The sequence below is a fragment of the Gopherus flavomarginatus genome, chromosome 9, assembly GCF_025201925.1.
Source record: "Gopherus flavomarginatus isolate rGopFla2 chromosome 9, rGopFla2.mat.asm, whole genome shotgun sequence".
Lineage (NCBI taxonomy): Eukaryota > Metazoa > Chordata > Testudines > Testudinidae > Gopherus > Gopherus flavomarginatus.
In genome coordinates, this window is record NC_066625.1 from 40,839,982 (window position 1) to 40,911,728 (window position 71,747).

The window sequence follows — 71,747 nt, forward strand, 5'->3', positions numbered from 1 at the left end:
GTAATAGTGAGTATGAATATTGGATGCAAATAGTTACAAAATCATAACAAGCTTTCTAGAGACTAAACCTAACGTTATCCTCTGGTCTAAAGCTGCATCTCACTCTAAGTTCTCCCCAGCATGAAGCAAACTCGATATCCATTTACTTCCTAGCTGAAGGCTGCCAGGTGCCATCATTGCCCTTCAGATGTGCCAGAACAATCCTTGGATGCTCATTTCAAGGTAGGATACCCCTCCTCCCAGCAGTTTATTTCTTCCTGTTACTTTTCTGTCTTTGAAAATTTCACAATCCTTCATTAGCATGTGGTTCAGACTGGTTAGCGGAGGCCCACTGATGCATACAATGCATGATTGAGATGTAAACAGACAGAGATAAACATGACTTGCCTCAAAGAAAATGTGTTTTCCCCCTTGCTGGTGACTGTCCATTGACACAGACCTTAAGAACAGTGTTCAGTGTATACACAACTCCTCACACAACATCTGTACAGGCATTCTGAAATGAATGAGAAGGTAAAGGCCAGACCCTGTGGATTCCTGTAACCCTCATGCACCCCAATGCCTGCTGCCAGTTAGCATCAGGAGGTGCCTGGGTCACTGTCCGCCAGTAAATGTAGACTGGAAGTTAGAAGCAGGTTTCTAAACATCAGAGGAGTGAGCAGCCCCCCAACAGGAGCAGGAGAAAGACAAATAACCTTCCTGGTTTTAAGATGGAGCTTGCTAAGTTTATGAATAGGACAGAATGGCAGGGTTGCCTCTAATAGCCAGGGACTGGACTAGATGACCCAGGAAGTTCCTTCCATCATATGTAGGAGAGAGCTGATGCCAATGCATCAGACATGTCTATTCTCTGGTCCACACCCTACCCAGATTTACCTGAGCATTTGTGAGGAATGGAGTGTGGTGGTGGGGAGCCCAAGGGTCACCCTTGCTCTGTGTTGAGGACTAGGCTTCGTGCTTAACCTCAGTTCACACTCAAATGCCACCATTAGAGTTGCCAACTCTTAACTGCACAAAACTGAACACCCTAGCCCCATCCCTTCCCTGAGGTCCCGCCCCCGGCCCTGCCCTGCCCTGCCCCTTCCCCGAGGCCTGCTCACTACATTCTCCCTCCCTCGGTAGCTTGCTCTCCCCCACCCTTACTCACTTTCACTGGGCTGGGGCAGGAGTTTGGGGTGCGGGATGGGGTGAGGGCTCTAACTGGGGGTGTGGGCTCCGGGGTGGGGCCAGAAATGAGGGGTTCCGGGTGTGGGAGAGGGTTCCAGGCTGCGGCAGGGAGTTGGGGTGCAGGAGAGGGTGAGGGCTCTGGGGTGGGGCTGGGGATGAGGGATTCAGAGTGTGGGAAGGGGCTGCAGATTGAGGCAGGGGGCTGTAGTGTGTGTGAGGGTGATGGCTCTGGGGTGGGGCCGGTGATGAGGTGTTCACGGTGTAGGAGGGGGCTCTGGCTTTGGGGCTCAGGGCTGGGATAGGGGGGTTGGGGTACGGGCTTACCTCAGGCAGCTCCCAGTCAGTGGCACAGCAGATCTAAGGCAGGCTTCCTGTCTGTTCTGGCTCCATGCTGCACCCCGGAAGTGGCCAGCAGATCCAGCTTCTAGGCAGGGGTGGGAGGAAGGAGGCTCTGCGAGCTGCTCTTGCCCGCAGGCACTGCCCCACCAGCTCCCATTGGCCGAAGTTCCTGCCTTAGACCTGCAGCACCATTGCCTGGACTTGTAACAGCCTGGTCGGCGGTGCTGGCTGGATCGCCAGGGTCCTTTTTCAACCAGGCATTCCGGTCGAAAACCAGACCCCTGGCAACCCTAGCCACAATGCACATACCTGTCAATTCTGAACACTCATCCATTCAGGTCTCTCAGCAGAGTTCCTCTGGGCTGCATTCGCTAGCTCCTTAGACTATTTCACAGAGCAGTAGGCACTGTCTGGGGTTCCCCTTTGGAAACTGGACTGTAAACCTCTGACCTTTCCTCTCAAACCAGAGATTTCATTTGTTGTCCCCTGGAATCAATTGATCCCTGTATTTTTTCTTGTCCTCTCCTCTCATGGGGGTTCCCCTTGGGGATCCACCACATTCATGGGGGCCAAATAGACACATACCTGGCTCCAGCCCTTAGCAACAGGGAACAAAGCCTTTCTGGTGTTCACCTTCCATGGAAGTGCTCATGGCTTTGATGCACACATCACTCAGTACAGGGCCACACACACACACACACACACACACACACACACACACACACACACACACACACACACACACACACACACACCTCTCTGCCCCTCATATTCAGGGGTGCTGCTAACTTAGCAAGTCAGCAAGAGGCAGTCCTCCCATCCCACTGCTTTCCCCTACAGCTCGGCCTGCTTCATCACTTAGTGCTAATGAAAATAGCAGGAGGTCTTTGTTAGGTATGCTGACGCTCTGTGGTTTTAGAGATAACAGCTTGGCCTCTGCATACAATCCTGAGCCTGTTGGTGCCACACAGAAGAAGTAGGTCCCACTTGACACCTGACCCTCTGTGTCTGGTCCCACTCATACGACACACATCACAGCCTCTAGTCTCCCATTCAATCTGCTTGTGTAACCTGTAGTGGCAGAGCTCAGGTGGCTCAGCTCCACTCATAATGTGTCACAGACTGGTGCAGACTGGATCATCATGGTATCTGAGCACCTGTGTCCATCAGCAACGATAAGCTTGTGATTCTTTGTGCTTTCTCAGCTGTCTTTCCCTGTGTGTGGTCTCAGACTGTAACTGAGAGCTCTGTGGGTCAGGGGCTGCCTTGTATTCTGTCTGCCAGGCACTGCAATGGGGTCCTCACCCTGGACTGCGGTTCCTAGCTGCTACCACAATACAAATAAATAAGCTTCTTAGAGTTAGTACCACTGTTACTCCCAGCCTTGTCCCTGCCCCTAGGCATGTCATTGTGTATCAAGAAATACAGGGCATAGGCCATGCCCACCCTTGCCCCCAAAGATCTGGCGCCAAGGAACCAGCTTCTGCTCACTGCTGAGTTGCATGAAGCCTGGCCCATTAGCCGTGGGACAAAATGAATCTGGGCATTCTGGTATCTCAGAAGGTATTTAGGGCCTTGTGGGGCACAACTCTGCATCTGTCTTCAGTGCACTAGTACATTGTTGGTACTGTGCAGACACTTAAATTCCTACAGAAGCTTGTCAAGCACTCCTGACATGGGAGTCATAGACTTCCTGTGATGGGCAACCCTATAGCCCATGTGCTGATGTCTAATTGATGCTCTCTCAAGGCGAGAACTTGCTACCACTCAGTGCAGAGGACTCCCCATTCATGGGGGACTGATTTGCATGTGTACTGAAGAGCAACAACTGTGTGCTACAGGCTCAGGCCCATCCAAGGACATCGCAGGCTCAGGGCTAGGATCAGAAAATGCTAAATGGCTCCAGAGTTAAATGTTGGGCTCCTACTGACTCATGACTTTCTTTGTTTTTAATTACAAGCTCCCCTCACATTGGGGATGGATTCTAATGACACTTGAGTTCATGTTAACAGGTCAGGCCTGGACGCTATCCAAATGAGACCCCCTCAGCACAGATCATGCCTGCTTTTCCCTCCCCTACAGCTCTGCCACCCAAGGCCTAGTCATTAAGCCAGCCTTAAAGTGGCCATGAGATTGTTCATTAAAGAAACAGCTTCTATTCACTGCTGGGGTTGGCAAGATTAATGAGAGATGCTCACTCTGCCTCTCACCTGGGAGCTGCAGCTCTTTAATTAGGGAAGTAATAAAATAATCATTATTATTATTATTATTAATCAACTCTTCTGCTGAGGCTGTGGTTACCCTCTGCTGTGAGGTGCTCTGCACCCAAGAATGTAAATTTGCTTTCCTTGTCTGTTTCCACCTTCCCTTCCCCAGCACCATCAAACTTCCTGCAAGGCAGGGGCCTGAGCCAGTGACCAATGAAATCAATCGAAGCCTTCCTGTTGGCCTCAGTGGGCTTTGGATCAGGCTTCCAAGGATTTCGAGACATGGTTGAAGAGGCTGCAGCTGCATGGCCGTGAACAGCTTGTATGAGTCCAGTAGGTGTGAATGCTTCCGGACCACAGTCAAAGACCTCTCAGATTGCCAGTTGTGACTCCCCTGTACCCTTTCATATTTACTTTCTCAGAGAAACAGATTTTTCTTTTTCCATTTTTACTGATAACCTCCCTCCCTCCCCCCCAACAAAGAAACTGTTTCACCTGTTGTTGCCAGTATAGGTCTGGGATTGCTATGAGGGGGTGCAGATCAGGATGGGTATGTACTGGCAGTATTGGGGCTGGGGGGCACAGAGAAGTGGGACAGCATGGAGGCTATGTTCCAGTTCAGGGCAAATAGTGCTCCTGTATTCCCACTCTGTGGTTCACCAGGCACATCTTTCAGGCTTCCAGCTCCTCAGCTATCACCTTTCTTGGGCAGAGACCTGCATCCCTCTCCCTTCTGACTAGGTTGTTTTTCCAGGTTATACAGTTCCCTGCCTATATTGTGACATCCCCAGCAAGCCAGACTGCCCAAACAGGCCAGAGTCTGCTCTTTGCTTACTCCTCAAAGGCTCTGAACAATGCTATTCCAGCAGTTACAAGTTACACCCCCAGCCATTTTTAAGTCAGCATGTTTATTCCTAAAGTAAAAGTATTAGAGATAAAACTGTCACAGAGTCCCCGGGCGATGCTCTGGAACAACTTCCCACAAAGCCAGTCAGGACTTTGGGGAGCCTCCTCTCCCTTGGAGAAGACTGTCTTCAGGGCAAGAAGCTTACACGGCTTCACCTCCTGGGTCTCTCCTTGGAGCATTCGGCATCCTTTGCCCCTCTGTGCACTTCCCACAGTGAGCCTGCTCCGGCAGGGTCGTGGGCAAACCAGAGGGTCCTGCACCCCCACTTCGCAGTCAGACATGACTCTTAGCCAGCCAGTAAAAGAGAGGTTTATTTAGATGACAGGAACACAGTCCAAAACTGGTCTTGCCAGTACAGCCAACAGGACTCCCTTTAGGTAGATCCATCTGGGGCCCCCAGGGAGGCAACAACCCTGTTGGGAAGCCCAAGCCCCATCGGGGTGCCCCTCTCCATTTCCCAGCCAGCTTCAAAACTGAAAACTCCCCCCAGCCTCTCACTCAGCCTCCCCCAGGGCTCCTCCCGCAGCCTTTGTGTCCTTTGTTCAGTTTCCTGAGCAGAGCTGTTACCTGGCCTCTAACTGCCCTCCTGGGTCCTCATGTTACATGCTCAGGTATGCTCCCTTCCCCAATGCAGGCCATCCCAGCAAAATTCCCCTGCAACCTTCCCAGGTCAATACTCCCCACTCAGCATTCACATAATACAGCAAGAACATTCCCACTTCATAAAACATAAAAAAAGAAACAATAAACATTCCTATAAACCTGCTAAGAGCTTCCCAGAGGTCACCCATCAGTCTTATGGGGCCTCAGTAGCCTGGATCAGAAAGCAGGTCTTGCATCAGTTTAAACACAGGCTCCTTATCCAAAAGTCTATTCACAGACTCACTGTGGGGGAGGGATAACTCAGTGGCTTGGGCACGGGCCTCCTAAACCCAGGGTTGTGAGTTGAATTCTTGAGGGGGCCATTTAGGGATCTGGGGCAAAAATCTCTTTGGGGATTGGCCCTGGTGGGGGTTGGACTAGATGACCTCCTGAGGTCCCTTACATTTTATGAATATTAGGGTTGGAAGAGACCTCAGGAGGTCATCTAGTCCAATCCGCTGCTCAAAGCAAGACTAACACCAACTAAATCATCCTAGTCAAAGTTTTGTCAAGTCAGGCCTTAAAAACCTCTAAGGATGGAGATTCCACCACCTCCCTAGGTAACCCATACCAGTGCTTCACCGCCCTCCTAGTGAAACAGTGTTTCCTAATATCCAACCTAAACCTCCTCCACTGCAACTTGAGACCATTGCCATGGTCTGTCATCTGCCATCACTGAGAACAGCCTAGCTCCACCCTCTTTGAAACCCCCCCTTCAGGCAGTGGATGGCTGCCTTTCTTTGGCTGGTGGTCTCTGGAGAGTCCACTTTGAACTAGCACATATGAGCCTGTCCGGAGGGGTTACAGCCTGAGTGAAAGTTCCTCCTCCCTGAACTATTTTTAGTTCCTGCTGGCCCGTGGTCACCCTCCCCCTTGGAATTCCATACAATCCTTGGCCCACCATGGTACATCATCTTATTACAGGAAAATCTCCCAAAGATATTGCACAAAGTTGCCAGATCAGGACTGAGTTGCACTGGCAAAGCTGGGCCCAAGGCCTGCCTAGCAGGTGGGCTGCCAGAGTGATCTGGCAGAGCTGTGGAGGGAGGAGACTTGTCTGCTTTGTGCCAACACTTGGCCCAGTCTCTCACTGCCATATACACTAAGTTAACATGTCTATCGGGAGAAAACCACTGTACATGGTCAGCTCTTGGGGAAGCACATGTAACCACACACCTCCTGCATGTGCTGTTGAGAGCGAGCGAGTGAGAGAGAGAGAGAATAGTTTATGCAGGAGAGGGTCTGCATTTAGCTCCAGAGATTCCCAAGTTCAATCCTGCCCACCAATGACCAGGGTCTGTTGGTGTTACACACACATCAGCCAATAGAAGGCAGATACACATTTGATTCCCAGGAGGTTTCCAAGCAGAGCTCCAGTTTCAGCCTGCAAGGAGCATGGAATCAGCAAAAAACACAGCTCCTCACCAAGCAATTGCTGCTGGATTATCAAGAGAGGGGCCCCATCAAGGAGAATTAGACCCAGGACTATTTTTGTGCCTTGCAGCTCTATCTGAGGGAGGGTGCTTTTCCCAGGGGCAGGCTTGCAGGAAATTTCTTCCACCTGGCAAGGCAGCTGGAGATGAGGGAAGGAGGATGTGCCTGAAGAACGAGGACTCTGGGTAAGGTAGAGGGGGAAGTAGCAGTGCAGGAAGAATATTCTGATGTTTAAGAAACAGGAGCATCACACTCACCGTAACCCAGGCCCAGCATTTCAGCAACTCACCCTGTTGCTCTGGGCAGTGACATGGCCCTCCAGCCAGGCCACACTTGCATCCATCCCCCTCCCAGGGGTAAAGAGTCCAAACCAGGCAGTGTTCCACAAATCAAATAAACACAAGATCTTTCACCCCCCTCTGAGCTCATCTTCAGCTCCAAAGTAACAGAACATAAAACTCTCATCTCAGCTCTCTATAGACCCTTCACCCACCTTCAGACTGCAGAGTTCTGCCCCACTCTTTTTACACAGTGCTGCCTCCCAGGACTTTCTCCCAGCCCCCTCCCCAAGCAGCAGGTGCTCATGGTTTATTCACCCCCCAACCTGAAGCAAATACTCCTCAGCAACTACACACTACACTACAGAAACCCTAACCCAGGAACCAATCCCTGTAACAAACCCTGTTTCCTACTCTGTCTCCATATCTACTCTAGAACTGACCTCTCTGCCTCCAAGCTTTGGGATAGTTTGAATCTAGATCTGAACACTTCAGCTCCAACACTTCTCTAATCCTATCAGTAAGTTAAGTCCTCAAATACTATCACGATGGACTGCGATGTAACAACCAATGTTTGGTAAGTAGGTAGGTAGATGGGTAGATAGCTATGGGAGCAGAGATTAGATAGCTAGCTAGAATGAGAGCTAGAATGTTATCAATATATTTCCCATAGGTGTATTTCTCACCCTTTTCAGGTTGGTGACTCCTTGTTTGAAGGCAGCAATGGTTGCAGCCCCCTGAGGTCTACCGTAAAAATAAGAGGAGAAAAATCTATCCATGCTAACAATGTATCAGAGAGAGAGAGAGAGAGAGAGAGTGTGTTTTGGGAGGTTAGTAGCCCAACATGTCTATTATTCTGTGACTATGTGACCTTGAACAGGGAGAGAGTTCCAGGAGTGTGATTTTCTTTGCTTTCGATTGCAATAACATTTTCAATGCCTCATGACCCCCCATTGTCTTTCATGCCCCCTCCCCCACTCCAGGGTCACAACCCACCAGTTTAGAAATATTGTTCCAGATTTTTTGGTGTTTGACTCTGCCACTCTGGCAGGTGAGCTGTTACCAAACTCCCACTGACATCAAAGAGCCAGGATTTCCTCCACAATATGGCAGATCATCCAGGACTTGCTGTGTATCCCATGCCAAAGTGAGCATCTCCCCTTTCTAATGATATAAAGTAGCTCTAGCCCAGGGGATCATGTGATTTCACCATCCTGGGCCTCCTGCCAATGTCTTTGTGGGGATCAGTTCCACATCTGCAAGGAAGAAAATGTTTCACTGGTGGGTTCTTTTAAATTACAGTGGCAGCCTGAAACTGCTTTAAGATTGAAAATGGTAGAAGAAATCATGATGGGGCTCACTGGAGTGCAGGTGGGGTGGTCAGAGGGGAATGATAAATTCAAGGGATTGTATGGTGCTGTGGTTTGTTCTGGAGATAACACCACCTCTGGGGTTTGGCATATGTTAGATAGCAAGTGAATGAGTGTTACAAATACTTTAAACACCCATTCATACAATAATTTCAAGACACTACAGTACTTTTGTGATGCTCTCCAGACCCATAACCCACAGTGTTACCCCTCTGCCTTAGCAAGAGGGTGCTTTGCTGGAGATTAGACCATGCACCAGCTCTCTTCCACTCCTGTCTCTTTGCTTCACTAGCAAACTCCTTTCAGATTAGCAGCCGTGTTAGTCTGTATACGCAAAAAGAACAGGAGTACATGTGGCACCTTAGAGACTAACAAATTTATTTCAGCATGACCTTTCGTGAGCTACAGCTCACTTCTTCGGATGCATAGAATGGAACACACAGACAGGAGATATTTATACATACAGAGAACATGAAAAGGTGAGAGACTGCTGAACTCGAATTAATATGCAAATTAGATACAATTAACTCAGGCCTAAACAGAGACTGGGAATGGTTGGGTCATTACACTAATTGAATCTGTTTCCCTATGTTAAGTTCTCCTCACACCTTCTATAGGTCATCTTAATTATCACTTCAAAAGTTTTTTTTCTCCTGCTGATGATAGCTCATCTCAATTGATTAGACTCTTCCTGTTGGCATGCATACTTCCACCTTTTCATGTTCTCTGTATGTATAAATATCTCCTGTCTGTGTGTTCCATTCTATGCATCCGAAGACGTGAACTGTAGCTCATGAAAGCTTATGCTGAAATAAATTTGTTAGTCTCTAAGGTGCCACAAGTGCTCCTGTTCTTTTTGCAAACTCCTTGAAACTCTGCCAATTTGAACCTGTCATTACAGGTGCCAATCAGTGAGCCACAGTTCCTGAGCTACCCAGAGATGCCTCCCTGCAGTGTTCAGCCCCGCTCACTGGACAGTCACAGAAATGAGGACCAAAGACACAATGCACACACCAGTCAGGTAGTTTAACTGATGACTCACACTTAATTCAATGTGACAGCACTGAGATGGTTTATAGTAAAACTAAGAATAAGTGCAGCAATCTAAGCAAGAGGAAGAGACTGGTCTGGTTATGAACAAAACAAAACTCACTTTCTAGTGCCTAAAACATAATTTTAGCAAGTTCCAATCTTTGCCTAAGCAGTTTCCTTACTTACATTAAGTTACCAGCATCTCCAGCCCTTCTGACAAGAGAACCCAATGTTCATGGAACCAGAGGGCACTGTTCCCTCTGTCCTAAGTGATGGATAACTCAAGGGTGTCTCTCCTTAATTTTATAGTCCAGTAAACCTTGGAAAAGTAAGCCCTGACAAAGTTCATCTCCCCTGCAGTTGTTCTTCAGGGTGCATTTGCCAAGCCCCTTCTTTCACCCTCCAGTCAATGTGCTTTTTAATAAGCTTGATCACTTTGTTTAGCTTAGATGCAAATGTCCTTTTCTTGCAAAGCTTGACCCTGGCAGACTGGTGAATCCGCATTCCTTTGTCTAGGACAAATTTGTTTATCTGCTCTACTCAGATTGCTTTGGTCTGAACATATTTTAGGAATATATTTCCAGCACACATACATAACTCCTTCCATGCTAACCATACATCACTCAATAATATTACTCAGCAGGCTTTCATAAAACACCTTACTTGATACACGTTGATTGTATAATACTATTGTATACAATCAGTTGATTCAGCTGTTTATTCTTTGGGGTTCAGACCCTCTGCTCTCCCCTTGGGTGTTTGGAACCCAGAGTGTCACAATCTTATAATACAAAAAGGTGCAAAATGTTCTGATTCATTCATGTGCAGGTGAAATATGTCTCTGTGGGCAGATCCTTGGCCAGTGTAAGTTGTTTTACTTACCAAATATTGGGTGTTACATCACAGTGCATCATTGTAGCATTTGAGCACTTAACTAACTGATAAGATTAGAGAAGGGTTGGAAATGAAGTGTTCAGGTCTAGATTCAAGCTCTACCAAAGCTTGGGGGCAGGGAGCTCAGTTCTAAGATTCTGGTTTGCCCCATTCCAGAGCCAGTTGTGAAGTTTGGGTTTGTATCTGAACAGAAATCCTGTATCTATACAGATATGCTTTCCCCCATATTCTAGATTATATACTGAAGCAGACTGAAAAGGAGTATCTAGCCATGACTTCCCAGCATGTGCCATTGTGGCTTGCTGTGCTTCAAAGCTGCATCCTGGAACCCCCATATTCACCACTGTCATATTATTAGGATATATTTTGTACCAAGTATGCCTTGTGAGTATAGTTTTAAAAGTCTTTGTGATAAATGAAGAGGGGGAGTGGTAGCTCCCTTTTATGGAAACCCATCCAGCCAGTAGCTATAAAATCCCTCTTAGTAGCTGTTCTCTAATTGCTCTACCCGTAAACGGTTAAAAAGTGTCTTTGCTATGCATAGGTAAGAGGAAGTGAGTGGGCACCTGGCCAAAAGAGCCAATGGGAAAGCTAGAACTTTTAAAAATTGAAACAAGACTCCCCTTTTGTCTGCCTGTTGTTGTTCTCCCGGGGAGAGGCGGACAGGACAGCAACTATGCTGTAAGAAGCTTGAGCCAGGTATGAAAAGATAATCAGTATCATACCTAGAAACTACTAATTTAAAACCCAAGATATGTAAGTAGATCAGGAAGTGTCTAGGAAGAGGTGATTAGGTTTTATTCCTTTTATTTTGTTATGGTTTTTGGATTCCTCTGTGCTAACCCCAGGTGCTTCTGTTTTGCTTGGAACCTTTAAGATGGACCTCAAGAAAGCTATTTTTGATGCTTAATCCTTGTAATTGCTCTTTTAAAATATAGCAATACCCTGAGTTCCCAGATGTATTTTCTTTTTTTTTAATTAATAAAATTTACCTTTTTTAGAACAGATTTGGATTTTTGTGTTTTAGGAGATTTGTGCACGTGTTGTTTAATTAGCTGTTGGAAACAGTTGATTTCCTTTTTTATTTCTTTCTCAGCTCTTCCCTGGAGGGAACGTGAAAGGGCTTGAGGGTACCCCACATGAAGGAATTCCCAAGTGCACCTTCCTGGGCTCTCAGAGGAGTTCTGCATATGGGTGTGGCAGCATCAACCAATCCAAAGTCAGAGAAAACCGGTAACCTTGGGAGTTTAATATAAGCTTCGAGTGGCGAGTATTAATTTTTAGAATCCTTGCAGGCCCCCACCTTCTGCACTCGAAGTGCCAGAGTGGGGAATTAGCCTTGACAGTCTTGAACTATTGAATATTAATATCCTCTTGGATTGTATGTGCTATCATTGTATGGGAAGTTATGAAGCTTTGCTCTCTCTGTGTTACTGAAATGTGTTGTGAGGTTGGGAAACACCCACAACCAATATTTCAGGTACAGCAGTGAAGGATCTAAACATGCTGATAACCCATTAAAAGGAATCCACATTCCCAAGGTCTATCCCAGGAACCGCATACTATGGAGACCTCTGAGAAAGAGCACATATAATGGGCACTGCTTCACTCACATCAAAGCAAAGGGTCTTTCCAGCAAGCTGGAAGTGACATCATCACTGGGCCTCATTCCCCACACAACTCAACACCTGTAAACACGTCTGGAGGACAAAGACTGAACTGGGGAGGTGGTCCCAGGTTAAAGGAGAGTTCCAGCCTGTGCGTGGAAGATCTGTAACCTGCTTGTACTATCTATCAAGGTGAGACACTGCTTGATTCAAATACTGTCTAGTTTATAGAACTTAGATTGCAATTTTACTTTTATTTCTTAGGTAACTAACTTTGATCTGTACACTTATTACTTATAATCACTTACAAACTATCTTTCTTTAGCTAATAAACTGTGTTTTGGTTGAAGTGCTTGAGAAATCTGCTCAGGTTGCAAGGGCTGGTGCATGTCCACTTTCTTTTGTGGAAGTGGTGGACTAGGTTATAAACCTACACTGGTCGGACTTCTGACCAGGGCAAGATGGTGTAGCTCTGGGTGCAAAGCTTGGGAGCTGTGGGCAATTGGCTGGAGCCTCTCTATTGTTGGTTCTTGAGTGGCTGGCAAAAGCATTCGTGTAACTCAGTTGGGTGTGTCCCTGCCTGTGGATGTCTGTGTAACTGCAGTACCTGGAGAGATTTGCAGCTTGTCACAGCATCACAGTCTGAGAGGGTTCCCTAGCGGGTAAGCCAGAGGGCTCAGCAGTACCCCAATTTCAGGTTGCACCCCAGGGAAACCATCACACCCAGATGATACCTGGGCTCCATCTTTTCCAAATGTGAAGAGCAACCACAGTTTTTCAGCCTAAAATTGTCTTTAATTTAGGCTAAGAAAGAAAAAAGGTAAAGTCCCCAACAAGAGAGCGTACTGTGTGTGTGTTTGTCCCCTCTCCATCACAGGCTACAAAAGCTCTGGGAGCAGGCCAGAGACGTGTCAAGAGAGCTGTTAGACATTTAAAGGTGCACTACCCAGGAAACAAAAATCACTCCAGCTTTGTAGATGTAAAAGCCACACATGCCTGTATGGTGGAAGCAAGAACTGATGGCTGGAACTGGCACATGAGCTGAGAATGCAGGTCTATGCTTCCTGTGTGGGGCTCACCTTCAGCACTACTGAAGCTGGAATCAGCACTGGACTGGGAGTTTTCTCTATGGTGCACAAGACAGAGCGCAGTCCACTTGAAGAAGAAAATGTATCTGAGGGTATGTCTACACTACGGGATTATTCTGATTTTACAGAAACCAATTTTTGGAAACAGATTGTATAAAGTCAAGTGCTCGTGGCCACACTAAGCACATTAAGTTGGTGGTGTGCGTCCAGGTACCGAGGCTAGCGTTGATTTGCAAAGCGTTGCACTGTGGGTAGCTATCCCATAGCTATCCCATAGTTCCCTCAATCTCCCCCACCCATTGGAATTCTGGGTTGAGATACCAATGCATGATGAGGCAAAAACAGTGTTGCGGGTGATTCTGGGTAAATGTCATTAGACAATCTTTCCTCCGTGAAAGCAACGGCAGACAATCATTTCACGCTCTTTTCCCTGGATTGCCCGGGCAGACACCATAGCACGGCAACCATGGAGCCTGTTCAGCCTTTTTTCACTACCACCGTATGTCTACTGGATGCTGCTGACAGACGCGGTACTGCAGCGTTACGCAGCAGCATCCCCTTGCCTTTTGCAAGTTAGCAAAGATCGTTACCAGCTCTAATGTACTGTCTGCTGCCTTGTAAGTTGACAATGATGGTTACCAGTCATACTGTACCATCTGCTGCTATCATGGTGCTCCTGGCCAGCCTTGGTGAGGTTGGCCAGGGGTGCATGGACAAAAATGGGAATGACTCCCCAGATCATTCTCTTCTTCAAGTTTTGTCTAAAGGCAGAGTCAGTCCTGCCTAGAATATCGGGCAAGCCTACTAAAGAACCAGAGAGGCAAAGAGCCCCAGACATCCCGCAGAAATGATGAGTGCATGTCATTCTAGGGGGTGCCCCTGCAACAATGCTACCTGTTGCTTCCCTCCTCCCCCACCCGTCCTGGGTTACTGTGACAGTTATCCCCCCATTTGTGTGATGAAGTAATAAAGAATGCATGAATAAGAAAGAACAGTGACTTTATTAGCAGAAAAGAGTCCTGTGGCACCTTATAGACTAACAAACGTATAGGAGCATGAGCTTTCGTGAGTGAATACCCACTTCATCAGACTTTATTGTCTCTGCAAGCAGAGATCAAAGGGGGGAGTGGAGGGCAGCCTCCAGCTGCTATGATATTCCAGGCAGGAGTGAATCTCCAGGAGACAAAACTTAAAGAAGAGAATGACCAGGAGTCATTTCCATTTTTGCCCAGGCGCCCCCGGCCGACCTCACCAAGGCCAGCCAGGATCATTCATGGGACGATGATGATGGATATCAGTCATACTGCACCGTCTGCCATCTGCAAGGCAAGGCAAAGGGATGCTGCTGTGTAGCGCTGCAGCACCGCGTCTGCCAGCAGCATCCAGTACACATACGGTGACAGTGAATGAAAAAAGGCAAGAAACAATTTTTTCCCTTTGCTTTCATGGCAGTAGGGGGGCGGGGCTGACAACATGTACCCTGAACCACCCGTGACAATGTTTTTGACCCTTCAGGCTTTGGGAGCTCAGCCAAGAATTCAAATGGTTTTCAGAGAGTGTGGGAACTGTGTGATAGCTACAGTCGTCAGTTGCCCCTCCTTCTGTGAGCGTCCATTTCATTCTTTGGCTTTCTTGTACGCTTGTCTCAGCTCTTTAATTTTCACGCAGCACTGTGTTGAGTCCCTGTTGTGGCCTCTGTCCATCATAGCCTTGGAGATTTTTTCAAATGTTTTGGCATTTCGTCTATTGGAACGGAGTTCTGATAGAACAGATTCATCTCCCCATACAGAGGTCAGATTCAGTATCTCCCGTATGGTCCATGGTGGAGCTCTTTTTTGATTCTGGGCCTGCATGGTCACCTGTGCTGATCAGCGCTCCATGCTAGGCAAACAGGAAATGAAATTCAAAAGTTCACGGGGCTTTTCCTGTCTACCTAGCCAGTGCATCCAAGTTCAGATTGCTGTCCAGAGCGGTCACAATGGTGCACTGTGGGATAGCTCCCGGAGGCCAATACCGTCAAATTGTGGCCACGCTAACCTTAATCCAAAATGGCAATACTGATTTCAGCACTACTCCCCTCGTCGGGGAGGAGTACAGATATCGCTACTAAGAGCCCTTTATATCGAAATAAAGGGCTTCGTTGTGTGGACGGGTGCAGCGTTAATTCGGGTTAACGCTGCTAAATTCGAAATAAACGCATAGTGTAGACCAGGCCCGAATGTTGCTGCACACAATAGCAATAGTGACTTGATTGCCGCAGTCAAGCCACAAGCAAGCAGCCATCATAAGTGACTGCGTGTGCTGTGTGCCACTGCTGCCTTCTAGTAGCTGTTCTTGCCTGTAGCTATGTCACCCTCTGATGTTTGTCTTGGAGAGATTGCAGCTCCATTACTTCTGACCAGATCTAAATGGAACTCAGAGGAGCTAGCCTTACAGCTCACTTCCCCCTCTACCAATCCGTTGGTTTGCTGGGTTGGTACGATGCACAGTCAAACCTGGAAGCAGGTCAAGGCTGAAATGCTTTGTAAAGTTTGGTGGGTGTCCCAGAATGGGAAGAGTATGGTTCTTGCAAAGCAGAACTGAGATGCAAGGTCAGAGTTTGTGGGATGGAGGACTCAAGCCTGGAACAGTGAGGGGATGTAGGTCAGGACTGAAGTGCAAGACTGGAGTAACAGTGTCTTCTATGGATCAGGACTGAGAGGCATTAGAAGAGGGATATGAGAGCTAGAAACTGGAGTGCAGGCAGTGTTTCAGGTTAGGTGTGAGCTATACTGGCAGAGTTAAATGGGGGCCAGGCATGGAAGAGGGGGTCAAGATTGGGGTGTCTTGGCAGAGTGGGTGGGGAGAGGGCAGAATTGGGATAATAGGTGAGCTGCAGTTGCAGATCAGGAGAAAGGGTAGGGTTACACTACAAAAAAGACCTGAGGCACTGTCTCAGAGCTTGGCTAAATTGACTAGGGTTAAAGGTACTTACATTATGGGGCTAAAAATAGGACAGGGAGAGGTTAAGGCTCAGGCTGGAGCCCACACACTGAGACTCGTGCTCCTAGCCAGGTTTCAGGGACCAGGTGCCAGCCTGAGCCTGAATGTCCACACTGCTATTTTTGGCCCTGTAGATGAACCCAAGTCAACTAACCCAGACTCTGAGACTCCTGGCCCCAGGACTCTGTACACAGTGTAGACGTACCCTAAGACACACTGGCGGAGTTAGGGTAGAAGAGCCAGATTGCAAGAGTGCTGTGCAAAGCTCGTGCAGTCTATCACTTTTATGAGCACTTAAAATGAATCCACAAAGGTCAGATTTCAGTCGTGAAGAAGGCAGATTTTCCAGGCAGTCCCACACCTGCTCATATTTCAGCCTGGATGCAACCACACTCCCTGGTTCTGCTACAACTTATCAGAGACAGAAACCCCAGTTCAATACCAACTTCATTAAACAAAACAATAAACCCACAACGTGCTTTGAAATTAAAAAAAAAAAAGAAAAAAGCATAAGCGAAGCAACCGCATTTGAACATAAGAACGGCCGCACCGGGTCAGACCAAAGGTCCATCTAGCCCAGTATCTGTCTACCGACAGTGGCCAATGCCAGGTTCCCCATAGGGAGTGAATCTAACAGGCAATGATCAAGTGATCACTCTCCTGCCATCCATCTCCATCCTCTGACAAACAGAGGCTAGGGACACCATTCTTTAGCTGTCCTGGCTAATAGCCATTTATGGACTTAATCACAATGAATTTATCCAGTTTTCTTTTAAACACTGTTATAGTCCTAGCCTTCACAACCTCCTCAGGTAAGGAGTTCCACAAGTTGACTGTGCGCTGCGTGAAGAACTTCCTTTTATTTATTTTAAACCTGCTGCCTATTAATTTCATTTGGTGACTCCTAGTTCTTGTATTATGGGAATAAGTAAATAACTTTTCCTTATTTACTTTCTCCACATCACTCATCATTTTATATACCTCTATCATATTCCCTCCCTTAAGTCTCCTCTTTTCCAAGCTGAAGAGTCCTAGCCTCTTTAATCTTTCCTCATATGGGACCCTTTCTAAACCCCTAATCATTTTAGTTGCCCTTTTCTGAAACTTTTCTAGTGCTAGAACATCTTTTTTGAGGTGAGGAGACCACATCTGTACACAGTATTCAAGATGTGGGCGTACCATGGATTTATATATGGGCAATAGTATATTCTCAGTCTTATTCTCTATCCTCTTTTTAATTTGGAAGGAAGAATCTTGTTAAAAATGTCAGCAGGGATAGAACATAATTAATACTAACAAATTCATTTCAGAACAGTCCCTCATTCACCTCAGAATAAATCAGCAGTTGCCACACAGTTCATTTCATCTTCACAGAGAGGGAGATAAAAAAAATCAATGCCATCTTTCTCCAGTGATATTGTGGCAGATACAAAGTGCAATTAACACAGGGACTTTCCAAGCACAATAAACTCTTCCCTTTCCCAAGAGACTGCTAAGATGTATATTGCGCTGACTAGGAAACATGCAGTTGATACTGTGGAGGGGACATAGATTGTAAGTGCTGTGGGGCAGAGACCGTCCTTTTGTCCTGGGTTTGTATAAATTAGATGAGTTTGTGAACAAATAATGGATGGGAGGACAGAGTGAGGGGGGAGAAGCTAAATTGTCAATGCTGGTTATTTATGATTCATAATTGGATTGTTCTGTATTTGTATAGTGTCTACTGCAATGGAGGCCTGGTCCCTGCCAAACAATACAAAAATATGCCACCACCACAATAATAATTTGCCATTGCTGTGTTTGTGCAGCATCTTGCACAATGAGGTTGTGGTCCACGCCTGGGCTCCTACACATTACTGCAATACAAAAATATCATAAAATACTAATAACAGTTATAGACCTGAGCAGGGCAAATTCTGCAAGACACTGTTAATAAACATAGCTAGTGTAAATGTTTATGTCAATGCTAAATTTTGCATAAACTCTATTTCAGAGAAAGCACAGTGTTTCATGAAATCAGTTTGATTTCTTTGATACATTTGGACAGTTGATCTAAAAATTCAAAGGAAAAAAATTTTGATTTTTTGTAATTTTTGGAAAAAATAATGTGGAGGAAAAATGTGGAGGAAAAAAACAAACCCTTCTGCTCCCCCTCCCCCTGGAAAATGGGAACAAAAAAATAGGAGAAAAAGTATTTTCCCAACTAAAAACAAATTTTTCAAAATCTTTATTTAAAAATTTCACATCCCAAAACAAATATTTTAATGAAAATGTTAATGAAAAATGTTAATTTTCAAGGAAATTATTCTCCAGAGTATTTTTGAACGTTTGAACTGCCTCTTTTAAAATATTTGTTTGACAGCTAACCTGCTAGCTACTTTGACTATGTTAGTGCCTCTTTTTAATCGCTGTTCATTAACATTTACACAAATTATTTTTTGTTTGCATGGATGTTTTGGGCATTGTCTATCTTAAATAGGAGACTTAAAAAGATTACAAACTATGGACACAAACAAAGAAGTTTCCACGCAGCCTGAATTGCAACATTTTCTCTCTTGTTTACCTGGGGATGGCTGGGTAGCGGGGTGCCTAGAGCTCTGTGCAGTCACTAGAGACATCTAGTGACTGAATAATATATTGCAAGTGAATATACAATTATAATTTTTGCTTCAAGCGTGAACAAAAATATGTTATTCAGCAGTCATCACTCTTGTCTTTACAATCTTCCAGTTGCCCAGTCATGAACTGGAAACAACACAACATGACTTAGCTGACCAATTACATGCCTTGAACACTGAACAGCCCTATCTTAATAAACTGGCTATGAATATCCCACATGCTAACATTTGTTCACTTTACACATATTCCATTTGGCACGGGTGGGTATGTGGTAGAAGTTAATACTGGTTCACAGGCCATTCCATAGGTCTAAACTTGCAATAAGCATTATTCACAACAACCAACAACACTGGCTTTTTTCAAAATGACCCTGGATGTGGGAGAAAGGGCAGGAAAGTGCTATATAGGGAACTCAGCTTTGAGTCCCATTCTTGATCTTAAGCATCATGGTTGGTGGGTATCATAGGCTGAAGGAGGCTGTGCCTCCCCAAACAGCCTGACATGGACCCACTGACGCTCTGCCCTCAGGCCCTCTCGTGTAGTTCCACATGCTCTGCCATGGCCCAGGCTAGCTGGGGTTGGGGTTGGGGCTGGCCAGCATGCTGCAGGGACACGGAGCAGCTGATGCTGGGCCCATGCTGCCCAGACAGCACTCAAACCGGGCTACCCGTTCACCTAGTGGATGGCGTGCTGCGGCCATGGTGGTGGTGCTCTGGGCTCCTGTGGAAAAGGGGGGGCAGAAGAGGAGGGGGAAGGGCCTCAGGCCCAAGGAGAGGGGGTGGGAGCTAGCCTCCCCCAATGGCTGGTTCACCAGCTGCCCATGCAGACGTATGCTCAATTCCATTCAATTTGATGCAATTTAAGCACATTTTTCAAGTTAAAGATGTGATTAAGCACCCTGCCTGATTTGGGGCCCTGGAGGCAAGGCATAACAGAGAGAGGCGAGAAACAAATGGGCAGGGGAAGACGGAGTAATGGAACTAATGGCATGTTGTAGCACAGACGCAGTTAGCCAAACCCCTGTCAGGCATGATCTAGGCATGTTTCATCCTGCCTCAGTGTGGGGAGATGGACTGGATGATATCTTGAGGTCCATTCCAGCCCCATGTTGCTATGAGTCTAATTCTTCACCAATCAGGAGCAGCACTACCAACTCACTACCTGCCTCTCTGAGGTCAGATGGCAATCTCCCATGTGCATTTTGGCAGAGATGAGTTTTAAGCAGCAACTTGAATAGGGTGGCAGCTTTAGTGCTAGGATTTTCTAAAACCCACCATATGGGTTCATTCTGCTTCCCTCTGCCTGCATCTTGGAGATCTCCTTGATAAGCAGGCTAAGGGCAAGACGAGAAGATATTGAATTGTGAGTAATGGGAGCCAGAGCTGTCAGAAACATAATCTTCTGTGTAATGAGAGAATGTTTTTGTTAGTGGGAGCAATAAGTATTCGGGCCCATGGCACTACACAGAGATTAATGAGCAGCTCTGGAGACATGATAGCCAGAGGTGGGATTGAGGGACTCTACATTGAGCCGCTCATTATTTTACAGAGCAGCCACAGAGAGGGAAACATGAGCAAATTATTTTCAAACATGCCATTCAGAACCCCATTGTGCTCCTCAATGCTATTTTTATATTGCAAGATTTGTAACAATTAGGGTTTATTTTTGTTCTTTGTCCTTCTATATTTCTAGATCACCAAGACCACTTAATTGAAAAAAGTTCCCTGGTGAGCTAAAATTATTCCTTACTGACGCAGAACAACTGGAAAGGAACGTTATACTTAAAACTGGAAATGCTTAGGGATTTCCAGCTAGAGACAATTAGGGATATCTAATTCCTTTAGCATTCTTCATCTGAAGCCTCAAAAACAGCCTTAACTCTGCTCCAACCCACCAGATGGAATCATTAGTAATAATACCTAGCTCTTATATAGCATTTTTAAACACTATATCTCAAATCTCTCAGGCATTATAATATCTTCAAGACATTTTCATATCACAACTTGATTGTTAATTATGTTAACTTCCAGATACATAGACATCCATGGCATATGAACTAGATTGATAGATACACCAGCTTTGTTGTACTCGTAAGTGGGTGTTTAAAAAAAGGAGACGCAACATGGGGAACACAGCTCATCATCTTGTACTTGCTAGATCCACTGTGTGCTATGTAATGAAACAACGAATTGTTTCATTACATAGCACAACAATGGCAGTCCAGGCAGAAGGTAGTTGGTTAGGGCATCTACCCTGCAATCCGGGCAAAGGAGCAAACAGCTGCGAGTCCAAGTCCTTTGTCAGGGCAGGGCAGCCAAGAGTCTATGGCTTGAGCCTGTATTCAGGGTTGAGCAGCAAGAAAATCAGGCATCCTAGCTCTGGCAACATCCTAGCTAGATGGCTGACAATCACAAGCTCCTTGGCCTAGAGAGGGGAAACTGCCACCCCAGGGGTGAGGTGGCAGGGGTAGGAGGACACAGGACCACCCAACTCCACTGCCTCCCAGCCCAGGGCCCTAACAGTGGCAGAGTTTCTGCCACTGGGTCAATGGGGAATCCAACTGCAACATGCTGACGGGGTCTCTAGTAGCAATGGAGCCATACTGTCGGCTGTTCCTGGGCCACTTCCTCTCCTCCTCTCAGGGGGTACCTCGATCCATAGGGGGTCCTCTGATTTGTCTGGGTAGAAGGCCAGTGGCAGTCCCAGCAGTTCCTTGGTGCCTGGGTCAGCAGGTGGCTCCAGCAGCTCTGGCCAGTCTTCAGCTCAGTGGGGATCCGCTGCAGACTCTCAGCTCGGGAGCAAGCAGGAGGCGTCTGTCTCCTTCAGCAGCTGCAGCTCAACTGAGCCCCAGGACCCACCCTTTATACTTCCTGCTAAGCTCTCTGACTTCCAGGGGAGGGACAAGCATGGCCTGGCTTTACCCACCAGGGTTCACAGAGTGGTCCCTCGCCCTCTGGCTCAGTGAGAGGCCACTTTGCCACACTACAATGTCCAATAGAATTTAATAGGGAAGAAACCAACCTATAGAAATGACTCTCTAAACCTAGAGAGGTTACTCGAGAGTCTGATCCCTTCTGTAGCACTCCATAGCAGCACAGGCTTCTCTCCTGCATTCCATAGGCTGGTTCCCAAAGTCTGGAGACAGGTGAGCCCTACCAGTCAGTTCTCTAGAACTTGCCCATGCAATCTCATTGGACGAGGGGCCAGATTCTGATCTTATCAGCACCCAGGTCATTCTGGAGTAACTCTGCTGGCATCAATGGGCACATTCCTCTGGTCTGGCCAAGCTGGCTCAGGTACTCAGGGCAATATGCCTTCCCACTCCTAGGGCCCCTCTGAGTCCAGTTCAGCCCCTGGTGCAAGCGGGAGCAATCTTAGAGCTGCAGCTCAGCCCTACCTGGAGCAATCCCTTTTGTATGTTCGGTGTGAGTGTGGGAGATGGCTCCATGCCTGGTCCATGGTCATCACTGCCACATCCCTTGGGGCAGTCCCTGACCTAGCCTGGTTTCTGGGCAGCCCTCTTCTATCCTGCCATCTCCTAAGGAGGCTTTCTTCCACTTACAAGGCAGTCAGTCTTCCCTCCTTGCGCTCCAGGGAGCAACTGAACCTGCTTTGCCCTGCAGCTCTTCTTCTATGGGCCTGCTGGGCCCTGATTAACTGCTTCTTGCAGCCCCTCTTCTATTAGCTGCTTTCTACACAGTCTTCCTAGGGCTCCATTAACCCCTTATAGGCCACTGTGGGGCAGACACCCTATCACAGAAAGCTTCTCCTGTCTGAGGTCCTTCCAACTTTTTCTCTCTTCACTGGCTCTTCTTATCTCCCAAATGAAGTGTTTCAGGCTGTATTAGCTCAGCTTCCCAATTCCCACCCAGGGAGTATCTGTTGCAAAATAAACAGCCCAGTGTCAGCAAAAATGTCTAGAGTGATAAAATGCAGCTCTGTGTTAATATTCACTGGACACCTCTGGAACATATTAGGGGCTCTGAATAGGCTATCAGCAGATTTTCTGCTCCACCTGCCAACCTGAGCGTTTGCAACACTGGCTGTGTTGGATTTTCTTTATCTAAAACTCTCACTTTGTTTTACAGCTGGCTTGTCTTCATGGGGAATGACAAAAGCCCCCAGACCTGGGGTGCAATTGAAGTGCCTCTCTCTGTTTTTAAACAAAGTATCTTGCTTTCCTTCACCATAATAGCAGCCTGCGCTCCTGCAACATTTGTCTTTAATAATCACTGTCTGCTAAGGACTGTTGTGGCAGCCACAAGTACCATGGTTGATGGCATTGAACTTGCATCATGTAGGGAATAGGTTCACTCTTATTAATCCACAAATCTTTGTGGTGGCCCTGTGGGTGGCACCTGGTAGGACAAGGCGTGCATCCCTTTGTATGTCCGTGGAGAATCTGAGAGCACGGTGTACTGGGGTGTTTTTGTCCATCATCGCAACATGGCCAAAGAGCACACAGCTCCACTTCTGAATACAGCGAGCAATGGAAGGAAGGCCAGATCTCTGCGAGACTGTGACATTGAGCACAAAGTCAAACTACTTTATTTTCAGGATTTGGCACTGACTGCGAACCTAGAATGACTCTAGCCACTCCAAGTTTGCCTGTGAAAGGGTCCAAGCTTCTGATCCATCTAGCAATACAGGCAGTACACATGTTTGATAGATCCTCAGCTTGGTCTCAAAGAAAGACATTTTTATGTCTATAGGTGAGACATGGACATCATGCAGGAGGTGGCAAGACCTCCTCATCAAAGAATGTTCAGTTTTCTGTGAATGTTTGAATTCTGCTTGCAGCCTAGATGAATTCATCAATATTCTCCATGGTAGTCACTACCCACCTGCACTGGGGTTCTGGTGGCCCAACTCCAAGCTTCTGGATCTTGGTGTTCTGCCATTAAATGTTCAACCCAAGTGTGGGTGATGTCTCGGAGACTTTGGACGGCAGGGCTGAAATTCTCTGACTTCTCCACAAGCAGGGCAGCATTGTCGATGGTTGGTGAACATTTTTTGACCAATCTTGATTCCAGTGTGTGGAGTGGCAAGTGCTAATATCCAGTCGATAGCTTGACAGAATAGTTCTAGGGTGAAAATGAATCCCTGCTGCACACCTAAGAAACATGGCAAAAGCCATGAACCAACATGCACTCTTGCACCAATACTGTTGTGATGATTGCACACCAGATTCAGCAGAACATTTGGAACACCTTCCAGTGCAAACCAAAATACTGACCTATTGACTCAAAAGCTGCTTGGATCTCAATACATGCCCCGTGAAGCTGAGAAGCATTAAAAGATAGTTAGCAGCAACAATATACCAGATGGGTGGCCTTCTCTGGCACAGGCTGTCTGCCTGGAGATGTAGAGAGGAGCAGTATGAAGAGAAAGGCATAGAGACAACCAGGAGATGGTGGCCAGAGGGATTACCCCTCCCATGCTAGTGGTTGGTGGTTTGATTTCCACCACTGCTTTATTAGGAGGTGAAGGATGGTCTTGTGGTTAAGCCCTGTGCAGAACTGTGCTCAAGTCATCCTCTGGGATCCTGGAGAAGTCAGTATGCCTCAGTTCCTAATGGGGTAATGATCTAGCTCATCAGCACTTCAGGGCACACCTTGTCTGTACAATGTTCAGTGCATAGCTGTGAACAACCCAGGCAGCCAGAGCTCAGAGGGATGAGAGGATGTGGGAAGAGAAGAGGTGAAGCATAAAGAAAGCAGAGCCTAAACAGGGCCGGCTCCAGGCACCAGCATTCCAAGCAGGTGCTTGGGGTGGCAATCTGCAAGGGGTGGCAGTCCGTGTGTTTTTGTGGCCCCAAGCAGGGCTGGTGCAACCCATTAGGTGACCTAGGTAGTTGCCTAGGGTGCTAGCATTTGTGGGGCGGAATTTTGGGTCCTTCGGCAGCGATTGCGGCGACCAGATCTTCATCTGCCCTGGTCATCATCGGCATTTAGGTGGAGGGACCTGGGGCAGGGGGGCACAGGGAGGGCTTCCTGCAGCAAGTAAGAGGGGGCGCGGCATGCAGGGGAACCGCTTCCTGCCTCAGATCACCTCTGCTCCGCCTCCTCCTCTGGGCATGCCGCCCCGCTTTGTTTCTCTCCCTCCCAGGCTTGCGGTGCCAAACAGCTGATTGGTGCCGCAAGCCTGGGAGGCGGGAGAAGTGGAGCGGCAACGGAGTGCTCGGGGAGGAGGCGGAGCAGAGGTGAGCTGGGGTGGGGAGCTGCTGCACGGCTCCCCAGGCCAGGGGGAGCTGCCGCAGGGGGAGCGCCGGGGAGGGGCAGAGAGCTGGCACAGGGCTCGGTGGTGGGGTGCAAGGTGGAAGTTTCGCCTAGGGCACGAAACATCCTTGCACCCGCCCTGGCCCAAAGCAGTGCGCCGAGTTGCCACAGTGGACAGCAGGGGCAGTTGCCGCTAGGGCAGCATGCGTGTTCCTGCAGTGGCAGCAATTCAGCGGCAGCTTCTGTCTTCAGCTGCTCACGGCGGCAATTTGGCACGCTGCTTGGAGTGGCAAAAACAGCAGAGCCGGCCCTGAGCCTAAGCTGGGGACAATCTGTTTGGTTAGGGAGGGAAAAAGGAAGAAAGAGGCAGGTACAGCATGTATCTCAGATGAGGGTGATGCAAATGTGCCCCTGACGAATGCATTGTGGCTTGTTATCCCACTCTAGTGGCCAGACCATCTATATATGTTTATAAGTCTGCCCCTGCCCTACCATAGCTGGCTCTTTTGCTCAGAGGGTGGAGGCTCGCACCCTTTCAACGCACAGCTCATGGGTTCAATCCCTGCATGTGAAGACTCAGGCTTAGACAAGCCTTACCCCCTACTGACTTCAGCGCTCTCAGGCCTCCCATTAAGCCACCCAAGCACCTTGCGGGATGGATGCCAGGAGAAGGTGACCAAGCCCATTTGGCAGGATTGATCCGACATGCCACCTGGCTGGGGCTCTAGTGGCTTTCCAGCATCCTGAGTCACTCCAGCAGCATCACCTGTCCATCCCTGTCACTTCTGAGGCATGTCTCCTGCAGGGCGCAGGTGCTTGGCATATCACTTGGAACATGCTGCAGATCACTGGGCAGCCCTGCTGCATTGCAGTTACAGTGCTTCTGCCCAGTCTGTTTATTTTGTTGGTACAGCGAAGCACCAGAGAACCTGCCATCTGCTCTCCCCATGGCATGTGAAACAGCAAGGCAAAGAGAGCAGAGCAGTGGGGTTGGAATGGCTGCGGAAAGTGGAAGCTCTGCAGGGTGCTCTTGGCTTCCCCTCAACCCCTTAAATGACCGTGGGTGACTCTCAATAAAGCAGCTGTAGCAGGCTGGATATTAACGTGACATGGGCAGATCAGAATCAGCTTTGACATGTGTCATAAACAGTTAGTTAAGGGTTAATAGAACAGGAGTATTTCATGTCTCTTTTGACTGTAAAGGGTTAACAAGTTCAGTGAGCCTGGCTGTCACCTGACCAGAGGACCAATCAGGGGACAGGATACTTTCAAATCTTGAGGGAGGGAAGTTTTTGTGCTGTGCTATTAGAATTTGGTGGTGGTTCACTCTGGGGGCTCAGAGGGACCAGATGTGCAACCAGGTTTCTCTTCAATCTCTTTGATACAGTCTCTTATATGTCCAGAATAGTGAGTACTAGGTAGATAAGGTGAGTTAGGCTTATGTTTGTTTTCTTTATTTGCAAATGTGTATTTGGCTGGAAGGGGTTCAAATGTGTATTTTGCTGAAAGGATTTTAATTTGTACTTGTATACTTAGGCGGGGAGGGTATTCCCAGTGTCTATAGCTGAAAGACCCTGTAACATATTCCATCTTAAATTTACAAAGATAATTTTTATTGTTTTTTCTTTCTTTAATATAAAGTTTTTCTTGTTTAAGAACCTGATTGTTTTTTTTATTCTAGTGAGACCCCAAGGGACTGAGTCTGGATCCACCAGGGAATTGGTGGGGAGAAAGGAGGGAAGGGGGAGAGAAAGGTTAATTTCTCTCGGTGTTAGGATTACTTTCTCTCTCAGAGAGAGTCTGAGAGGGGCAGAGAGAAGGAGGGGGGAAGGTGAATTTTCCTCTCTGTTTTAAGATTCAAGGAGTTTGAATCACAGTGATCTTCCAGGGTAACCCAGGGAGGGGAAGCCTGGGAGAGGCAATGGTGAGGGAAAGGGTTTACTTTCCTTGTGTTAAGATCCAGAGAGTCTGGGTCTTGGGGGACCCCGGGCAAGGTTTTGGGGGGACCAGAGTGTACCAAGCACTGGAATTCCTGGTTGGTGGCAGCGCTACAAGTACTAAGCTGGTAACTGAGCTTAGAGGAATTCATGCTGGTACCCCATCTTTTGGACGCTAAGGTTCAGAGTGGGGGATTATACCATGACAACATTCATTAAGATTCCCAGCCAAATGTGAGTGGGCATTAGGCAGCGCCATGATTTTATGTACCGAGGTTCCCCCCACCCTCCCAGCATACTAGTGCTGCCCTAGGGAACTAGGATTCTCTCTAGTCAAAATGGGCCCCAACAAGTATGATCAGAACTGATGGAATGGTCTGAGAGTCCTGGCATTGGACTAATTGCCTGAGCCAGAGCCCACTGAAGTCAACCAGAGTCTTTCCATTGCCTACCATGGGCTCTGGGGGCAGCCCTAGCAGTGGGTGTTGGAGGGCAGGCCGTGACTGAGAAATAGTAGCAGAGCTGGAGGAGGGGAAGCTGAGGCAGAACAAAGCCTGTATGTAGACTAGTTTGGCAGGGGGCAGGATTGGTGCATCCAGTGCTTGGTCCCAGGGCCTATCAGGAGCATTGCTGTAGTTCAGCAGAGGCTCTGAACCACAGTAGCAAGAGCAGGCCACTGGGCAGGACTCAGGTGCACTGGCAGAGCTATAGGGGCCCAATCCTGGAAGAACAGTAGGGGAGGAGTGCTGCACAAGACCAGACTATATGAAAAATTTGAGAGAGTCTAGTGGAGAGCAACGAAAATGATTAGGGGGCTGGGGCACATGACTTATGAGGAGAGGCTGAGGGAACTGGGGTTATTTAGTCTGCAGAAGAGACGAGTGTCGGGGGGATTTGGTAGCAGCCTTCAACTACCTGAAGGGTGGTTCCAAAGAGGCTGGAGCTAGGCTGTTCTCAGTGGTGGCAGATGACAGAACAAGGCAATGGTCTCAGGTTGCAGTGGGGGAGGTCTAGGTTGGATATTAGGAAAAACTATTTCACTAAGAGGGTGGTGTAGCACTGGAATGGGTTACCTAGGGAGGTGGTGGAATCTCCATCCTTAGAGGTTTTTAAGGCCCAGCTTGACAAAGCCCTGGCTGGGATGATTTAGTTGGTGAGTTGGCATTGGTCCTGCTTTGAGCAAGGGATTGGATTAGATGACCTTCCAACCCTAATCTTCTATGATCCAGGGGCACCAGTATTCTGTATGAGAGTGCATTGGCAGATCTCTGTAGGTGGAGCTACCAGCCCCCTCCTTTCCCAGGCACTACAGCAGGGAGCTTGGCTAGGGTTTTGTGCCAGCTAGGAGAAGGCTGCACAGCCAGAAAAGCTGCTGCATCTTACTGGGAACCCAGTGCAAACAGCACAGGATCCCAGTGGTGCCCTGAGGTTGAAGGACAGCTGCCCAAACAGACGGAAGAAACGGGATTGGGGGGCTGGAAAGCCCTGGTCTTTGAAGGGATACTTGCAAGGTTACAAGTTGCCAATTTACCCAATAGAAGTTACTGGGCTGCTTGGGCCTAATTTATAGGCCTGATCCAGATCCAAACCAGACCCAAGTCCACCCAACCTGACCTTGATCCTTCCCCCTGAATCTGAGTCAGCACTGCCACTGCCTTGTACCCTGGGACATCTCTGCTCCTCCTGTGTGTTGAGTTAACCAATAGCAGCAGCCATGTGCACTGAAGGCTGAGTGCCCTCCTCCTGCCGGCCACCGCCTCACTGTGCTGGGTGTCCCGCCACACCTTGGCATGCTGTCTCCACAGTGGGCTGCCACACCGATCTGAGCCTGAGAAGGTCCAGCTATTTTCCTCTGCCTAGATCTGACACGTAGTCAGGTCCCATCGGGTTCAGGGCAAGGGGCAGGGTTCTAATAGAGGTGCCCACCACTTGGTTTGCCTGGGTTACTAACAGCACCTGGGGCTAGTAGAATCGAACCTCAGTCGCCTTCTAGTGCCACAATCTGTCTGCTCTGCTGGGGCATTCACACAGCACAGAGCCACAGCCTACTGCAGCAATGGAAGTCCTCTTCATGCCAGGGGGCTTTGGCTCAGGACCTGAGAGACAGGGTGAACTGCAGGTTCAATTCTGCCTGGTGCCACATGGGTGCACACACTGAGGGGTGGGCATGGCCCCAGGAGCCCCAGGGATTACTATGGCGGCTTTATGCCATTCTCGCATCTCCAAGATTCGAAGCTGGTCTAGGGTTGGTGGCCCTCTTCGTGTACAACAGAGCAGCCCCTGCTGGTGGCTTGCTGCCAGTGAGCTCCAGCTGCAGCCCTTTCCTCTCCAGCAGCAGTTGCCTATGTCAGTTCTGCCCCACCGCTAAACTGATAGATCCCCGGGGACGAGGGGCATTCCTTGGTCTGTTTATATTGCCAGGATGGCACAGCAGCCAGGGCCAGACTCTGATGTCCACTCCGGGTCACAAACACATTTATTGCTAACCCTTCTGTCTCTATGGATCTCCCTGAAGGAAGAACTCCTTCAGCTCATCTGGGACCTGTGGAGAAAAGGGGCTGGGTAAGACACTGATGAGATGATTCTCCCAGCGCTCCCATTCTGCCAGCACAAGCCTCTGTCCATTACCTTGTCCTTGTGTTCCATGAGCAGTTTGTACGTGGAGCAGGCTTTGGAGATCAGTTCATCTGCATCCAGGTCTATGATGTTCCCGCAGACCTACGGGGGGAAAGGAGAGCAGAGACAGCACCAACCAGGGTGGAGCAAATAGGGGGCAGGAGGCTGCTCCCCCAGTGGCCGTTAGCTGTATGTGCAGTGCTTTTTCAAGCCAATAGGTATCACCAAAGCTGGCACCATCACCCCCCAACCCTGCCACTGCTCAAAACTTGGCTCTGCTGCCATGGTGTGTCTGCTGAATGTTCTAACCAGGGCAGGGGGTATCTGATGTGGCAGCTAGGACTGGGTGACTCAGCTCCCTCCCAGGAGCTACCTGTATTTTCATCCAAGTCTGAGTACTATGCATTTTTGATATTTGCTTTACTTTTTTATTTTCACGTTTCCCATTCTTTATTTCACCCCCTCCTTCTACTTCCCACCAGGGATTACAATCATAGCAATGCAGGGCTGAAAGGGACCTTGAGGGGACATCTAGTCCAACCACCTGAATTAAGATAGGACCAGGTAAACCAAGATCATCCCTGACAGGGTTTGGGAATCTCATGAGAGATACTGCTCTGATATGATACACAGCACTCTCCTCTCCACTCTGCCCTGCAGCTCTTTGGCACATTCTATGATGGGGAGAGGTGACCTGGTCCCATGGAGGTTAAGGCCTGGCGAAGGCCTAAGGAGTAGAGCTGAGTAGGAAACAGTTTTCCTGTCCTGTGAAAAATTTTGAAATTAAAAAAAAAAAATCTCGTCCCACATCAGGATGAACCAGAGAGACAGAGCCTCACCCCAGAATAGCCCAGGGGCTATTCCCTGGGATGTGACAGACTGTGGTTTCAGTCACTGCTCCCGCAGCCAAATTGCCTCCAAAGACCCAGCACTTCAGCAGCGGGTCCCGGGGCGGAAGGACCCCCCCGCCGCCGGTCTTTGGGGCACTTCGGCAGTGGGTCCCAGGGCGGAAGGACCCCCTGCCACCAAATTGCCGCCAAAGACTCAGAGCGGAAGAAGCTCCGGGGGCCCGGGCCTCTTGAGAGTTTTCCAGGACCCCCAGAGCAAGTGAAGGACTCCGCTCCAGGGGCCCCGAAAAACTCTCGTGGGGACACCTGTGGGGCCTGGGGCAAATTGCCTCACTTGTCCCCCGCCCTCGCCCCCCCGACAGCCCTGTCCTGGACCTGAGAAACCTTCCCACTGAATGTCCAGTGGAAACTGGCCCTTTCCTGCAAATGTTTCAGTTTAGAAAACTCAGCATTTTTGTATGAAAAACTTGGGGCTCTATACCAACTCTGCCATCAACTGTGGGGTGACCTTGGGCAAGTCCCTGTCCCTCTGTTTCACCTCCTGGCCCTTGCCTGTTTAGATTGTTGGGCAGGGAGTGTCTCTTATTGTGCCTAGCACAACAGGACCCCAATTTCTAGTGGTCCTACTGTAATATTAATAAAAAGTAATGCACATTCAACAGGACATGCCGGTCACTGAAGATGTTTGGAGAGCTAATGAGTTCAGAACAGTCTGGAGGAGGTTTAGACAACCATCCATGTTCATGGGTACTGAACTGAACCACCTCATCTTTTAGACCATCTGCAAATTTTAGGGTTGCCAACTGCAAAACTAGAGGGTGGGGTCAAAAGAAGTGGCAATCATGAAAAGGTCATATTAGGGAATCTTAGAAATGAGAGGCAGGAAAGAGCTATTAGGTGTCAGAATACCTACTATTCCCCATAGGAGGCTCCTCCACAGCCTCACAGATCTGACTGTCAGGAGAGTCGTTCTGATGTTTTCCTTTGCTGGCTTTCATCGGATGATTACTCCTATTTATTCCTTTTTTGATCATCCAAACAAGCCTTTTTCTTTATTGGTATTTCAAATCTTTGAATACTGAACACAGCCATCACTTCTATCCCTCCCCCACACTTCCTTCAGGGAACCTATCCTATATTACACATGCAAATCTACATTAAAAGAACACTAAGACTGCAAAGTCAAGTACTCAAACATTAGGATGGGCCAGAATTAAGGTTTCTGGGCACCCTTAATTGGGCTCCCCTTTTGTGTATACATTATGATACAGTCTTTAATTATATGACCACATACTATTTTTTCCACAGGTCCCCTGCCTCTTTTAGTAGGAGCTTCCCGCCCCCCTCCCCACCAGATTTCAAGTCCTAGTCCCAAAGCAGAAGGGAAAAGGAGGGGAGAGCTCCAACAAAATGGTTGTGAGAATTTTTGGGCAAAACAACATATCTTTCCCTAATCTTGTTATCAGAAATGTCTGAATAGCTTTTGCTGAACTTTCAAAAAATAATCAGCCTGAGGCTGACACCTAGCATGGGAAATTTCAGCCAGAATAGTTACAGTTAGGCAAATGTATGAGCAAGTGTAAACATGGCCATATAAAAGAAAGCATTGGAGAACTTTAACTCCAGGCAGCACTACTAGCTCTGCCTATAATAAATCTGTACTCATAAGTCCTTTTGATGAATTAATTTGCTGCATTAGGAAGGAATCAGGGATCTAGATTCTTAGTTCCCCTTTTTTATTTGAAAATTGCCCCTTTGTCCTTCCCCATCCACTCTCAGAAATTATAGCTTGGAACATTGAAATGGGACCTCTTCACAAAGGTCAGGCTAGGAAACAGATCTGATGCCAAGCTTCCTTCAAGTTCTGCATATCAGGATAGGACCAAGTTGTAGACTTTGGATCTGACTCCTGGTCTGAACATTCCCAAAGCTCAGGGGTTTAGGATCCTGTGCTCATATTTGGGCTCATGTCCACTAAAAACACTGAACTCACATTTGAGAAAAGCTCCACTTGACTATTTTGGAGAATGGCAACCAGAACAGGCAGAACTCATGCTATGGAAGAGCATGCTTCCCTCAGTGTTCCCTACCAGTATGTCCTATCCCTGAGCAGGGAGGCCCATCTCAGCAGGCTGAGCGTGTCCTTTCAATCACATTAATTGTTTGGCCTCTGCCAACAAGGGGGCCGATCCATACCACGCAGAAAGGTATGTCTGGTGATGTAGCTAACTGTCCACTGGGACCTGGCCTGAGACCCATCAACTCATCTCACTCAGGGCACCAAACAGCAGCCTGATGGCAACAACCCTCTACTGCTATTGAGAAGGGCTGGAATTGAACCCCTCTCCCAGAGGGGTGATGCAGTGCATCCCATTCCCCCCTCATCTACTGATTTCCTGGGGTGGGGGTGAGGGGGAGCTGTGTTACACACCAGGCTCCTTGCTGGCTGGCTCACCATTAAAATGTCATCTCCATCCATATTTTCGTGGAGGATTTGGTCTCTGACACTCTGCAGCATAGTGTAGGCCACGATCACTTGGAAATTTCTGCAGGGCATCCCCATTAAGAATACCTTGGAAGAAACAGAGCATGGGCCAGAATCAGTGAAAAACATCAGAGGTGATTCCCGTGCTCCACCCAAACCCAGCGGAATCTGAACCTTTTGTTTCAGGAACCAAACATGAGGAACTAGCAGCCTTAAGCATCTTTTATGCTGGAGGATCCCAAAGCTTTTTATAGACTATATCTTTGAGATCACAGAGTCATCTGCCATTCAAAGGCAGTCATCTGTGTGATTGAACAAGGCAGCTATTTCAGAGCATGCAGCAACACTACACAAATAAATAGGGGAAACGGAGGAAATAGTTGCTGCACATGAAATTACAGGAGCAATTTTAGGTGGGGGGACTGCATATATTTGGAGCGTTGGGCTTGTGGTTTAGGCACATGAATGCAACTGAGAAGAGCTGGCTTCAATTCCCACCTCTGCCACAGATTCTCTTATCCTCTTTGGCCCTCAGCTTCCCACCTGAGTGTAAAGCAGGAATCAATTTAGAGGATACATTCTTAGGGGGTAGGTACTGTCTCCTGCTATATGTACAGTGCCTAGCAAAATAGGGCCCTGATCTTGGCCAACAACACTGGAGCTAATGCTACTCCTCTTGCAAAATACATAGTAGGGACTCATTATCAAAAACAAGTGCCTAGGCCCTTGGCTTGATATCTCAGACAAAACATGGCACCTCCAACAGCACAGAGCCCCCTGACTTCCTGGGTCCATGCAGACTCCACTATATTAAGCAAGTGCAAATTAACCATATACCAATATTGGTCGTTCATCTTTCAATGAACTCATCCACTTGGTCTGAGCTGCATTTGCTGCTGGGTGAACTGATTCTAGGCTTTGCCCAAGGGCAAAGTGGCTTTTGGTATCTTTTTGGAGACTCACTTGGCCAAATAATCTCATTTCCAGCATTGTCTGCGCAGGATGTTCAGACACCATTCTCCTCATCCCAGACAGAATTTCCCCTTCCATGGCACAGCCCTGAGACCTCAGCAGGAAGGGTGAGCATGGAGAGAAAGCTCTGTGCAAACACCAATTGACACATGAAAACCACCGGGGAGAGGGCTGGGAAATGAGAACACTAAGTGAGTGGTTTGGTTTGGTGGGGCAAGAATCCTGTTGCTGCAGCAATCATCCCTTAGCATTGGAACTTGGACACACACACAGGGCTTTGGATAGCTACTGGGGTAAAGGCAATAGGCAAATTCTCAACTGGTGTAAATCAGCAGTTACTGATTTCAATGAAGCAGCATTGTCCAGTGTGTAGAGCACAGGGCTAGAACTCAGGACACCTGGGTACTAACCCTGGCCAACCTGTGGTGAGTCTTGGACAAGTCTCTGTGTCTCAGTTTCCCTATTTGAGGTACTGATCCTTACCTCATTTGGGAGCAGCTTTAAGAGATATTGATGAAGTGCCCTAGATGTTGTCATCTTTCAAACTGAGGGGAATTACATGAGTGAAGACTGCCAGTGGGCAAACCACAAGAAAGTCTCACAGATTCAGAGGCTCACTCAAAATATCTGAACCTCTCTATAGAGCCCTGCAAATCTGCAGACATTCACTTCATCTCCGCAGATAGTGGAATGGATGCAAATACAACCATGCAGGGCTCTACTCACCGGTGGTGCCTGGCCTGCGGCATCTGACTCGGGTAGTCTGAGGGGTGTGGCACACTTGGGCTGGTGGCAGCAGCCAATGCCTGGGGCTGAGCAGCAGGTTGGAGTCAGGATTGTCCAGCACCCGCTCGCTGTGACACTTCCTGTCCAGCAGCTTGGGCCCCTCAGGTAGTGCCAGCATCCCCACCATAGCCCAGCCTAGCAGCTCCAGCACCCCACTCCTCCAACCCTCTGTGATGCAACAGAGTTGTTGTGGTGTGCCATCGCTCACAAGCCCCTGGGGAGCAGCACATGATGCGCTGCCCCTTCCCTTCAGCCACCCCCTCTGCGCCGCCCTTCTAGGATTGCCAACTTTCTGATTTCACAAAAATGAACTTCCTTGCCATGCCCCCTTCCCTGCTCCTTCCCCAAGGCCTCACCCCTGCCCTGCCCCTTCTCTGAGGGCCCAGCCCCCTTCCCTCCATCACTCGCTCTCCTCCACCCTCACTCACTTTCACTGGACTAGGGCAGGGTGGTTGGGATGCAGGACAGGGTGAGGGCTCCAGCTGGGGGTGCGAGCTCTAGGGTGGGGCCATAAAAGAGGGGTTCAGAGTGTGGGAGGGGACTCCAGGCTGAGGAAGGGGTTTGGGTATGGGAGAGGGTGTGGGGTGCAGGCTCCAAGAGGAGACTCAGGGCTGGGGCAGGGGGTTAGGATGTCTGGGGGGGAGTTTGGGTGCAGGACGGGGGGCTCATGGCTGGGGCAGGGGTTTGGGGTGCAGGCTACTGGGAGGGTATTTGGGTGCAAGAGTGTGTTCTGACCTGGGAATGGGGTGCAGGTGGGGGTGTGGGGTCTGGGAAGGAGTTAGAGTGCAGGAGGGGGTTCCAACCTGAGGTAAGGGGTTCAGGGTGCAGGCTCCAGCCAGGCAGCGCTTTCCTGAGGCAGCTCCTGGTCAGTGGTACAGCAGGGCTAAGGCAGGCTCCCTGCCTGCCCTGGCTCCTTTCTGCTTCCAGAAGCAGCAGTCATGTCTGGCTCTTAGGTGCAGGGGTGGTCAGGCAGCTCTGCATGGTGTGCACTGTCCACACTCGCAGGCACCGCCCCTGCCCCCCAGCTCCCATTGGCCACAGTTCCCTGGGGCAGCACACAAAGCTTCCCTGATTACACCTGCGCCTAGGGGCCACAGGGACATGCCAATCACTTCCGAGAGCAGCGCGGCGCCGGGCAGGCAGGGGGCCTGCCTTAGCCCCTCTGTGCCGTCGATGGGACTTTTAGTGGCCTGGTCAGCAGTGCTGACGAGAGCCACCAGGGTCCCTTTTTGAGCAAGAGTTCCAGTTGAAAACCAGATGCCTGGCAACCCTACCCTTCTCCTCAAGATCCCACTCCCATACTACCCCTTATCCCCAGTCACCACAATCATGCTGCCTCTTCCCTGCAAAATCCTGACCCCACCACATTCTCTGCCCCTCCCTCCCATCACTAGCCCTTGTGAGACAGCTTGCTGCTGTGGGTGTGGATGCAGATACAGGTAAAAGTTGGCTAGTGGATTTCAGATCTGATTGCAGGTTGATCCTGGTGGATGCGGATCCACATTTTTGTATCCTTGCAGGGCTCTACCTCTCTGGCCTGTAAAATTGAGCCAGGGACCTCCCAAGATGCTGTGCTGTTTAGAGATGTTTCCATTATTCCCATCTTCCAGTCCAGCTGGAAGATACCAAAAGAAACTGCCTTTTGCAGCTGTGGGAGCAAAAGAAGACTAGGATCATTCTGTACTGACGCTGGACTCACTGGGCAAGGTTTTCCTGCCAGTGTGATTCAGAAGGTCAGACTAGATTACCACAATGGCTCCTCCTGGAGCTATGAAAATAAGTTAGCTCAGGTCCCATCAAAGCCCAGCATCAGCTCACCCGAAGGGTCACACATTTCTCAGCCCATGTGTCAGGTTATGAGAAGTTTGCACAGCTCAGCCTTCTAGCCCTCCATCACCGGGAGTTTTCAGCACAACTGGTCAGGAAATGGTGTTTCATTTTACAGAAAATTTTGGCAAAAACCAAAATTTTTCAACTGAAACCCAAAATATTTCAATTTGGAAATGCTGCTGCTGATGCCTCAGGGAAGCTGTAATTGAGCTACCTCATTCTCCCAGTCTCAAAAATCATCATCATCATTCCTAGACCTTGTCTAAGTGCTTTTCACCAGCATGTCTCAAAGTGCTTTACAAACGAGAGCAATATCCTTACCCCCATTTAAAGATGGGGAAACTGAGGCACGGGGCGGGGCTGTGACTTGCCCAAGGTCACCCAACAGGCTAGTGAAAAAGCCTAAAATAGAACTCAGGACTCCAAAGTCAAAGTCCACAGTTTTCTATAGGCCAGGCTTCCTAGGAAGACTTCATCTCCCATGAAGCATCACAATCTCCCCTCTTGAAGAGGAAAAGTAGTGCATAATGGGAATCCCTGGATATGGAGCATTATGAGGGATGTAGACTCATAGAGGTCCTAGAGAAGAATGGATACAAGAGGCAATAGAACTACAACTCCTATGAGAAAATAGGACAGTATTACCAAATCAAACTGCTCTAGGAATTATTTTGGGGAAGTTCTCTGGCTGCAAGTCAGACTGGATTATTGCAGTGGTCCATTCTGGCTTTGGAATCTATGAAATATTTCAGCTTTCAGGAGATTATTTTTGTTTGTTATTCTTGAAAAAACAATCAAAATTTCCCAAGGAAAGCAGCCACTTCTCATGAAGATTTTTTTCTGTCAAAAAAACAAACTAACTAACTAACAAAAACTCATCAAAAAAACAATTTAGAGGGAACATTTGTGACCAGCCTTAGTTTCCAGTCCCACTCTGGAGTGGGCCATGTCATCAGTCCTCAATCACAGAAATGCTGCAAAGGGTGATTAGTTCATTGCCCTGGAGTTACATCCACTCTAGCAACTAACTCAGGCAGCCTCTCTGGCTGAGAATCTTTGCCCTTTGTAGGGGGAAAGGAAAGTCACAAATGCCAGATATCCATCATGCCTCCAGGCACCAGGAAAGTCAGAGAATGTCAGAAAGCTCTCACCTCCCACAGTCTCCAGACATCATCAAAGGATTTGAAGACTTGTTGAAAGAAGAGGCAAAACCAAGGGAACAGTGACTGCACAACCCTGCTCTTCCCTTCTGGAGGATGAGAAAAGCAAACTCAGGTCAGGGACTGAGACACACCTTACCATCCAGCTTGTGCAGCTATAAGTCAGAGAGTCTGAGGGCTGGTCTACACTACGGGGGAAAATCGATCTTAGATACACAACTTCAGCTACGTGAATAATGTAGCTGAAGTCGAAGTATCTAAGATTGAATTACTCACCGTCCTCATGGCACAGGATCGATGTCCATGGCTCCCCCTGTCGATTATGCAACTCCGTTCGGGTTGGTGGAGTTACGGAATCGATATAAGTGCGTTCAGGGATCGATATATCGCATCTAGATGAGACACGATATATTGATCCCCGAGCAATCGATTGCTACCCGCCAATACGGAGGGTAGTGAAGACATACCCTCGCATTAGGGCACTCTTCTCAGTTGCTTTGTTTGCTGCAGTACATGTTGGGTTGCCACCTTTAAAAGTTGGTTCTCCAGAGCAAACATCCTGTTGCAACGCCTTGACATTGCATCACCATATTCCCAGCTCTCATCGTCATCAGGCGATGCAGCATCAGCATGTAGTGACATTGTCACAGAATGGGATGCTATTGCTGTGCAACGTGAAGGCATCGTCATGGCAACTCCATGCTATGTCGTAACAAGAGGATGTTACACAGGCCCCAAAAGATGCCGAGACTCTGATGACCCATCCGCATGACGTGTAGAATGTGAGTCAATACTGGAGCTGTCCCATGGAAACTGGGATGTGTTGGCAACCGCAGTCATTCTCAAGCCTCCTAGTTAAACTCATGTAATGTCCCTGGAAGTGGCATGGAGGTACATTGTAGGACCTGGAGGGAAAGGAAGAGCTTTGATTTTCTACCAGTAGATCCCTAAGGAAGCCAGGTCTGGCCTTTCTAGTCTAAGGAAAGGACAGCTCAGTGCAGGAAAGGAGCCTTAAAAGAGAAATTCCTGTCAGTGATGGTCTTGGTTTACTTGGTCCTGTCACAGCACAGGGGCTGGACTTGATGACTTTGCATGGTCCCTTCCATCCCCACAGCTTACTGATTCTATGAAATGCCAGAGGACCACTCCCCCTACCCATCCGTGTGAATTCACAAGATTGTGGCAGAGAAAGACAGGAAAAGTGGATGGGGAGGGTTGAGATTCACCATCCTGTTCCAGTGCCAGGAAATCCAGGATGTGGGACCTCTGCTCAGGGCCTGAGACTCCATTCACATGAGATGTGGCAGAACTAGGCAAAACGTGTGCAAATGGTTCCTTTGTTTTGCTTCCAACACCTGGAAATTACACCACCTGAGCTCCAGTAGCATTTGCTTTGTGATTCTCTGGGTGGAGAAGGAGAGTAGCAGGACTTACCCAAGTGCTTTGCAAAGATGGGATCCATAAATGCAATCACAGCTTTCAGCATTATCAGATTTTTCCCAACCCCAATGTTCACGACACAACTGTGCTCCTGGAAGAGACAATGCAGGAAGACTTGGAGGACAGGAAGAGAACAGATGGCCCAGATTGGCTACAACCTCCTGTTAAATCCATGAAGCCAAATTCATCCTTCCCATAATTCCATTGGCCTTTCCCCAGGAATGGATCTGGCCAGGGTTTATACTACCAAGATCTATGCGAAACAAGTTCCTGCATGAGTCACCAACTGGGTTTCAATCTGGGACCTTCTGAATTGTAGTATAGATCACTATTGCTTAAGCAAAAGGTACACTCTCAGTAGCTGGTAGCAGCAGTAGGCTGTTACCCTCTGGCAGACCAGTCATTAGACTCAAACTCCATCCACACTGTTGCTTATGTTTCTCTGTTTCTGTAAGCATGCACTAATATGTCTAGAGTTAAACATACATTAGATATAACCTCTGCTTGCATGGTGCTTAAAGACACCTGGCTTGCATGGTGTCCAAGGTGGTCTATCTTTCTGAGACAGCCGGAGGCGCCGTCTGTGGCTTGCCAACTTGGAGAGGTGCAATGCCCTGAGAAGCATGGTGGGAAGTCATGGTGAGGACAGCGTCTTACTGGATATTTCTTTGCAGCTTTCCTGGGGTGGCCTTATCCAACAAGGTGCCAAACTACAATACCCAGGAGCCTCTTGGCTTCAGTACTGGTAAGTTTGGCCTATTGGGTTAGTAGGAGCTAACAGTTGATTCCCTCCCACCTCTCATTCTGACTGACAGGGATGTTTTGCCAAATTGCTGTTCAAGGTCTTCTGATGTTGCAACCACCTCCCCAACTATCCAGCTTCCACCAGCAGCCTGGACATCTCCTGCAGGGCTGGCTCAGCGTGGCTTGGTAGGTGGGACATGGGTCAAGTCATGCCATTTGTCATACAATGGGTGGCGCAGGGTGGCTGGGAGGGAAAGTTGAGTTGAGTGACTTATCACTGGGGATGTGTGGGTGGGCTTGCAAACCAGGAGGGGGCAGACTGGCCCTCTTCTCTCTGAGGTTTCTGCTATAGCATAGGGCTTGTCTACATCAGAAAGTTGCAGCGCTGGTGAGGGAGTTACAGCGCTGCAACTTAGGAGGTGTACACATCTGCAGGGCACCACCAGCGCTGCAACTCCCTGTTTGCAGCGCTGGCCGTACTCCCGTTTTGTCTCGGGTGTAGAGGATCCAGCGCTGGTGATCCAGCGCTGGTAATCAAATATAGACACTTACCAGCGCTTTTCTTGACCTCCGTGGAATAAGCAGGTATCCCAGCATACCTGAGGAAGCCTCTGGTAATCAAGCTGGTCTCCTTCCCCGGTTTGCTCTCGCGTTCCCCGAACCCCGAGCAAGCAGGTCTCCTTCCCTGAGGTTTGCTGGGTGGTTCCGGGAACGCGAGAGCAAACCGGGAAAGGAGACCAGCTTCGCCGCGGTTTGCTCTCCGCGTTCCCCGAACCCCGAGCAAGCAGGTCTCCTTCCCTGAGGTTTGCTGGGTGGTTCCGGGAACGCGAGAGCAAACCGGGAAAGGAGACCAGCTTCACCGCGGTTTGCTCTCGCGTTCCCCGAACCCCGAGCAAGCAGGTCTCCTTCCCTGAGGTTTGCTGGGTGGTTCCGGGAACGCGAGAGCAAACCGGGAAAGGAGACCAGCTTCGCCGCGGTTTGCTCTCGCGTTCCCCGAACCTCCCTTGAAGCTGCCCAACAGCGCTGCAGTGTGGCCACATCTAACACCACTTGCAGCGCTGGTTGCTGTAACTGTGGCCACTCTGCAGCGCTGGCCCTATACAGCTGTACTAATACAGCTGTAACAACCAGCGCTGCAAAATTTTAGATGTAGACATGGCCTGAGTGTGGATGGTCAGGTCAGGCAGATTGCCTCCAGGAAGAGTTGCTGCAGGCTGGTCAACTGGATGGCTCAGTGAGGGCACAAAGCCAGGGCCCTACAAACCCTCTGACTTACTGTTTTCTGGAGGAAGAATTGAAACAGCCAGTAGACCTCATGTTCCTTCTCCACCAGCAACTGGAATAGCAGGAGCATCTCATGGAACCCCTGCTGGTACTCTGCCAGGAGAGAGAACACACGGACACACACCCATGCATACAGATAGACATATGTGCAAACTAATTACTGCAGCAGTTCAGAAACATACCATGAAACAACATGTCCCTGGGAATTAGGTTAACATGCTCATGGAAGCTCTCCTCCCACTGAATAACAGGGATTTGTGGGTGGAGCTCACCAAGACAATGAAAGTCCCCACCCTCTTATGTGAGGGAGGGGCAACAAATTCCTGAAATGAACAGATCAGAGGGGAATGAAACACAGGCATGGGGTGCAGGTCACAGGATCTAATCCAGGGGCACACTGCCCTGTGGAAGAGTCACATGGGCAGTAGTGGAGATCAAAGTCCTTTGTTTATCCATAGCTTGGGCAGTGCCATTGCTAGCCCCTCCCCTACTCCACCCCTGGGTCGCAACACTGACTGGGAGGGTTCACCATTAGTGGGGACAGGGGAATTCAGTTCCAGTGACCCACGTGAGCCTTGGCCTCTTTGTGAGATAGTCTGCATGAGTGCACAATGCACAGTTCCCTAACACCCTGGGAGATTTGCCCTTGCACAGAACAAGAAAAAGTGTTTTCAATGCAGATTGTGGGAGCTTAGTTGGTCACTGGTGGGGCAGGGACACCCCCAGTGGCTCACCAGAGGCCCCCCTGCATGCTCATGCCAGTTGCTGGAACCCTACCCCTCTTCCCCCCATACCAGGCTGTTGTCCATCCCTGGAACTCTGACAGAGGGGAGCACAGTCCCCGCAGGAGGCTGTTGCCTGTTGCTGGAATCCTACAGGGGGGGCCACACATGCTGGAATTCTGGAACCTGCTTCCTCCCCCCAGCCATGCCTCCCCCCTGCAGGGGACTGATATCTCTGCTTGCCCCCTCAGCATCGCATCCCACTTTTGTGACAAAAGAGGGCATTTGACCATTTTGCTCTTGCCAACTGATCAAGTCAGCAAGAGCAAGCAGGACAAACGCCCACCTTTTGGAAAAAAAGTTGGGATGGCCTGGACAGGGCTTAAAAAAGGGACTATCCCAGCCAAAACGGGACGTATGGTCACTGTAAGCCTCAGAGACATGCTAAGGATCCTTTGTCAATGCCCAGGTATGCCGCTTCCCCAGCACTCACCAGCATCCGTGTTGCATACGTAACTTAGCAGAAGGATCTTCTCCAGTTGTTTCTTGTCCACTATGGCATAGCCTTGTGCATCTCGGAGGTACAGTCTCTGCAGGTCAGAGTCTGTTGCGGGAGAAACAGACATGTTTCCCTTATGGGGGCAGGATGCCCAGCATTGCTGGCTCAGCTCATGCAGCCCTCCTGAGGTGAAGGGGAGCTTACAGACTCCTTATTTCCTACTTGTTTGCTAGCTGCAGAACTATCCAAGGAAATGCATGTGATATTATGACTGGACATACTGAGACAGGTTCTTTGCCTGGCTCTGTTCCCTTTGCACTGATCTGGGTGTGGGAACTGGCCCAATCTCCACTGCTGAGGATTTCCCTGGCTGGAGGGAGTCTTCAGTGGACATACAGCTGGCACAGCTGGCTTCTGCTTCACCCTCCTTCTGGCTCTGGTTCAGAGGGCATATCAAAGGCAGACAGGGGCATGCTCAGAGAGGGAAGGGGAGGGGATGTGTCCAGATCACATTATGCTCTGGCTATCATCAGCTGGCCAATAGTCCTTGAAAGGCTGATGCTAGCCTGGAGTGCTTTATCCTGCACCAGGATTAGACAAAGAATAAGGGAGCAATAACCAGCTCCCCCTCTATACTGCACTGAGTGGAAAATTAATAAAGTGCAGAATCTGGCCCCTGCAATGCTCTTACTGTATGTGACTGGCCTGTGCAGAGACCCCAGGGATGGGTGTATTAGAAATGCCTACGATAGAATGGATGTTGTGGTAAAACAGTTGTGGTGAGGTGAGCTGTATGAAAGGGCTCTGAGCTAAGAATCTCAAAGCTGCTGATAGGTGGCAGGGTATTCTAGGTCCACACTTAGTCTCAGCGTGCTGGCAGTGCTACATCTTGAATATGAATGTTGGATTTCAGTAGGCTGCGGTACTGCATGTACCTCTGTGGGCTTATAACTCCTTAGTAACAAGAATAGTCACCAAGAAATAAAGAGAAGAGAAATTCCGCTCAAACAGGCAAACTCTTTGCTAGGTGAAATCCAAATCTCAAAATGTACTGCTGAGGGAAGAATACATTGGTCAAGTACCTGGAGGTGGCAGCACCACCTGCTGCTAATCTACACTTCTACTGCTGCTAATAACTCACCAAATGGCAGATAACGTATGTTACTTTAAATCAGTGTTCTGCATCCAGAATTACTGGCTGTGGGTCTTTCTGATTGGGTGCAAGTGGCCCGGGGGAGTGGCAAAGTAGGACCTTGGAATGTTGGAAAACACAACTTTTTCTAAGCCAAGCTGAACAGGGAGTTGCACTGGGACCACAACTGAACTTGGAAGAAACAATTGTTGGTATCCACTATTTAACTGCATATCTGTTCACATAGAGGCAAAATGTGATTTCTTTTACACTCAGTTGGAGTCAAGGTAATAAAAACACATTCTGCTGAATGCATGACAGTTATCAGGGGTTTGCTGTTAAATTGGGAGAGCATATCTAGTGGAGTCCCACAGTCCTTGGTTTGATGCTATTCAATATGTTCACTAATGACTTGGATTATGGAGTGGAGAGTGTGACGTTGCACCCCATAATACTTTATAGAAATATGCTTATGAGTGTAAATATGAGATAACTGAAATATGTTTTATGCTAAATATGTCATGTGACATATCTTTGCAAAGGTTATGATCTACTGAATATATTAATCCTATTTGTATGCATGTATCATTTTTATATCTGAAGTTATGAGCATTGGCTCTATGCTTGTATTTAAAGTGTTTTCTGTACATAAGGCAGCTTTGGTCAACATAGAGTGAAGGGGTTGTTCAAGTAATGGGGAGTACTTAACTAACAATGGACTTTGGGAGACACTAATCCACATCCGAGCTTTCCTGGGAATGTTCAAACTAACATGTAAACAATGGCATCAGCCTGCAAAAATCTGAATCATTCACACACACTGAGAAAGACTACATAAGGCCTTGGAAACCCCTCCATTTTGTCTTCAACTGGCTTACAAGATAGCCTCTGCACCTCAAAGAGATACCTGAAAGAAACTGGAACAAAGGACAGTAACTCCGGGGGAGTTAGTGATTGCTGGACCCAGACTAGGAAGGAGTCTAGTCTGTGAAAGGTTTCAGAGTAACAGCCGTATTAGTCTGTATCCGCAAAAAGAACAGGAGTACTTGTGGCATCTTAGAGACTAACAAATTTATTTCAGCATGAGCTTTCATGCTGAAATAAATTTGTTAGTCTTTAAGGTGCCAGAAAGTACTCCTGTTCTTTTAGTCTGTGAAAGAAGTTTATTGGAACATCTCTGAGGGTGAGATCTACCTGCATTTCGTTTCCTACTGTACTGGGTATAGACTTATGTGTTTTTGTTTTATTTTGATTGGTAATTCACTTTGTTCTGTCTGTTATTACTTGGAACCACTTAAATCCTACTTTTTATATTTAATAAAATCACTTTTTGCTTATTAATTAACCCAGAGCAAGTATTAATACCTGAGGGAGCAAACAGGTGTGCATATCTCTCTATCAGTGTTATTGAGGGCAGACAATTTATGAGTTTACCCTGTATAAGCTTTATACAGAGTAAAATGGATTTATTTGGAGCTTAGATCCCATTGGGAACTGGGTATCTGGGTGCTAGAGACAGGAGCACTTCTTAAACTGTTTTCAGTTAAGCCTGCAGCTTTTGGGAGAGGTGGTTCAGACCTGGGTCTGTGTTTGCAGCAGGCTAGCATGTCTGGCTCAACAAGATAGGATACTGAAGTCCCAAGATGGCAGGGAAAACAGGCTCAGAGGTAGTCCCAGCACATCAGGTGGCAGTCCCAAGGGGGTTTCCGTGACCCAGCCTGTCACAGAAAGTATGTTTATAAAATCTGCAGATAACATAAAGCTGGGAGAGGTTGCAAGTACCATGGAGTAAGGATTTAGAATTCAAAACTACCTTGACAAATTAGATTATTGGTCTGAAATAAACAAAGTGAAATTCAATAAAGACAAGTGAAAACTAGTTCACTTAGGAAGGAAAAATCAAATGCAGAACTATACAAGGGGAATAATTGTCTAGGTTGTAGTACTGCTGAAAAGGGTCTGGGGGTTACAGTGGATCACAAATTGAATGTGAGTCAATAGTGTGATGCACTTGTGAAAAAGGCTTATTTCATTCTCGGGTGTATTAACAAGAGTGTTGTATATAAGACATGGGAGTTAACTGTCCTGATCTGCTCAGCACTGGTGAAGCCTCAGCTCACCAAACTTTAGGAAAGATGTGAATAAACTGGCAAGAGTCCACAGGAGAGCAACAAAAATGATAAAAGATTTTGAAGACCTGACCTCTAAGGAAAGGTTAAAAAAACCCTGGTCATGTTTAGTCTTGAGAAAAGAAGGCTGAGGAGGACCTAATAACAGTGTACAAAGATGTTAAGGGTTGTTGTAAAGAGGATGAGGATCAATTGTTCTCCGTGACAAGAAGCAATGGGCTTAATCTGCAGCAAGGAAGATTTAGGTTAGATATTAGGAAAACCTTTCTAACTGTAAGGAGAGTTAAGCTCTGGAACAGAGCTAAGGGAGGTTGTGGAATCCCTGTCATTGGAGTTTTTTAAGAACAGGTTGGACAAAAATCTGGGGATGGTCTAGGTTTACTTGGTCCTGCCTCAATGCAGGGGGCTGCACTAGGTGACCTCTCTTTGTTCCTTCCGGTGCATTTTATGACTCTATGATTTTTCTAAGGCTCTCCACCAGGATGGAGAATCAATTGCTTCTAAAGTATCCACCCAGTCCTACCTCAGTGCTAAGGCTCCTTCCTGTTTCAGCTGGTTGATTTATGCAGCTTACAAATCAGTGTAACATTAGGTTTGCAGTATCGCTTAATATTCCCTTTGTTGTACAACTGGGAGAAGACTAAATGGGAATCTGAATATAATAATGCTAATCACTTTTGTAGTTCCTTTCATCCACAAGCAATTGACCCCGAGGGGATTTCCAGATTCCTAGTTTCTCTCATACTACAGTTCTATCTAGTATCTTTCTTTATATAACTTTCTCTCCCTGGGTCACTTGACCCATCTCTGAAATGCTGATGGCTCCAGGCAAAGATGTGGAATTCATTAGCTCAAGCAATCAAATACTGCAGTTCAGGACTAGAAGAATGTCACAAAGTGGAACTGCAGGGGGGGGGGAGTTTAGGTAAGCAGCGATGTAATTACTTGAGTTGGAATTTGGCCAGGACACCAGGGTTAACACTTCTGCTCTTCCCAATAGCATCATGGGACTTTTAATTACTATCAGTGATCAGGACCTTGGTTTTACATCTCATTTGAAAGGCAGTGCTTCTGGCAGTACAGTGCCCCCTCGAACAGTTTTAGGGCGGCAGTCCACATCATTAATGACACAGAAAGAACAGTGATACCTAGTGAATCATAACAATAATATTCCTGACTGCACCTGGAGGTTTGCCTCCAGATAAAGTTACGTCCAATACTGCTAAACAGACGAGATGGAAAATGATCATGCACCAAGTTAAGCTGGACAGTTGCTACGGAAAAGGATAAATGGACACAAATCAGATATTAGGAATGGCAATATACAAAAACCTGTAGGAGAACACTTCAACCTCCCTGGCCACACTATAGCAGACCTTAAGGTGGCCATCCTGCAGCAAAAAAACTTCAGGACCAGACTTCAAAGAGAAACTGCTGAGCTTCAGTTCATCTGCAAATTTGACACCATCAGCTCAGGATTAAACAAAGACTGTGAATGGCTTGCCAATTACAGAACCAGTTTCTCCTCCCTTGGTTTTCACACCTCAACTGCTAGAACAGGGCCTCATCCTCCCTGATTGAACTACCTCATTATCTCTAGCTTGCCTGCATATATATACCTTCCCCTGGAAATTTCCACTACATGCATCTGACAAAGTGGGTATTCAGCCACAAAAGCTCATGCTCCAAAATGTCTGTTAGTCTATAAGGTGCCACAGGATTCCTTGCTGCTTTTTCAAGTTAAGCTGATCTCTCCTGAGTAAGGCTTGTGCTCAGGTAGAAGAATGAAATCAAACTACAGGTGTCCTTAGACTTCTGAAAGGCAAACAGATCACAGTACTGGAGCCATCTGAGTCAGAATCTCCAGTGAAGGGTGATCACTTGAGCTTAGGAAGATCCATGTGACAAGGGGCTAGCAACCTGGCAAATCACATTGACTCAGCTATCTGCTGCCCCGCTGCTCCTCTACCCCTGGAAACACCCAATTCAACCCCTTTGACAACTTACTGATGACGCTGCGGACCTGCATGAAGTCCCTGTGCTCTGTCTCCAGTAATGGTTGGATCTTGTCATACATGTTGCACAAGGCCTGGTAACTTTTCCTGAAAGAATATGGTAGGTAGCTATTGAGAACATGCTGCAAGAATGGAACATAATGTTATAAGGGATTGGTAAGAGTTTTGCACCATCAGAACCTGGTGAATGAAGATTCACAGTAAATGAAGGAAATCAGGGGGGTAGGAAAGAGGGAGATGATCTGTTTTATTTAGAGATTGTCCCCAGTTTTGCAACTAGGTTGCCAAAAATGAGCAATTTTACCATGATTTTAATTTTGGTTGTCTAGCTAATATTCCAACTAACTGGCATGTGCATGCGCACCACTATCCTCTGCAAACCTGTCCAACTTCATATTGGTAGTGCTGACAGCTTTGTGTGGGTCATTGGCAGTGACGATTGAATGCAGGACCTCTGGATCTTAATATAGGAGCCCTACATCCTGAGCTAAAAGAGCTGTCTTTTCTAGACACTGCTGTGGCAGGCTCATCAATCTCCAGCTGAGCCAGCCACCACAAGAGGAGGACAGAATGCACAGTTTACACATCATAAGTCCTATACTGCTAACAACTGATAGAGATTTTCCATTAGCTCAAGAGCTAAAAGGCTGTGCTTTAGGAGCAGGAAGATCTGGGGCCTTATGCTCAGCTGGTATCTAGCAGAATAGTGTTCTGAAAGTCAGTCTTTTAGATTATAGACAGCAGGTCAGGAATTGTCTCTGTTCTACATTTGTACAGCACCCAGTACAAAGGGGTGATAGCACTATATTAATATTTACTATTACATTGCTAACAAAGTGGCTGCTGGACTCTCTCCCAGCCATCACTGTGAAGTTCTTAGGTGCTCTGGCATGCAGGGCTGGCTTTAGGAAGTGAGGGGCCCAATTCGAACATTTTCGACAGGGCCCTGGCAGGGATGACTAAAAAAAAAAATACATGTAAAAAACCCCCTTTCATTTCTTCCATGTATTATTTACTTTCCATAACTATATAAATAATAACAAAATTATATATTACGTACATTGTGTAATATACACGGATGCATGTTAACCCCCCCCAAAGTTCTTGATGCCCTTCCCCCAGGGACCCCGCCCCATCCACCCCCCTTCCCTGTCCGCTGACTGCCCCCTGCCACCCCATCAAACCCCTCCTCTCATTCCTGATGGCCCCCCAGGACCCTGCTCCATCCAACCACCCCTCTTCCTTGTCCCCTGACCGCCCCTGGAATCCCTGCCCCTGACTGCCCCCCCGCCACCCCATCCAACCCCTGCTCCTTCCTGACTGCTCCGCCAGGACCCTTGCCCCCATTCAATCCCTCTGTTCCCTGCCCTCTGACCGCCCCACCCCATCCACCCTCACCACAATCTCCCAAACTCCCCTGCCCTCTTCCAACACCCCCTCCCTGCTCCCTGCCCCCTTACCGCGCTGCCTGGAGCCACTCGGCCGGGGCCGGGTCTGGGCCGGAGCCGCTCGGCCGGGACCAGGGCTGGAGCCAGGACCGGGCTGGGGCTGGGGGCGTTCAGCCAGGGCCAGACTGGGCCGCGACAGGCCTCTCTGGAACCCTCCTCACAGCCCCCCGCCCCAGCTTACCTGCCCCTGCTTGTTTCCAGGCTTCCTGCGAATATCTGATTTGCAGGAAGCAGGGGAGGGGGAGGGGAAGGGGGTGGGCCGTTCAGGGGAGGAGAAGGAAGTGAGCTGGGGCTGGGGGCAGAGTGGACAGCTGCGGGCACCTCTTAGGCACGGGGCCTGATTCAGAGGAATCGGTTGAATTGGCCTAAAGCCGGCTCTGCACCCTAGCAACCTGGGTGGAAGGCCCGGGTTCTCCACGTAGCAGTTACAGTTCGGCAGGGAAAAGGGAAGGCTCCAGAAAATGTTTCAAAATAGAAATTCTAAAGGTAACTGCAGCATGCAGTGAAGTTAGACCCAAAGCTGGGTCACCATAGGAAGACAAGCCACTAGCCCCTCCCCACCTTCTTCTAATCACACCTCCTGCTGGGGAGCCATCTTCAATGGTAACTGTCCCTACCCTTTCAGAGTGGCACTCTGCCCACCCCACTCGTGGCTGGTCACACATGCAGCAGAGGTCCTGGGTTTGCTCCCTGCTATTGCTGACCCAGTCACAGTGTGAAAATCTAGGTGTCTCTTCCATTCATTTATTGTTATTCTTCTGCCACAGTAATAACTCCTTCCCCACCCTCATTTCCCTTGGCAGAGCTCACCTGCAGTTCCATGGAGCAATATCAACATTTTAGCCCTATGCTCTGCTTGCACATTTAGGCTTTTCCCTCTGGTCTCTTTAAAGGCAGGTGCTAATGACCAGAGGATTCTGGAAACAAACTGAGATGCATAGAAGCTGACAGCTGGAGGTCATCTGGGGAGCAACTTGTGATGTCAGTAGGGTTTCAGGGACAGACTGCTGCAGGATCTGACCCCTAAGGCTTGACCTCAGATGTGTTCACATTCCCACCGAGGCACAGTTGCTGCACCTGTTTCTACCCAATCCATGTGTGACCTCTACAAAGTAATGGTCGTGAGTGCATGGAAAGGTGCAAAATCTACCATGCAACTGCAATGGAGTCACTGAGCCTGTTATTAAAACAGCTAGAACGTACATCTCATTAATGCCAAGGCCATTCCGTACCACTCAGCTTCAAAGGGACAGAAAAGGATCTCAGAACATTCCCTCCCGAGCCAGTGCAAAGCTGGCATTGGGGCTGTACCAGGCCATAGCATAGCAGGTGACTCAGCGACATAGTTGGAATGCTCAGTACTACAGCTGGTCAGTTTTCCAAGGACCATAGGAGGCCCATGGAAAACAGAGTGTAAGCTGGAGCAGGCCTGAGGCTGGAAAGGAAGAAACCACAAGAGAAGCTCAGCACAGTTGCTGTGGGATCACACCCTTGGGGCTGGTACCTGTGGACAATGAGGGTCTTGACTTTTGTCACCAGATTAAGAACCTGTTTTAATTAAATCTGTTCTACCGTATTCAAAGCTGAGTTATGCGTGGCCCAGCAGTATCTGCAAAGCCACCACCTTACCCTGTTAAATCCCTGTGAAGAACCCACCATGATGCTTAGCCTTCATCGAGGTGCACTGGGTTGGCAAGTGGCAAGCTGGGACAGATGGGTTTCTGCTCAATTGTAATATCTCTTTCTCCCAACCCATTCACCCTGGAGCGTCTGTCTCATCTTCCTGTGGTGCCCTCTCGGACAAGTGGACTGTGAGCTCCCTTCTTTCCTTTCTGTTTGCAGAGCTCCCAGCACAATGGGGCCTTGATCCTCAGGGCTGCCTGTGAAACTACTGGCTTCACCTGTATACCTTCTGGAGCCCGATATAGAAGGACACTACAAACAGATAGATCCATACCTTCTCACACTGTCAACAGTCAGCCTCTCATCATGCGAGCTCCTCCAGGAGTAGTAGCCAGTAAGAAACTTCCATGCCTCTGATCTCACTGCTGGATCCAGACCCTGAAAGGAATGGCATGATGAATACAGGGGGCTTTTATTGGCACAAAGGGCAGTTGGGCACCCACTTCCCAGGGGAAGTTCTGCAGTCTCAAACTTCTGAATATTTCCTTAGTCCTCATGTCTTGGTATTTGGCCATAAAGTGAGATGGTCATCATTTTTAGGTCAAAACGTTTTTTGGATGGAAAACATCTTTTTGATGAAAACAGAGTTTTAGCAAAAAAATTGAATTTGATTTTGGCCTGATTTTTTTAATTTAAAAAAAATAATTTTAAGGGGGGAGGGAATGAGTTTAAACAACTCTGGTATACAAGCAAAATCCTAGGTAAGTTTTTACTGATTGTTCTTACTGAAAATGGTGGTGTAAAACTCAAAAGTTTCTTGGTTTTTACTCTCAGTTCTTTCATCAACAAAACTGAAACATTTTTACAGGAAATTTCAAAACAAATCTTTTTAAAGTTTCCCATGACAAATAATTGGCATTTTCCAATTGGCTTTAACCATAACTAGGGCTGTCAAGCGGTTGAAAAAATTAATTGTGATTAATCGCATGATTACAACAATTAATAACGATTATTTGTGCTGTTTAAAAACAATAATAGAATGCCATTTATTTAAATATTTTTGGATGTTTTCTACATTTTCAAATATGTTGATTTCAATTACAACACAGAATACAAAGTGTACAGTGCTCACTTTATTTTTTATTACAAATATTTGCACCGTAAAAATAAAAGAAATAGTATTTTTCAATTCACTTAATACAAGTACAGTAGTGCAATCTCTTTATCATGAAAGTTGAAGTTAAAAATGTAGAATTATGTACAAAAATAACTTCATTCAAAAATTAAACAATGTAAAACTTTAGAGCCTACAAGTCCACTCAATCCTACTTCAGCCAATCACGGTGTTGAAAGATATTTACGTGCCAGATGACCTAAAGATTCATATGTCCCTCCATTCCAGAGGACATGCATCCATGCGGATGACAGGTTCTGCTTGATAATGATTCAAAGCAGAATGGACCGACATATGTTCATTTTCATTATCTGAGTCAGATGCCAGAAGGTTGATTTTCATTTTTGGTGATTTGGGTTCTGTAGTTTCTGCATTGGCAGGGCCAGCTCCAGCGTTTTTGCCTCCCCAAGCAGCTGGGGGAAAAATAATTAAAAAGTCACAATCGACACCACTTCGGTGGCAGCTCAACCACCACTGCTTCATTTTTCGGTGGCAGTTCAGCAGCAGGTTCTTCCCTCTGAGAGGAACTGAGGGACCCGCCACTGAATTGTTGCCGAAGAGACGGACCTGCTGCTCCTTTCCTTTGGCCACCCCAAGCACCTGCTTGCTGTGCTGGTGCCTGGAGCCAGCCCTGTGCATTGGAGTATTGCTCTTTAACTCTTCTGAAAGCATGCGCCACACCTCTTCCCTCTCAAATTTTGGATGGCACTTCAGATTCTTAAACCTTGGGTTGAGTGCTGTAGCTATTTTTAGAAATCTCACATTGGTACCTTCTTTGCAGTTTGTCAAATCTGCTATGAAAGTGTTCTTAAAATCAACATATGCTGGGTCATTATCTGAGTCTGCAGTAACATGAAATATATGGCAGAATGCAGGTAAAACAGAACAGGAGACATACAATTATTCCTCAAGGAGTTCAGTCACGAATTTAATTAATGCATTATTTTTTTAATGAGTGTCTTTAGCATGGAATCATGTCCTCTGGAAAGGTGGCTGAAGCATGAAGGGGCATATGAATATTTAGCATATCTGGCATTAAAGACCTTGCAACACTGGCTGCAAAAGTGCCATGTGAACACCTGTTTTCACATTCAGGTAACACTGTAAATAAGAAGCAGGCAGCATTATCTCCTGTAAATGTAAACAAACTTGTTTGTCTTAGTGACTGACTGAAAAAGAGGTAAGACTGAGTAGGACTAGGCTCTGAAGTTATACATTGTTTTGTTTTTGAGTGCAGTCATGTAATAAAAAAAATCTACATTTGTAAGTTACACTTTTACGATAAAGAGATCGCAATACAGTACTTGTAAGAGGTGAATTTAAAAATACTATTTTTGTGTTTATCATTTTTACAGTGCAAATATTTGTAATAAAAATAATAATGTAAAGTGAGCAGTGTACACTTTGTATTCTGTGTTGTAATAGAAATCAATATATTTGAAAATGTAGAAAAACATCCAAAAATATTTAATAAAAAAAAGAATACCAATTGAAATTTAACAGTGCAATTATTCACAAATAATTTTTTAAATCACAATTAATTTTTGAGTTAATTGCGTGAGTTAACTGTGATTAATTGACAGACCTAGCCATAACCCTTCTCTGGGCACAGAATAGCCAGAAGCTCAGAGCACTGCAATGGTGATTTTTTGAGTCGCAAAGTGAAATCTTACAGCACAGGCACAAGGAAAACAAAACGCAAAATATGCAGACCTCAGATTTTGTGCAAGTTAACTGAGGTCAGTGGAGTTGTGCAAGGGAAGATAGTGTCTGCAGGAGCCAGCACCAGATCTAACTGCCTGCATTTAGGGCTGAGCACTAAGATTTCTCATTACTGGCAAAGCTGAAGGGGAACTAGGACATTGTCACAGTTCTCTGAAAAGGTGCCAGGTTGTCCAGAGTCAACTCAGGTTTCCATGGCTGCTTTGATGAAAATTAAAAGCTATTTTTACTGGTTTTTAAAAAACAGGTTATTTTGTGATAAAATCTGTTCTCTCTCACTGGGAAAAGTGAGTCATTTGTAAATAAACTCCAAAATGCAAACGCCAAATAAGCATAATGGCTATATTGGAGTCAGCCAGGAATTCCTGTGTTTTACTGGGAAACCAGTGAAAATTTAATATTTTTCACAGTGATTTTTTTGTCCAGTGATGCACAAAGTTGAAAAGATCAACGACATTTCTTCTAAAAAATGCTTGGATTCCAAATCGTCATAACAACCTCAGCATGTGGTACCTCTAAGGTCTGATGGCCAGTGGATGTCACCAACCCTTCCGATGGATTAGCTGTCCTGAAATGAGCCTTAATCGCCTCTTAATCCCTGTATGGAGTTTGGTGTTGCTGAAATAACACCAGATCCTTCCTTGTGAAGGAGAAGGTTCATGACTCCCCTTGGAGGATGCTCCTTGCCTAGGGAGAAGTGTGGCTGGCACAGAGCCAGTGTAGTTGCTTCTATATCATCCTTCCCTGTAGCAGCTGCAGAGGCTGTGGCCTGGGGAAAAGATGTGTTGAAGGGGCATTGTATTGACAGCAGACTGCTCTCGCTTACATTGGTGGAAGGGTCCAGCCTGGCACCAGTATGGCCTCAGGATTGTGGGAGGATACAGGAGTCTTGATGCCACCTTTGTGCCCAGACTGAGTGCTTCTTTGCTGCAGCTGGAGACCCTGCCTCAGGTCTGGGGCACACAATGCCCACCCTGCATAGCCCTCCCTGTTGACTGTCACATCTGAGAGCAGACCCTGCTCACCCTGTCCAGGATGTTGGATGAAATAAAATCCCGAGATTTCACCAGGTGGCCACTCTCATCAAAATACCCTTCCCACTCAGCCTTGTCGATAGGCATCTTCTTCATCCCCTGGAGACAGAAATAGATCTCAGAATTAACTCAAATCAAGAATTAGGTGAGCACAGGGGGCCCATTTGGCCTTAAAAATCTCTTAAAGCCAGGGAGATATCTACTTCAGGTCCCTCCTGCTATGGATGTTAAACACTCAGGGAAAATTCCAGAATTGGTGCCCAGCATCCTGGTCAAATTCCCTCTTAGGCAATTGCACTGTGCTTACCTAATTCTCTGTGCACTTCAACTGAAAAGTTATTATCCTTCATGTCCTGGCCTAAATTGCTATGTACTGGTGCTCTGTGCTATTAAATAGCTGCTATGTTTCACCCCAGAGATGGCTGCACTTTAGTAGCGGGTAAAGTGACTGTAAAGCTTGTCTCATCAAGAATTTATAAAGTCTTCTGACTGCCTTCAGGATGAGAGTCTGTTATAGCCTTAGCTCCAACTCTAGCCATTTATGCTTTTAGTTCTGGAGGTCCCTGGTTCAATCCCCAGCATGTTGGCTTTAAGCTCATGCTGTGAGTTCAAGAGGTATGGGGTTCCATATAGAAAATATTAGTGATGGAAATACATTCTATCTCAATTCTTCCAAGGTTCCTCTTAATAGGCTTGTGAACTCTATTTTCAAGACAGGAAACTGTCCAAATATCTCTCTTACAGTGGTGGAAGGGTCCAGCCTGGCACCAGTATGGCCTCAGGATTGTGGGAGGATACAGAAGTCTTGACGCCACCTTTGTGCCCAGCCTGAGTGCTTCTTTGCTGCAGCTGGAGACCCTGTCTCAGGTCTGGGGCACACAATGCCCACCCTGCATAGCCCTCCCTGCTGACTGTCCAAGAGAGTCCAAATATCTTGATGATACAGGAACTTGAGGGCAAAGCAAGCAGTTGTTTGTCTCAGGCTGAGCAGGGCTGTTGCAACCATTTAGGTGACCTAGGCAGTCGCCTAGGGCACTAGGATTTGGGGGGTAGCTTTTTCTTCAGCAGCGACCGCAGCGGCCAGATCTTTGGCCACCCTGGTTGCCACCGGCATTTAGGCGGAGGGAGCTGGGGCAGGAGAGCACGGGGAGGGAAGCCTGCAGCAATTAAGGGGGGGTGGCATGCAGGGGAACTCCCTGCCCCAGCTCACCCCTGCCCCACCTCCTCCTCAAGCACACAGTGGCTGCTTCACTTCTCCTGCCTCCCAGGCTTGTGGCGCCTAAGCTGATTGGCACCGCAAGCCTGGGAGGCGGGAGAAGTGAAGCAGCAATGGTGTGCTCGGGGAGGAGGCAGAGCAGGGGTGAGCTGGGGTGGAGGGGTGCCTCAGGGCAGAGGGTGGGGAGCTGCCACGGGGGCTGCGGGGCACCTCAGAGCAGGGGCTTGGGGATGGGGGAGGGTGCAAGGTGGAAGTTTCGCCTAGGGTGTGAAACATCCTTGACCGGCCCTGAGGCTGAGACAAATATTGCTCTGGAGGCAGCCCTTTGCCTTTATTAAACTATCTTTATTAGAGGCACCATGGCTGGTTTTCTGGGGCTTGCTCCAACTGCCACTGAGGTCAAAAGGAATCTTTCCATTAATCTTCCTGGGCTGTGGATCTATACTCTGGGATGGAAGTCCACTTGAACAGGGAAGGATGCACTTACCAGCAGAGATGAGAGAGATTTGATTAGTGAGACTCTCACATGTGGGGAGATGGTTTCCATAGCCCTTTCCACCTGCCCTTGGCAATTCCCACCAGAGCCCTGCAAGACAGGTGGGTATTTGAAACCAAACCAAACAAGTTGGGGTTTTTGTAGCACGTTTTTTTAAGTGTGGGTTTTTTAAAAAAAGGTTGTCCTGTCTCTGCCCACTCTAAGAGTCCTGTAGAGGTGGTGCTTCCTCAAGAGCAGAAAGAGACTGAGCTGGTTGCTAATAGTTGCCACGATGTCATAGGGATATGAGGTCACTCATCACAAAGGGTTTGTGAGTATGGATCCCTACAAAGGACATTCTATAACAGCTTGTCAAGGCTGATTCCCCACTCTGGCACTTTGAGTGCAGAAGGTGGGGGCCTGCAAGGATTTAAAAAATTAATACTGGCCACTCCAGGCTGATATTAAACACCCAAATTTACAGCTTCTCTCTGACCTTGGATGGGTAGATGCTGCCACCACCTAAGTGCAGAAAACGCCTTTGAAACCAGAAAGGCGCACTTGGGAATTCCTTCCTGTGGAATACCCTAAAGCTCTTTCACCTCCCCTCTGGGGAAGAGCTGAGAAAGAAAAACAAAGAAAATTAGCTAGTGTCAACAGCTGATTAAACAACATATGCACAAACCTCTTACAATGCCAAAAATCCAATAATGTTCTTAGGTCTATCAATGGCTATTAGCCAGGATGGGCAGGAATGGTATCCCTAGCCTCTGTTTGCCAGAAGCTGGGAATAAGCGACAGGGGATGGATCACTTGATGATTACCTGTTGATTCACTCTGGGGCACCTGGCATTGACCACTCTTAGAAAACAGGATACTGGGCTAGATGGACCATTGGTCTGACCCAGTAGGGTCATTCTTAAAAAAGGTAAATTTTATTAAAAACAAACAAAGAAACGTGGCTCTTTTGGTCAGGTGCCCACTCCTTTCCTTTTACCTGTGAGCTTGTTAACCCTTTAGAGGTAAAACAAGTAGAGAACAGCTACTAATGGGTTTTATAGCTAACTGTCTGGCTGGCTGGCCATAAAAGGGAGCTACCCCACTTTCATTTATCACCCCTCCCAAATCACAGACGTGCTGGCCAGCCTGGTTCAAGTTGGGTCCACACCGGCTGGGATTTCTGCCTGGAGATTTAAAAAACAGAGTTAATAAGATACATGTACCTCTAAGTTTACTACTAATTACATGAAGAACTAAACAGTACTTTTCACATTTTAAGGACTACAGTGACTTAGAAAACAGGGACATTTTTACCCACTGATTCTGGGCAACTTTCCCGGGAGATTGTATCAGCCACTTTATTGTATTTCAAAACCAAAGTCTTGAAGAGCTAAGATCCACCAAAGAAGTTTTTTGTTAGTCTCTTTGAACGTGTGAAGCCACTTCAGTGCAGCATGTTCAGTCTGCAGGTGGAACTGCCATCCCCAAATATATGGGCATAGCTTCTCTAGAGCATACACAATGTCTTAATATTCTTTTTCTGAGACTAACCAGTGGCTTTCCCTCTCAGAAAGTTTTTTGCTGAGAAACACAACAGGATGGAATTGTTGATCTGGTCCTTCCTGCATTAAAACTGCTCCTACACCGCACTCAGATGCATCTGTGGTTACGAGGGTGAGACATAGCGCCGCCTTAAGGTGGTGTGACTAAGTTCCTCCTCTACCTTGGTGGGTCCTGCGCTTATTGGCGGATTTGCTCACCTGGTGGAACCCACAGTCCTGATCAGGAGTTGGGAGGTTTGGGGGGAATCCGGGCCCACCCTCTACTCCAGGTTCCAGCCCAGGGCCCTGTGGATCTCAGCTGTCTATAGTGTCTCCTGTAACAGCTGCATGACAGCTGCAACTCCCTGGGCTATTTCCCCATGGCCTTCTCCAAACACCTCCTTTATCCTCAGCACAGGACCTTCCTCCTGCTGTCTGAGAATGCTTGTACTCCTCAATCCTCCAGCACCACATCCTCTCACTCTCAGCTTCTTGCTCCCAGCTCCTCACACGTGCACCTCACTGACTAACTGGGAGGCTTTTACCTAGTTCCAGCCAGCCCTTGATTGGCTTCAGGTGTCTCAATCAATGTAGCTATCTCCACTGCCTTCTAGAAATATCTTAATTGGCCCCAGGTGTCTTGATTAACCTGGAGCACTGCCATTTGGTTACCATGGTCCCAGGGATTTGTTTAGCCTGGGGCTAACATACCTGTTCCTCACTATTTTACTGTAGCCATCTGGCCTTGCCCCATTACAATGGTTAAAGGCTTTCTGACATTTCTCAGTCCACTGAACTGCGTTTGGCTGTTTTTTCCTGGTCAGGTCTGTCAGTGGGGTGGCAATTTGGCTGTAGAGTGGTACAAATAATTGGTAATACCCAGTCAAGCCCAAAAAGGATTGGACCTGCTTCTTTGACTTAGGAACAGGCCAAGTTTGGATAGTATTTTGTTAGCCTGTAGGGGGTTGATAGTTCCTTGATCCATCTGCTGTCCAAGGTATGTTCCCCTATTTAGGTCTATTTGACTTTTTTTTTCTTGCCTTAACAGTTAATCCTGCCTCCCTTATGCACTGGAAGACAGCTTGGAGGGGTTTCAAGTGTTCTGTCCATGAATCTGAGAATACGGCCACATCGTTAAGGTAGGCAACTGCAAATTCCCCAAATCCATCCAGAAGGTTATCTACCAGTCTCTGGAAGGTGGCAGGTGCATTTTGCAGTCCAAAAGGGAGCACATTAAATTCATACAGCCCTAAATGGGTGATGAAGGCTGACATTTCGTTGGCTGGGTCATCTAGCGGCACTTGCCAGTACCCCTTAGTAAAGTCTAAGGTGGAGACTAACTGGGCATCTCTGCATGGCATTGGATAGTTGTTTGGGTAAGTTACAGCATTTAGCTTACTGTAGTCCACACAAAAGAGTATTTCCCCATCTGGTTTGGGAACCAGAAGCATTGGAGAGGCACATGCACTCTCAGAGGGGCGGATTACACCCATCTGTAACATGTCCTTGATCTCCCTTTCTATTGCAGTTTTGGCTTGCAGAGCCATTCGGTAGGGTTGGGCTCTAATTGGGAGAGCATTACTTGTGTCAATGGAGTGGTAAGCCCATTCTGTCTGTCCTGGGGTGGCTGAAAACATTGACGTGAAGCTGGTGCACAGCTCCTGGTGCACAGCTGCTTACGCCCAAGGGTTATGGAAAGGCTCACCTCTTCTACGCCACAGTTGCTTTTTCCTTCTTAGTAGACTCCTTCAGGTCACTCAGTGCCATCTGTCTCCTGGGCTGTAAACTGGATAACCTTGATTTCTCAGGAATAAAAGGACTTTAGAGAATTCATGTGGTATACTTTAGGTTTTAGGGTAGGGTCTGGAAACACTATAAGGCAATTAACAGCTCCCAGGCACTCTTGGACCATAAATGGCCCCTCCCATGATGCTTCCATCTTATTGGCCTGGAGCACTTTCAGGAGCATGACTTGGTCACCTATGCTGAAGGAACGCTCTATGGCATGTTTATCATACCAGGCCTTTTGCTCTTGTTGAGCATCCTGTAGGTTTTCTCGAGCAAGGGCTAAAGAGTCCTTGAGGGTGTTTTGCAGGTTGGTTAGAAAGTCCAGAATGTTAGTTCTCAGAGAAGATGTAACCCTCTCCCATTGCTGCTTCACCCACTTTAATGGCCCCTTAACTTTGTGGCCATATACAAGTTGAAAGTGTGAAAACCCCAAACTGAGATGTGATGCAGCCCTGTAGGCAAAGATCACCTGCTATAACACCCAGTCATTGGAGTGCTCCTTCATGAATTTACGTATCATGGCCCCCAAAGTCCCATTAAACTTCTCCACTAAGCCATTTGTTTGGTGGTGGTAAGGAGTGGCAACCAAGTGGTTCACCCCATGAGTTTCCCAAAGATGTTTAAGGGTCCCTGCCAGGAAGTTAGTTCCCAAATCAATAAGGATGTTTGAGGACCAGCCTACCCTGGCAAAAATGCCTGCCATTGCCTGGCTTATGCTTTTAGCCCTGGTATTGCCTAAGGCTACTGCTTCCGGTCATCAGGGGGCAAAATTCATGAAGGTCAGTATGTACAGCTTTCCTCTGGGTGTCTTCTTAGGGAAAGGACACAGAATATCCACAGCTACACGCTGAAAAGGAACCTCATTATGGGGACTGGCTGGAGAGGGGCCTTGACCTGGTCTTGGGGCTTTCCTATCCTCTAGCATACCTCACAAGACTGGACATAGGTAGGAACATCCTTGCCCATTCCCTCCCAGTGAACTGACTTCCCCAAATGGTCTTTGGTTCTGTTCACCACAGCATAGCTACTAGGGTGATCATGGGCTAACCTTAAGAGCTTTTCCCTATACTTAGTTGGAACTACCAACTGTCTCTGAAGATGCCAGTCCTCCTTCTGCCCACCAGAAAGGGTCTCCTTGTATAAGAGTCCTCTTTCTATAACAAACCTGAAGGTATTGGAAGAGCTAAGAGGCAGTGGGTTGCTCTGTGCTGCCATCCAAACTCCCTTGAGGCTCTCATCTGCTTCCTGCTCTGCCTGGAACTGCTCCCTTGATGCTGGAGACATTATTTCCTCACTGGGTTGCGGACTTGGGCTTGGTCCCACTGGAAGCGATGCAGGTGATGGGGTTGTCTCCATTGATTATGAACCACTCTCTGCTGGTGCACTAGGTTGTATTTCAGCCTCTGGTTGAGCTTCTTGCACCAGTTTTGCTGCTGCTGGTGCAGGCTTTGTGCCCCCGTTTGGTGCTGACTCCCCTGACTCTGGTGGAGTTGGACTGCTCTGCCAGTTCCGATCCTTGGGCTGGTTCTGGTTGGGTCCCAGGAACTGGATCTACAACTGCTGCTATAGACTCTGGTTTGGGGTGTGGTTTCACCACCTCTGGCTGGGTCCCTGTAGGATGCTCAAGAATGGAGTTAGTTGCAGAGGCCTGTTTAGCCTGGCTGCAGGTGACTATCCCCATGCATTTTGTTAGCCTCACGTGGTTGGTTAAGTCTTCTTTCAGCAGCATGGGAATGGGATAATCATCATAGACTGCAAAAGTCCATATTCCTGAGCAGTCCTTGTACTGAACAGGCAACTTGGCTGCAGGAAAGTTAAAAAGTTGACCTTAAAGGGTTGCACCATCACTTGGGCCTCTGGTTCGAAGAGTTTGGGGTCCACCAGGGATTGGTGGATAGCTGACACCTCTGCTCTAGTGTTTCTCCACACAGTAATCTTTCTCCTGTCCACACTCACAGTTTCCCTTTGCTCTAGGAGTATTTGGGAGACATCTGGGCCTGAAGGCTCTTGGTGGGATTCTGGGGTGATGAGTTACAGTCAGCTGTTGCTCTTGGGGCAGCTGGCCTTCACATGCCCCAGCTCATTACATTTAAAGCATCGCCCAACTGACAGTGGGCTGGGGTGAGGTGGGTGGTTGGAGAGTGGGGTGGTGGGACAAGATGGCATCTGGGGTCTCCCTGGCTGTGTGGTAGGCTCCTCCTTGAGAGGTGGGGCTTTGGGCTGACCCTGATGGTGGGATGTCATCTCAGGTTGCCCCTTCTGGTATCTGCACCAACTGTTACTATCTTTTTTCTTCTCCACCTTCCACCCATTTGGTTTCACTCTCCCGCACTTGATTACACTTCTGGGCTTCCTATCTAGGATGTACCTTTCTATTTCCTCAGGAACACCCTCTAAGAACTGCTCCATTTGCATTAGGAGAGACAGATCTTCCAGAGATTTAATCATTTGCTCCTGATATCGAGGCATCCCAATATTTAACAAATGTGGTAGGTGTTTTGGGAAAATGCCACTTCTGGTTTTCACCTTAGGGCTCTGAACCACCATTGGGCATGCTCGGATATTAGCCCCATTCTAATTCTGGCCTTTTTAAAAAAAAATCTTACCCGTTCATTTGTTCTTTAGGCATTTCAGCTGCCCCCTCTGGTAAGGGTCCACTGAGTTGCAGTCTCAACTCCACCATATACTGGTCTGGAGGGAGGTTGTATCCAAGTCAGGCTCTTTCAAAATTTGCTAAGGCCTCTGTATCGTCACCTACCTTGTATGTGGGGAATTTCTTGAAATGGGGAATGGTACCTGTAGAAGGACTGTTAGGGTTACCTGGTGGACCCAGCTTAGCCCTTTCCAGCTCTAAGCGCTTTAGCTCTAATTTCATCTCCAGGTGATTCACCTGCATTTCTGCCCCCAAGCGCTTATCCTGTCTCCTCTCCTCCACTTCTGCCTCCAAGCGTTTCATTTCCAAGAGCTTTGCCTCTCTCCTATCCTATCACTGCACCATGTCAAGGCTGATTCCCCACTCTGGCACTTTGAGTGCAGAAGGTAGAGGCCCACAAAGATTTAAAAAATTAATGGTGGCCACTCCAGGCTGGTATTAAACTCCCAAGGTTACAGCTTCTTTCTGACCATGGATGAATAGATGCTGCCACCACACAAGAAAACCCCTTTGAAACCAGAAAAGCGCACTTGGGAATTCCTTCCTGTGGGGTACCCTCAAGCCCTTTCACCCCTCTGGTGAAGATCTGAGAATGAAAAACAAAGGAAATCAGCTTTTGCCACCAGTTAATTTTAAAACATATGCACAAACCTCTTAGGACACCAAAAATCCAATACTGTTCTTAAAAAGGGTTAATTTTATTAAAAACAAACAGAAAGAATGTACCTCTGGAACTTAGGCTTTTGCTAAGATTTAAAAAACCCTCTTATAAAATTTAAACATCAAGAATAACCTTCTTGAGGTCCAGCTTAAAGGTTATAAGCAAAACAAAAAGCATTTGGGGTCAGCACAGAGGCATCCACAAGCCAATAAGAAATACACAGAAATAACTCTAATTACGCCTTCTTAGACATTCCCTAATTTACTTACATTTGTGGGGTTTCAGATAAGCAATCCTTAGGTATGATCTGATTGTTTTTCATACCTGGCTTTCAGCTTCTCACAGCATAACTGCTCCCTGTTCCCACAGCACACAAATAAAGGGAAGTTTTTTCCCAATTTTAAAAAGTTCTAACCCTCACATTGGCTCTTTTGGCCAGGTGCCCACTCCTTTTCTTTTACCTGTGGGCTTGTTAAACCTTTACAGGTAAAGCAAGTAGACAACAGCCACTAACAGGGGTTTTATAGCTAACTGGCTATGTCAGTATTGATAAATGGGAGCTACCCCATCCTTTCATTTATCACAGAGCTTATCTCTAGACACTGCCTCAAATCATACCTCAGCCAAGGATTTAGCGGTGACTAATTTTGTCACCCTCTGTTGGGTTGCTGATGACCTGTTTACAATGGATCAGGTCACTCTTCTGCCATATTCCATCTATAAAGTGATTATGAGGCTGTGTGAACTGCAGCAGAATTCTTCTTCCTGAATTTACTGCACAGCTGGGTTCCAGACTCTCCGTTAAAAAAATGAACCTGAATCAACATTAAATTTAAAAAGAAAAAAATTGAGTCTCTCCACACTTACAGTTACAATACTAACTTGCCAAAGGTCAAAGGAACAGAAACCCTTGCATTAATGTTTGTCTGAGTCTGCAGGAAGCCTGAACCTGATCTCAAAGGTGTAAACTGCCCTATCATTGGGGTATTAACAGACCTGCTGGGGATATTTTAAAGGGCAAAGCTCAACTGTGGATCATCTGGGCAGGAACACAGCTGTTCCTGGAGGTAGGCCTTTCCCCATAAATATTTTATGAGGGTGGTAAGTATCATTAGCCTCCTTTGACAGATGGGGAAATGGAGGCACAGAGAGATGAAGTGAGGCAGGAGTCACTGGCTGAAGTTCTCTGGCCTGTGTCACCAGTAGCTCAGACTAGATTATCATAATGGTTCCTTCTTGCCTTTGAATCTATAGATATGTCTACATTGCACACTTCTTTCCATGGCATATAAAGTACTGACCTGTCTAGTAATACCTAGCATGGGTATCAGTAGCAGTGTAGATGGTGAGTTGTGACTCAGGCAAGTAGAGTAAAGACACCCCTGAAGCCTGGGGATATGTATCCTGCATGGCTCTCTACTTTCCCAAGCCATGTCTCCCTGTCTACACACTATTTTTAGCGGTGTAGTGTCTTGCTGCTGCCCCACTGATGGAGCCTTTCCCTGACATGTGTTGCTACACACCACAGTGTTGACACAGCTTGCTTTTCACGGTGGCATGTAGCTACCCTAGGGAGACCACTTGTCTGGTTTGACCAAGGCAATCCTCTTTTTGGGTGGTTTGTCCCCTATCTGGCTCTGGGTCAAAACTGGGCCTGGTTTTCTCTGATATTGGATGGGGGACACCATTTTTAAGAGCGTGCCACTCTTCCCCCTTTCAGCGTGACCTCAAAAACATTGTTCATGTGAGGTTACACCTACATGGGTGGAACAGCGCACTCATACAGATAGCACCCCCCTATCTCGTACAATGTAACCTTGCAGGCACAGTGCATGTGAGGTCACGCAATGGAGTCACACCAGCAGGGTGGACCATGCCATTCCCTGAAGTACTGGAATGTCTGGTATTGTGGGAACATGTGAGTGCCACCCTAAGCTACAACTTGCCTACATGCCACTAGCACTGGTGTGGAGAGTAGACATAGCCTATGGATGGATCAGTAATTGTCTCCCTTGTAGCTAGTCTAAGCAGAGGGGCAGAGGACTGCATGGGGCATGAGTCTAGTTGTCCCTTCTCACCCCTAGAAGCCATCCTTCCAAGGGGCGTGCTGAGAAATGTGCATCTTGGGGGCAAGAGAATAGTAGGAGAGAAAGGGAAGCTATCTCTTTCCTCCCCCTTCAGCTGTCAGATTAAATACCTGAGCCAGATCCTCAGCTGGTGTAAATCAGCACAGCTCTACTGACTTCTGCAGAGTGGGGCTGAGTTGCACCAGCTGCTGCTCTGGCTCCCTACATCTCCAGAGATGCCAGAGCAAGTTACAAAAGAGTTGACAGCGAGTGAAATGAAGAGTAAAAGAGATGAGTGAGATCCCTGCAAACTCTGAGGATGGCTAATGGAGAAGGAGAACTTGGTTAATTATGTGCTGTGAAACAGAGCCACTCCAAAATGAATTTTTAATGAAAAAATTATGCACTTTCCCAGCTATTTCACAAAGAAAAATGAAGTTGGGGAGATGTCCCCCAAAACTGTGACTTCTGGGCATCACTGGGCATCACACATACCGCAAAGTGACGGGCCAAACTTTCTGCTGATATAACTCTCGACTTCAGTGGAGCTAGTCCTAGCAGACAACTGAGCTTTATATTGACTGCAATAGAGCTAGGCTAATCTACTCACTGATGGTCTGACCCTTAAAGTAAAGCCTGGGAGATGTGAATTTATGTCGCCACAATGGAAGAAATTGTCTGAGCCAGTCCCTGCCAACTGAAACCAGCACCATTTGTCATAGAAGGGTCACTTGCAGATTGAGTTCAGTTTTGCACTTAAAGCAGGTATACAATTCAGTTATATCATCATCCTAGCAAATCCCAAAGGACGTAGCCTCCTTGCAGATCTAGCGCCTCCAGGATCCATCTATAGCTAGGTCCTTAAGGAAGTCTGGATGTGCAGTCAACATTCGCCACTGGCAATCTTATCATACCACTGAAGCTTTTGGTGCTCATGTGATTGATGGCCATGTAATGATATCCCCTGGTCATCCATCCTAATAAAATATACACATCAGGAAAGCTGTCAAAAACAAGTAGTGCTGAAGGAGGTGGTTGCTGGGTTAGGCTATTAATATCTTCATTGCTCATCTCATCCTGCCACTTAATATGGAGCAGCTGACAAAGGCCCCAAGCACTGTAAACATCAATTCAGTGCTCATCAGCCTTCCTCAGTGTCCATGTTTCACTGCCAAGTCACAGAGTCGGTAAAACCAGAGTCCTCTCGAGCCACAGGTTCATAGTATGCTTGATGCCCTCGTATCTTCACTGAGAGCACTGAACATAGAATCATAGAACTGGAAAGGACCGTGACAGGTCATCTAGTCCAGTCCCCTGGACTCAAGGCAGGACTAAGTATTATCTAGACTATCCCTGACAGGTATTTGTCCAACTTGCTCTTAAAAATCCACAATGATGGAGATTCCACAACCTCCCTAGGCAATTTATTCCAGTGCTTAACCACTCTGACAGCTAGGAAGTTTTTCCTAATATCCAACCTAAACCACCCTTGCTGCAATTTAAGCCCATTGCTTCTTGTCCTATCCTCAGAGGTTAAGAAGAACAATTTATCTCCCTCCTCCTTGTAACAACCTTTTATGTACTTGAAACATGCCAGCAGCTGCTGCTATATGAGGATACACAGCTTTCAAACCTTCTTCAGTGCTGTTTGCAATGCTTCCTAAGTATTTGATAACTTAGTAGCACTGCCTCACAAAGTGACAATCTTCCCTAGCTTGTACCGGGGGGGGGGGGGTCTGTCTACTGAAGGCAAGCGATGACACAAGCTGAAAGCAGCCATCACTTCCGCAACCCATTTCCACAAGAGCAGGCTCTGGCATTCCTCACTCTTGACAGGAATCGCCTGAAATAGATTTGGCCTTTGCAACCTGCATGTCACGTCCTGCAGGTCAATAGAGGAGTTGGATTGCACTGGTGACCAGGGCTCTGTCTACACAATATAGCTTTTTCAGTAAGGGGTATGAAGAGATCGGAGCCCTCACTGATATAACTGTGCAGGCAAAAGCCCCCTAGATTAGACACTGCTTATAGCAGCAAAACTGCACTGGGATAAATAATTCCAACAAAAGCACCATTTTGCCACTATCAGCTGCATTCCCACAAGGCGTTCTTCATAGGCTAGTACACTGGTGCAGCTATACTGGGACGGGCTCCTAATGTAGGCCTAGCCTAGGACTTTCCAGCTTCCTTATTATCAAGTTGCATCCCCCCGTCCCTCCACCTTGAAAAAATAAGCTCCAGTCATGTTAGATTTAAATAAAGTCCAGTCACGTTAGTCACATAGTGTGATCTACCATGTCACCAATCCAGCAAGGCAAGGAGGATCAATGGAGGAGAGATGAGAACAGTGCTATGTCTGGGCTGGATTCTAATAACCTTACACATATTGATTACCTCTTTATTTCACAAGAAGTCAAGAGGATTTCTTATGAAGCATGCTGCTATGTGTTGTGCATGAGGGTATGATAATCTGGCCATCCATGCAATTATTTACTGGAAGTATGGTAACACCTAGGAGCCATAGTCATAGACTGGGACCCCACTGTGCTGGGCACCATGCAGCCACAAAACAAAAAGTCAGACCATGTCCCGAAAGAGCTGAAAAACAAAGGATACACCCAATGCTTCTCACCTGAAAAAACAGAAGCTCCAAAGAGACTGCAAGTCAGTGAGGGTGAAATATGCCACTATCCATTATCCCATCACTCTGGCTAGCACTGTCTCATTCCACTGGCCTCTAATTAATCAATGTGATGATGATGGATGGAAATCAATGGTGCCAGAACTAGCAGAGGGGCTGCATAATGGACTCTATCCAGCTAAACTCAAGAGAGTTTTTCTTAAAAGCCCTGATTTTGGGGTCATGTGCTGAAATGGGACAAATTGAAGCAAAGCTCCCCCAATATATAGAACTGAACTGTGGAAAATCCAACGACTTTGTTTGCACTAGGAAACAACCATGTTCAAACCATTAAACTAGTGACCTGACCCAGATCATGGCTGACCAACCATGGTATACAAGCATACCTGATCTAGATCATGCAAGCACATCTCAGGTGCAGAAAGGAGCCGAATAGCTGTGGTTAAACCCTAGGCCTGGAAGGCATAACCCATCAGTAGCTAGCATACAGAGCGTGACCTTTCCTTGCTCAGCATAATGCCATTAAGTGGCTCACTAGACATTGAGTTGGCAGGGTCATCTAGTGAACAAGGGACTAGACAACAAATTAGGAGATCTGGGGTCCGTTCCAGGCTTTGATGGTGACCTGGGTCATGTCAGTCCACCTCTCTGAGCCTCTATTTTCTCTCATGTCTATTATTGTTAGCATTTCAGGGTCAGGGCTGTCTCTCATTAGATGTCTACATCACCAGGAACAATAGGACCCTGATCTCAAATGAATTTCCTAGTGAAGATAAGGACCTTGTGGGAAAGAAAGATTGTCAGAGAAAAAAAGACGCGAGGAAGCACTTTGCAACTCTTTTTCCTCCTCTTTTCTAATAAAGGTGTCATTGTTATAAAGGCTGATCTATGACAAGTGCAATCTCTCATGCAGCATATTGAAACACTCCCTGGGAGATTTCCCGATCCACTCCCTGTGCCTGACATCTATGGAAACCTAACAGGCCTCGTTTTCATTCTATCAAACAGTACGGCTCTTCAACAATCACGATACAATCTGAACTAGCCCCTCAATCAGTGCTGGTCTTTTGCTTCCCTGCATGAACTGCCAGAGTAGTCATGGAGGGAGGGTACCTGGCTTCAGATCTAATGTGTCTATTTTGCAGATATCATTTTTGGTCAAGTTAAAACAAAATAAAAATCAACAGATGGTGAATATAGGTAATTGTATACTTGAAAGCGGCTATATTTTATTTACAGACGATAAAGAAAAGTAGCCTCACCTTGCTTGCTTGAAATCAAAGATTTATTGGCAAGCATTTGCATGGCTCATCAGCACTGGAGTGGAACAGTGCTGTGATGAATTGACGGTAATATAGTCACTGTTCTCTCCCCCTTCCACAAACACGTGTAAATAAATCTAGCATTTCCAGGAAGATTATGATACATTCAATATATATGAGGCTATCCTTTTCAGAAGCATTTCTTGTTTGAGATCTCGAAGCACTTTACACATACTGAGTAAGACCTTCAGCTGGTGTAAATCAGTGTAGTTTTATACACTTCAATGGAGCAATGCCGGTGTACACTAGCTGAAGGTCTGGCCTGCCATGTCACATCATATCCATGGAAGGTAAGAAAGTACCATTAGTTCCCTTTAACCCAGTGGTCCCCAAACAGTGGGGTCCTCCCCATCTAGTGGCCCAACTTCAGCTGTTAGAGATATTTGCTACTAGCAGTCATTGATGGGCCACATGCCACTATAGGCAGTCCCATCGTCCCATCCCCTCCATAAACTTATCAAGCTCAGACTTGAAGCCAGTTCGTTTTTTTGCACCTACTGTTCCCCTTGGAAGGCTGTTTCAGAACTTCACTCCACTGATGGTTAAATGAATAAGGGTACGTCTTCACTACCTGCCATATCGGCGGGTAGCAATCGATTGCTCGGGGATCGATATATCGCGTCTCATCTATCGATCCCCGAACGCGCTTATATCAATTCTGTAACTCCACCAACCCGAACAGAGTTGCGGAATCGACAAGGGGAGCCACAGACATCGATCCTGCACCGTGAGGATGGTGAGTAATTCGATCTTAGATACTTCAACTTCAGCTACGTTATTCACGTAGCTGAAGTTGCGTATCTAAGATCGATTTTTCCCTCTTAGTGTAGACCAGCCCTAAGAAAAAGCATGATAGGAGTATGCAAAATAATGAATGGAACAAAGAGGGTAAATTAAGTGCTGCTACTTATCCCTTCTCATAGTACAATTTCTAATATACTTGTCTGACAAGACCTTTTTTCCAAACAAAAAAATGTTTTCTTACAAAAAAATAATCCATGCAGCTCTAATTCTGAATATTTCTTCTTGCAGGTGGATCAAAATGTCTTCAATATTATTCATTAATGAGTAAGGCTAAGAATTTGTCATGGATATTTTTAGTAAAAATCACGGACAGATCACAGGCTTCCATGAATTTTTCTTTATTGCCTATGACCTTACTAAAAATATCCATGATAAAATAGGAAAGGGCTGGGCAGCTGTCGGTTGTCTGTGGGGGCTTGGAGCTGCTGGGTTCACTTGTTGCCACACCCCCCTACCCCCACAACGACAATAGGAGTTGCGGGATACTCCTGCCACTCATGGCGACTCAGAGTTTGGGGCCCTGCTGCCTCAGGCGGCGGGGGTACCTCTCAGCTCCCCACCGCTGTGGGAGGTGGTGGGACCCTGCAGCTCCCAGCTGCCGGGCTGAAGTCACTGAGGTGTTTGGAAGTCACGGATTCCATGAATTCCGTGACCACTGTGACAAAACCGTAGCCTTACTAATGATACATTTTAAACCTATGAATTGTTGGCAAATATTTTCCTTTGATTAATCATAAGTAGGGATGTAAATATCCTTTTAAAAGTCACCTGGTTCAATGATTACAAACCATTTAACTGGTTAACTGATTAAAGGGAGAGGGTCTGGGGACACTCCCGCTAGTGTGTGGCAGGGGTCATTCTGGCCGGCCGTGGCTGGGGTCAGTGTCACTCTGGACAGCCTTTGTGGCTGGGGCTAGGTTCAGGCAGCCAGCCCAGAGATGGAGGCTAATGGTTAGGGTGGGTTAACTGGTAAGATTAATGCGTACCAGTTAACCGTTTAATATTTTACATCCCTAATCATAAGGGCTCAGATTTTTATAACATCATTATCATTAATAGAAGTTAGACTCACAGCCCCACAGGGATGTTGGGAAGTGTTAATCCCCATTTTACAAAGTGGGAGCTAAGGCACAGGGTAGATGAAGGACCAAATTTTTAATGATATTTTGGTGCTTAACTCCCATTGAAATCAATGGGCATTAGGTGCCTAAATACCTTTAAAATTCTTCTGCTAACGTAACCCCCACACCTCCTGGGTGTGGTGTTCTGTCCCATCTAGTGGCACTGAGACCACTGAGAGAGAGAGAGAGAGAGAGAAAGAGAGAGAGAGAGAGAGAGATATTAATGAGTTTGCTCTACAGCCAGTTAGCTTTTAGCTCATGTGGTAGAGCAGGCCTACACAACATGCTGCCAGCATGGGCTCACTGTGTGGCCTGTGGGCAAGTGGTGGGGTGGGGCTGTCGGGTTTGCCCAGGGCCAGTGCAACCATCCAGGATTTTTCCTCCCCCTCCTCCCTTCGCATGGCTGATTGGACGCCTGGGCCTGATTTAGCAGCTCCCATTGGCCTCACGCAGGCAGAGTCCCTTCCCTGTTCCCTCCTCCCCTTGCCTCAGTGTTGCATCACAGCACTCTGTGGGGGAGGCGTTATGTGCTCAGGAGCTTGTTTGGTTTGGCTTCACGTGGAGCCAGCAGCTGGAGTGGCATGGTGGCAAGGGGAGTCCTGGGGGGCAGTCAGGGAGCAGGAGGAAGGTTGGCTATGTCAGGAGTTCTGGAGGGGGGCTATCAGGGTTCGAAGGATTGGGAGTTCGGGGGGAGTCTGTCAGGGGATGGGAGTCCTGGGGGGGGTCTGTCTGAGGGCGGGGTGTGGATAAGGTTCTCTGGTGCCTCCAGCAGGCAGGTCCTCCCTGCCGAGCTGCTGCAGCAGCCCAAGCCCAGCAAAGCCAGTGAGTGGACTCGGGGCAGTGGCCGCCGGAGTGGGGTGGGGAGGGCTCGTGGGGGAGGTCTGTGCACCTTCCAGGGGAGTTCAGGGGGCGGGGAGGGGGGAACCTGGTCTGGGAAGCAGTCCATGGGCCTGGCTGGCCCCTAGAGTCTAGAAAGGCTCATTGGCATTTGACCCTCAATGAATTGATGTGCGAGGGGCTGGAGGCACAAGGTGGAAGTTTCTCCTAGGGTGCAAAATATCTTTGCAGAGGCCCT

At 47.5% G+C, this 71,747-nt stretch overlaps 1 protein-coding gene across 1 annotated transcript; it reads right to left on the minus strand.

The window, feature by feature from the left end:
- Positions 1–29,174: 29,174 nt before the first annotated feature.
- On the minus strand, positions 29,175–56,147 carry TBC1D21 (TBC1 domain family member 21). The gene is made up of 11 exons (XM_050968425.1): positions 56,088–56,147; positions 54,376–54,483; positions 50,789–50,892; positions 47,376–47,470; positions 42,102–42,212; positions 40,879–40,979; positions 38,853–38,949; positions 37,410–37,507; positions 32,641–32,757; positions 29,350–29,439; positions 29,175–29,263 (listed from the first exon to the last, which is right to left on the minus strand). The coding sequence occupies exons 1-11, from the start codon at positions 56,145–56,147 to the stop codon at positions 29,219–29,221; spliced, it is 1,026 nt and encodes a 341-aa protein (XP_050824382.1). The 3' UTR covers positions 29,175–29,218.
- Between the last annotated feature and the right edge of the window lie 15,600 nt (positions 56,148–71,747).

Coding starts and splice junctions, on each gene's coding strand:
- TBC1D21 (XM_050968425.1), bottom strand. CDS start 56,147: ATGGAAACCATCTCCCCACATGTGAGAGTCTCACTAATCAAATCTCTC. Junction 38,950..40,878: donor AATTCTTCCTCCAGAAAACA/GTAAGTCAGAGG, acceptor TGTCTCTTCCAG/GAGCACAGTTGTGTCGTGAA. Junction 29,264..29,349: donor TCATGGAACACAAGGACAAG/GTAATGGACAGA, acceptor TTTTCTCCACAG/GTCCCAGATGAGCTGAAGGA.